This window comes from Dysidea avara, chromosome 12 (genome assembly GCF_963678975.1).
Source record: "Dysidea avara chromosome 12, odDysAvar1.4, whole genome shotgun sequence".
Taxonomy (NCBI): domain Eukaryota; kingdom Metazoa; phylum Porifera; class Demospongiae; order Dictyoceratida; family Dysideidae; genus Dysidea; species Dysidea avara.
In genome coordinates, this window is record NC_089283.1 from 2269850 (window position 1) to 2341746 (window position 71897).

The following is a 71897-nucleotide window of genomic DNA, read 5'->3' on the forward strand; positions in this document are numbered from 1 at the left end:
ATTCAATGTAACCAAATGTACTATTATGCGGTTTACCAGATCATTATCACCAATCATTTTCAACTACAAGCTAAACAATCACAACTTGGGTACGTCAAACCAACACTCCTACCTTGGTGTTATATTGGACAACAAACTATCATGGTCTCCACATATTAGTAATATAGCTGCTAAGGCCAATAGAACATTAAACTTTTTGAAACGCAATCTGAGTTGCTGCTCATCTAACATCAAAGCAACAGCCTACCTTACGATAGTACGACCGTCAATGGAATACGCTGCAGTCATCTGGGACCCATACCACCATAACAATATTCAACAGCTAGAGAAAGTACAGCGTAGGGCAGCTAGATGGGTCCTAAATGATTTCAATCGATTCAGCTCAGTCACAGCTATGTTACAGCATCTTTCTTGGCCAAGCCTTCAGCTGAGACGTAAAATATCCAGATTACAAGCACTTTTTAAAATTATACATCAAGATTATTCACTGTCAATTCCTCTTCATTTTATTTCAATGACAAGATCCACCAGACTATATCACCCACATCGTTTTATTCTACCAAATTCATCTACCCATTCATACCAACAGAGCTTTTTCTCCAGATCAATTAAGGATTGGAACAACTTACCATCTTCCATCATTGAGAGCAACAATATTGACTCTTTTTCAGCGGAACTGCAAACATTGTATGGAACTCTATAACTGTAATCTTTGTAACTACGTAGCTAAATTCATTTTATGATTGCTTTTTTTTCCTGAGCATATCAGCTGTGCTGTCTGCTCAGTAACAATAATAACTATAACTATAACCATGATATTATGCACCTATCAATGTATTGCCCCCCCCTCCCCCCCCTCGGGTATATATGGGGCTATAGTGGGGATTTGACACAGCAGAATGTCAAATGCCCCATAGTAGGGCAAACCCATCGTGTCAAATCCCCACCGTTGGCCCCAGTTGCAATGCGGGATTTACCCGGGATTTGACATAGCGAAGGAAGTTACAACAAAAAAATATTTGGGTGCTTACTGAACGATCGTCAAATGCCTCATAGTGGGGCAGCAGTTTCGTGTCAATTCCCCCTGTAGAGCCCCACTTACGCCCGAGGGGGGGTGGTGGGGCAATACATTGATAGGTGCATTACTGCTTCAGTAGGTCCGACTCAGTCACTAGTATTCTTTCAACTTCAGAACTTGTTCTTGTATGCGAAGGGCACCGAAATTGTTGAGTTAAACTAAACAGGACTCGAGATTTGATCTTATACTCAGTGAGAGTGGGATAGCATTCACAGAATTAGAGCTTCCTGTCGTCCGAAACACATTTGGTAAGTATCACGTGACTATCAATACTTCCGGTTTAGGCAGCGCATAATGCCAAATTAATTTTTCTGGCGTTTATAGTAACAGTGCCAAGGTGTATTATCTATGATCTAAGCATAGATAATTATCTATGATCTAAGTCGGGCACTGTCTATGATCTGTCCACAATCAGGATAGCGACGATGGCCAATCTTATTGGGTTAAAGGCTGTGATAGTTGGGGACTCGGATGTGTTAAAGGCGCACTTCTTAAAGCAAACCGCTGGCAGTCTTTATGAACAAGATCTCGCCAACACTGTCACTTACTTGTACATGCAACATCAACTGGTAGATGTTGAGTTGTACGACAAGGTGGTAGATCTCACGATCTGGAACACTAGTAAGTTTGTAATACACATCATTTTATGATAAACAAAATTATACATGTGGTGTGTCCTCGGGCACACGCGACCACAAACATGGCAAAAGCCAAAAGTGGGCGTGGCAAGGAAATTGTATACATATAAAAATACGATTAGGTATAAATAGTTAATTATGCATCCACTCCAAACAGCTTCTAGCCAGATAAATCTTTCGCGAAGCTGAAACTGAAAATCCAGCTGCTTTATCAAGTAGTCTCCTACATATTAACTTTGCGATTGTTTGGTGGAAATAGTGTTAATTATCATTATCAAGCCCCATCCCTACCTACACACCTCATGGTCCCTATATACTGACTAGGACCGGACGATATCGACGCTCATGACAGTTTTGTCAGGACAAAAATTAGTTGATTGAATTCCCTATACAGAATTCCTCCTTGGGAAAAGTAAAGATTTGGGAAATTTGTCTGGGGTGGAGCATGAAATTGATAGTTATGTAGTGGGTGTGGTAGATTATTTGTTAATTTGAGGTTTGATATCAGTTTGTCACAAAAATGTGAAGATAACTAAGGTTGGGCTTGTGAAGTTACACCAGCACAGATAACAAATTTAAATGTCCCAAAAACCATTGACTACAAGGCAAAGGCTAGGTATACAAAATGAGTTACAATACCTAAAATAAATTGTGCAATCTTTTGGGTGTGGTCTTCAGATTCTACGATACAATGTCAAAATTATGTACACACACCAGAAGCCACTTTTTGATGGAAAACATGACATAATTATATGCAATACAAAAGAGATCTACTGGAATATTGTTATATTACGTAAAAGTACACAACACAACTATATTCTGCTTTGGAATGGTTTTGCAATAGTTTTCCTGGCCTCTTGCCTTCTCCATAAATCACAGAACCTGAAGTTCTAATAACTGTGAAATCATACTTGAGATTGCAATGTTGGAAAATATTATTATGAAATTGTACATCTCTGAAAGAAATTTACACAAAGTTAAGAACACAATTCTGGCCCTACCACCTCTCTAAAATTGACCAGGTGGCCAGTTTTTTGTTTGTAATTACCTACTGCATTTGGTGTGATACACTAAATTAATACTGTACCGTATGTAAAGCAGTAAATTTTGATGAATGAGTTAAATTCATCACCTTTTAATTTGTCAAATGCCTCTAAGCACCCTTAAAAGTACGTGTTTTGATCTATGATTTCTTATTTTAATTTTGTATGTCAAAGCTGATGAAGATTCGTAAACTTTTCCTTCTGTTGAAATTTCCTGTTGTACTACAGACCATCTCACCATTAGAAGCAACAGTTTGACATTGACATATTAATGCACATGAAGTCATGTGGTATATAAAAGATCACTTTTATTAATAATGAATTTGTCTGTAGGTGGAACAGAGAGAGAAGAATTTGCTCGACTGCGTCCATTGTTCTATCCAGACACTGATTTTCTCTTTATGATGTTTTGTTTTGAGTCTAAGGAGACTTTACAAAATTGTGTACAATTGTGGAGACCAGAGGTATCCCATCATTGTCCTGGTGTGCCGATAATATTAGTGGGTGTGTCACACTGCTATCGTCCACACTTTGGTATTGACCAGCCACCTTCAAGCAGATGTGTTAGTGAAGAGGAAGGGAAAGAAGCTGCCAAGAAGATTGGTAAGATGATTTGAAAGTTATATTAGTGTAGTTGTTGTTGTGTTAGGAGCTTATGCTTATTATGAGTGTGACTTGTACAAACACTATGAGGTGTATGGGGCAACACTATTGGGAGTGACTGCTGTGTTAAATAAGAATGGCTACCAGGAGCAGGGAGGAAAATTATACAAGTTAGTTACAATGTGTCACTATTAATCTTCTCTTAGCATAACTGTTGTTAGGAACAATTACAACTATATAAGTTAACATCTTATCTATTCTTGTGTAATGAACTTGGCCTGGAGATAGAAGAGAACAAAGGTTGTTCTATTCATATGAAGGTTTATTTTATTTGGTAGTGTATACACTTTTGTTCTTTATCCAGTCAAAGCATACTGGCTGGTGCAGTGAGCATTACTGATTACTCAGTTGTGCATTTATTTCTAATTCTATTCTCCTACATGCTCAAGAATTAATTATTTCAAAATAATGGTGTCTGAGGTAGAATTTAGCCTTCAGCTACTTTACTGCTACTCCACAATAAGATGGAATGTGTTTATTGATGATACAGTTTTATAATAGTGGATCATGTCATTTTGCTGCACCAGCATAGTATAGTGGTCAAGTAGCACATTTGTGTATATTCATTCCCATACTAATTTTGTTATTCAGAACTCTGCAGACTGGTTAATGATAAATCCATAATTTGCATTTTATAAGGCAATGCTGTATCATCAGTAAGCCTCCCACTTTCTTATCACTCAGGGGCTTACCCATGTAGGGGGGTTTCCAGGGGTTTCAGGAATTCCTTTGAATTTAGCACACTACTTGAAATGTTGATGAAACTTCAGGTTTTCAGAATCTGGAATCTATCATGAAATAGGACACATTTTAAACCTTTATCATATAGTTAAGTTGTGGTTTCTCACATGATAGCAACACTTGTAACATCGTTCTAACCAATAATTTTGATGAAAATATTGAGATAGGAGAGTAAAGCATTCAGGTAATATAAACTACTCTAATATAACAGTCACTTACCTGTAGTGGAAACCCTTTTTCAAAATTCCTACATGTTCCATTGTTACCTATTATGATAGGAAATTTTGACAGAAACTACCGTATAGCTGGTAATTTTCGAAAGGTTTTTATTTTTGGATATTTCAAAGAGGCCCTTCTCTTCGAAAATAAATTCCCACGTCCGGTTGTTTTTCGAAAATAAATTCCCACAAGTGAAAGCAACCGTCCAACTTTCGGCGATTCTTTCGTGTATTCCTCGAGTTTTAGCTCAGTATTACTGATGATAATGGGTAAACTGTATCGTTACTGTACCAATAACCGTAAAAAAAGGTGATCCAGAATGGGAATTGATGCCGTCTGCTCTAGAATCTATGGTAGGATAGCTAGCTATAATCGAGCGTGATCGTGCCAGTGAATTCACTCCATCCGAGACTCCCTCAGTTTTCTCTCCAGTGCACAGGAATGGGAATTATTCCACTCATTATTCCATCAGTAAGTCAATTTTCGGCAAACATTCACGCTTCTTCATAATTGTGACACGAATTTCTGTTTATTTGACATCCATCTGGACTTCGAAATATGCACTCTTCGAAATTAAAATATTTCGAAATTCAGATTTTGCTTCTTGTGCGAAAATTTCTGTTTCGAAAATAACCCACTATACGGTATATAATTTGTCAGTTAAGGTGCAAAGAGCAAACAATGTGTTGTTGGCTCCATTACAAGTTCAGGAAAGGTTGTAACAAACCATATACTTTTTCTCATAGGTGAAAACTGTAATTAAAATGCCAGACATTTGAAAGAAAAGATTTTTAGCAATACTATAAATAGGCTAAATTTCAAGTGTAATTCCACCCCCCCCTTGAATTATTATTATTATTGAGGGCTCAGTGTACATGATATTATAGCATAAGTTAGTAATAAATAAAACTTATGCTGTGATGGATTCAGGGCAGAAGAGGATACAGGGGGGAGGGGTCAAGGGGGGTTCTTGACCCTCCCTCAAAGAATTATTAGTATACCAAGATCGAGATACTCTAATAGAGCAGTCACTCTAATAAAGCAGTTACAGTATTAGAGCAGTATGTAGTGACCTATTTAAGGATGTTTATGCACTTTATCAATGATAAATGTGTAGTTGGTGAGGTGGGTAGTTATTGTCAGCTGGCTGTGACCTTGTTTTTTTTTTACCTCACCTTACCAAATCAGAGACAATTTAGTGCCTCAGTTAATTCTGACGTACCCTTTCCATAAGTCTGGATCTGCCCCTGATTCAGGGTCAGATAACTATAAGGCTCCACTATACTTTATTATAATGTTTACTATGTTGTTTATCATACAGACGTTCTACTTTTCTTGGTGGACTATTTAGCAGAGGAAAAAAGAGTCCAGTTAAACCTCCAGTACCAGATAATCTTGATAAACTGTTACCAGTAACACAACCAATGAGACATCAGGGTACACACTCATTCTCATTCACCACACTGTGGAATAATGAACTATTCTCTGATGTCATCATACATCATAACCAGATGGAGTATCATGCCCACGCAATTGTCTTGTTCTCACAGTGTAAACTGTTTACAACATATTTCAACAACAACAATGAATCAGTGAATGACTCAACCTCAAGTGTAGCTAGTAAGCTAACAGATGCAATCAAACAGTCAACATTCTTCACTTCAGCAAGTATGGAGAGGTTAGTAATTAGCGTCATTGAGTAGGTATTAGTATTGTTGGTGATCCTGTAGTGAGTCAGGGAAGGTGCACCTTTATGTGAACAATGATATTCCATTGGTGATAACTGAGGCTGTGCTGTCATGCTTATATAGTAATAAAAGAACAGTTAGTGGTGTTGTTGATGAAGTAAAATTGACTACTGTTTGTTCTGAGCTCTCCATCAAGGTGAAACAATTAACGGAAAACCAGTGGGATTTAGAATTACCATTGAACACTGATAACCTTCAGTGTTTCCTTTCATCTGGGGAATTTAGTGATGTAAGATTTGTAGTGGAAGGAGAGAAGTTGTGTGGTCATCGTTCCATTGTGTGCTGTCACTGTGAGGTGTTATCAGCAATGTTATCAGGTGGTTTTGCTGAGAGTCATCAGAAGGAGGTACAAGACACACATAACCATCACTCATATGCTATTAACACCCCATACAGGTGGTGATACAAGACTGCAGCCTGGTGTCTTTCTGTTGTCTGTTAGAATGGCTGTACACTGGCAGGTGTGACTTCAATCCCAGGGTGGGATTGATTGCATCAAGAGGAGCAGCAAAGTTATCAGACACTGAAATGTTGGAGGTGATACGACTTGCTGATCAATATTGTCTAATAGAACTAGTAACTGTCAGTGAGGTGCAGTTATCAGAAAGAATCATCACCAAAATTAAAACCTCTACCACAGGGACATCTGCAGCCTCACAACAGTTAAAACTTAACTCACAACTTGAACAACTTTTGGATGAGCTAGTTGGTAAGTAACATTACCTTTAGTGGTTATCATGCTAGGTAATTTAGTAAGTTGAGTTTTTCAGTATATTCAATCTCACCCACTACTGGACACAAACCCCATTGAAAATTTGTGTTCAAACTGTAAATTGTAAAGTTTTCATTGGGTGGCCCCTTTGAGGTTTTATTTTATAACACTTTTATTGAACAAAACCCATGAATTCACTTTCCATAGGATATTAATTGATACTGCATTCATTAAATTTTTGATGATCCTGCAAAATAACAGAACATTTCTTGTTAGAACAAGTGAAGTGACTGCATATTAGCACAATAGCCAGTTTTAGATGTACATGTACTGATTCAAAGATCACTTACTTTTTGTCATAATGTAGAATGCACAATAGTGTAAGAGGAGAATGGTTATTGTTTGTTTGCTATAGGAATCATTTTCTGTTGGCTCGCGTTTTAGTATTATATGTTCATTGGTTAATTAGATGAAAACACAGTTAATATAAAAAAAATTCATTGAATAATATAAAATAAACATGAAGTCAATTAATCAGTTAATCAACTGATTAGATAGAGCGAGTAGATAGTTGGTTATGGGTCCTTATAGTCATGGTCTCATCTCCAATATGAAGTTATGTAAACACTGTACTGCACATGGTAGTATGTGTCAGCATGCCACACTGTGGGTATATTTACATGAAGAAAGAATTTTTTTCATTATAGCCGCTCCTTGGTCTCTTCTCTAAAGTATATGATTTTTTTTTGCATTATAGCCGCTGGCAACTTTGGCACCTCACATTCCAAATTTCAGCAAAATCACTTTATGAAATACAAACCCTCAAAGTTAGACTTAATTTCTTCATTTTTCTGATGGTCAAATTTTTCTTCTTCTCGCACACTTTATAAAAACCAGTATAAAACGCAAATGTACAACTTGATTGCCATGAAATTTGGTATACAAGGTTGTATAGAGGAGAATCCACTTACCAATTCTGGTGTGAATCTGACATATATTTAATGAGTATTAATTTTTAGTGTTGCACCGATATCCAAATTAGCCGATTATTCCGATAACCGATATTAAGCAACAGAATTAGCCGATACTGATAACCGATCCGATATTCACTAATAACACTAACACTCATCCTCATCATTATTAAATGGCTCATATTAGTGACATAACCATTGATATACAGCTCATTCTAGGCTAAAATGTAAAGTTAGATGTATACCACAAGTAAAAGTTACTCATGGTAAACAGATTTTAAGTACATTTTACTACTGCTATACAGTTGAGACAAGTGGCTGGTACTACATAGAAACCTAAAAACCTCAGTTTATTGTTGGGCATGGCCTAAACCCTGACAGTTTATTATGGGCATGGCTTGTAGTCACCGCTAAACCATTAACACATAACTTAATTAAAATGCCAAATAACTTATGTCTAGCCTCCCCCACATCATTATACTACATAGCGCAGTGGAGATTAACATCGGCCTTGATTTAATCAAAACCGATTAATCGGCTAGTAGCCAATATCGGCCTGATACCGATTATTGAACCGATTATCGGTGCAACACTATTAATTTTGTGATTTTTTTGTCATGCCTGCAGGGTAACCGCCCAAGAGAATAGTGGTCTGTTTATAGGTTAACCACTGAAAGCTCAATAGTTTAAAAGAAATTTCAGTGAGTCACAAGGAAAAACCTAAAATCACAGTGTTCAAAATAGTCTAATAGAACAGTCGCCAAGTGGCAAAAGTGCACAAAAATCATTGTCAAAAAAGTTGTCCAAAGGTCAAACTAGAGACCTCCTTACCTAACTCCCAAACCATTAACCACTGAACCTCTGTTGGCAGCTATTCAGCTCACATAATTTCATAGACCTGCCAATTCTAGAACATTCTGTGTATGTTCTGTCAGAAGAATAGAAGTCCTCAGAAAATGTGCACTCTATTAAGGTATTACAAAAATATATCAAATAAGTTCTACAATACAATACTATTGTATCTTCTGTCTTCCAGAATCATCATAATCATCATTGTGTCTGTAGGTACAGTAAGAAAAAATAAGCGCCAAAAGCAGTTTTGGCCAAATGTACCGACTTTTGGACAACAACTCACAAAGCATAGGAAATGCAAAGATTTAAATGCAGTTGTGCATGTAGCTAGGGTAGTCACTCAAGGTATAGCCCACCAATTATCAACTTATAAATCAATGCTATGCCTCAGATATTACTAAATGTATGAGTACATGCAAGCCAATCAATTTTTGGTCATTCATTAGTGCATATATATAACACAACTGCTGATGGAATTTATGAACAAATTTAGATGATTTCAGCTGTTTGACACCATAAACATCAAAGCAAATCATTTTGAGTGTTTAAGTACGTGTTATGATGATCTGTAGATGTGAACTAGTTATACATACACCCAGAGTCAGAACACCTGCTAAAAAGCCATAAGTAAACCCCATTTCAGTAAAATCTTTATTTGGAATATTCTCACATGAAGAATGATACAGTACAGAAACATTTTAAATGAAATTTACACTGCAACTATAAGTGACTGTTCTATTAAAATAGTTGATATATCTTGATTGCTTCATTAGAGTATCTCAATTTATTTGCTTAAATCTTGGTTCTCGCAGCAATTTAACTTGTTAGTAATATTCTGAACTATAATTTGAGTGAATAAATTGAGATACTCTAATAAAGCAGTTAGGACAATTTAACCACTCTAATAGAACAGTCACTGAAATCCCATTTCAACCATATTGTGTCATTTTTCATGTGAGATTAGTTTGCTTGCGGCTTTGTAGCAGGCGTAACAGAGACAGTGATAGTTCTGACTCTTCGTGTGCAACTATAGTTTGGGAGCAGTCAAGCTACAGATTGTCATAAAACATACTAAACAATCAAAATGATTTGCTTTGATGTTTATGGTGTCAAAAAGTTGAAATCATCTAAATTTGTGCATAACGTCCATCAGCAGTTGTACCTATATACGCCAATAAATGAATGAGTGTGTGTGTTCATACATTTAATAATATCTGAGGCGTAGCGTTGATGATACTTGGTGGGCTAGACCTCGAGTGACTACCCTAGCTACATGCACAATTTCATTTAAATCTTTGCATTTCCTGTGCTTTGTGAGGTATGGTCCTAAAATCAGTATTTTTGGTCATGCGATTCGGACATAAACTTAACGCCTCGCCAAACACACAATCCTTGAAGAAATCATACAAAACTAAGCGTGCTAGTTCGTGAGGGTCTACGCTAACAATGATACAAAATTCAAAGGAATACATTTTACAGTTTCTGAGTACAAGCATCCGAAACTTCCTGGTGGTGGAACATTGGTGGCTTACTCTTAATAAAGAAGTGTGGTATTACAAAACTAAGTAACAAATGGTCAAATACAATTACAATACTAATGTAACTTCCATCATCATTGTTCCTGTGGATAAGAAGAAATTAAGTCTCAAATCCAGTTTATGACTGGCATTTAAAATACAAAAAGGAATGAAATTCATGCAAAACACCTAAGCTATATAAAAGGGTGCGGCTTTCAAAAGCCTGGGTGAAAAATGTTGGGAAATCAAAGGCGGATGGCTGCGATGACATTAATACCAAACAGTGACCAGGGGTGCATTATTTAAACTGATTGGCATTAACATTATTGCAGCCATTTCTTGGCCACCACCTTTGATTTCACAATTTATTTCACACAGGCTTTCAAAGGGCTGCATCCTTATTTATAGCTTAGCTATTTTTGCATGGTTGTCGTTTACCAAAAAGTTCAACTAGTTTATTCATTGATTCATAGCTGGTATTTAGATTCCATCATATTGTAGATATGGTTTCCTTCTGCAATAATTGTGGAGGAAAGGAGCTAAAGAAATGGATATTGGTACTGATTGCTAGTAACTATGGTGACATCTGGGATGAGTGGAAGACAAGCAAGAAGGCATCACAATTACCTGAAGATGATAGAGATTTCATTGAGGATAAAGTATGGAACAAAGAATATTTAAATTTCAGTGAAAAGTTTAAGTCTTTATATTGGTAGATATGTATATTTACTTAATTTTTAAACTCCATTCATTATATGTGTGAATAAGCAGATCCTACCACATTGATGTATATTTTGCATTTGCAACTCATCACAATAAAAGCAGTTTTTGTATCCAATGTCCCTATGAATATAGTAACAGAACACAACTATCTTGGTATCTGCCTCCACCATAAACTATCTTGGGAACCTCATGCTAGCTACATTTGTGGCAAAGCAAATCAGCTTTTGGATTTCTGAAAAGGAATCTGTATAACACTGATACTCTGTGGCCAATTAAAATTGAAGAATACTTATAAAAGCAATAAGTTGCTGTTGATGACTAGATCTATATAATGCCACAATTTATTTCAGATCAAACTAACAATACGATAGTACATACATCAGACATGTTAAATGACCTACGTATATAGTCTCCAAAGTAGATTAAGATGAACAATAATTGCTAGACTTAGGATCACCTACTTTTCCAAAACTCCTCAACCTTTATTCTTTATTATTAATTACTAGGCAGGCAGCACAGCTGGTTTGCCTAGGATGTAAATCACAGAACACGTTACAATCAATAAGTTAAAGTATGTATGCTACAATGTGTATGTTACAGTTACTAATAATAAACAGTGCATGTGTTGATTACAATTACTATTCATAAATAATAAGTTACAGCGTACAGTACATACATATAATTGCTAGTTATAATCAATCAGTGAGTTATAGTGCATATATTACAATAAAAAAGAAAAAAAAGAAAAGTTACGATAATATAGTTATACAATTAATAACTTGCGTAGTTGATTACTAAAATTATCTAGAGTAGCAGCTTCGATAGCAGAAATGGGTAGTAAGTTCCAATCACGAAAGGATTTTAGAAAGTAACTGTTATGATAATGATTAGTTCTAGCAGTAGGTATATTGAAGTGAAAATAATGTTGAAATCTAGTGAAGGGTGTGGTGGTAGTGGCTGTAATATAGGTAGGTATTTCTAGTGAAACTGAATTGTGTAGTCCTTGGTAAAAGATAGAGAGCCTTGAAATTTGTCTTCTAATGTTCAATGCGGGCCATTGCAACTCTGAAAGCATGCTGGTCACACTGTTTTCCCAGTTGTAGTTAGATTTTACCCATCTGGCAGCAATTCTCCTTACCCTCTCAATGGCTTGGATATCTTTAGATAAGTGAGGATCCCAGACTGAGGATGCATACTCTAGTTTTGGTCGAATTAGTCCCAGGTAGGCAGCAGATTTAACTGATTCATCACAATTGTTTAAGTTACGTCTCACAAAGTTTAGTGACTTTATTGCAATACTAGTGATGTTGCTAATGTGTGGAGAGAATGGCATTGATGAGTGGAATAGGACTCCGAGATATAGATGCTGATTTGTACGAGTAAGTACTTCATTGTCTATGTAATACTGGAACTCAGGTGGTGAGGTAGATCTAGAACAGGTGAGTATAGCAAATTTGTTGGTATTTAGGCTCATCTGCCATCGCTTAGTCCATTGGATGATGTAGTTTAAGTCCTGTTGTAAAAGATGATGATCTTGTTCTGAGTGAATGACACGGTATAGTACACAGTCATCTGCAAATAGTCTGACACTGGATGTGATGTTAGTAGTAATGTCATTGATGTATAATAAAAACATTAGTGGGCCTAAGACTGTACCCTGTGGAACTCCTGAATCAACATGAATAGATGTTGAACTGTGACCCTTGATGACTACCCTTTGCGTTCTCTTTGTTAGCCAGCTGAATATCCAATTATAGATGTTACCTTGAATTCCATAATGGTGTAGTTTCTTCATTAAGCGTTGGTGTGGTACAGTATCAAATGCTTTACGGAAATCGATGAACACTAGGTCAACTGCATGGTGATGATCCAGTGATAGCTGGATTTCTTCTACAATATTAAGTAATTGGGTCTCGCAAGAGTGATTGGGTCTGAAGCCGTACTGTTTATCACAAAGTATTTGGTAAGCAGTCAAGTGATCCATTATGCTGTGGTAGAGGATGTGTTCTAACAGTTTACTACATATGGAAGTTAAGGAGATAGGCCAACCCTTCTGATTACTGCCAGCTTACTGTTACCAACTCCAGTGTCATACGCTTGTGTTCAACATCCTCTTAAGCTCAGACAACAATAGGACATGTTCATATTTAAGTTTGGGCACAAGCACCAGTCCTGTTGTCCCCCGGTTCTGATGGTAAAGTTGCAGTAGATGGTTCCATTTGATATGTTTTCCATCACACTACATGTATAATAATATTGCAATCAAGAGTTGACGTGTACATGCAAGGATATAACAATCATTCAATGGAACTCCCTATATCAATTCCACAAAACATTTGTAACTAATATAAGTCACGCGCGTGTTGCCCATGGTACATGAGTTTGTAATGTATCGCATGTGTGTAGGGGGCGTATCCAGGATTTCTCCAAGAGGGTTTCCAGATTTGGTCTGACAGATTTTTTATTTTATTTATTTTTATTTTTGGTGAAGAGGCTAAAATAGCCTGTACACCAAATCATAATAGAAAAACATACGTATTGTTAGTCCAATGCATATCCAGCTTTGGCTTGAAGTCATTCAATGAACGTGCCGCAATAATATGCTTCTGTAAACTGTTCCAAGAATTCACTACACAATGAGAAAAAAAGTTACTTTGTAGCAAACAAGAAGAATGGCACTTGTAAAATTTTAATTGATATCCTCTGGTAGTTCCTGGTGACTGTGTGAAAAGATCATTTACATTGATATCCACTAAATTATTAAATATCTGATATAGAACTATCATGTCACCATGCTGACGACAATAATTAAGTGAAGGCAACCTTAATTCTGTGAGTCTTGTGCCATAGTCACTATCACGCAAATTGTTTATCAATTTAATTTGTTGCTCTTTGCTGAATTGTTTCAACTTTCTTTTGGTCTAATAGGTAGTGGGGTCCCCATATTACATTACCATACTCTACTATAGAACGTACCATAGATCTGTAAAGACGAACCAACATGTCTATTAAATTTATACTTTTATTCTCAAGTTCCCTATTTCATGCACTGTAGCTCTCCTAAATTCCCATCTTTGCAGCCAAACTATAGTATGATGGTTTGGTGTTCTTGCTGCAAGCCCACAAATTAAAATTTCAAAAGGAGTTTCCGTAACCCCAGGAAATCCCCCTAAATTTGCCCCTGGTGTGAGGAGTTATTGGGGGAATATGGGGTATGTTTTAGGACTGAGTTAATTCTGCTTTTTGCATTATACTTTTGACATACAATTGCCAGCAAAATCACCCTATAGATTATAGTATTACAACTTTGGGAATTATGAGATTGTAATGCAATTTGCCCTTGGCAATTAACAACAATAACATTAATAATAGGTTTTAATGTACAATGGAACCATCAGCCATCACAAGTTCTAGATATGATTACATCATGTGGCTGGGACAAAGGAAATCTTACACTTCTGATTGTTACTGCTACAATAGACCATGTAGGTAGTTATTATCATTGATTACTATGCAAAACCTCTTAGTACAAGCACAGGTAATGGTATGATTAATCAACAAATTATATAATTAATAATTGTAAATATCAGTTAGCTTTGCTTTAAATTGTTCTAAACTTGAGCAGGTGACTTAACAAGTATTCATAATTGATAGGCACCTAGCTCACATTTGCAACAACTGAGTTATCAGGACCCTGATGATTGCTCATGTGACTATCTCATAATTGTGTATAGCTATTTGCATTGCCTTTTTCTTTATTTCTTTCTTCTTCTTCATTTATTTATTTATTTTCTTTTCTTTTTTGAGCCCACCAGCACTAAATGCTGTCTGCCCATATAATGAAATGAAATGAAGACTGTGTGAAGATATGAATCTATTCTGTAGTAGCCTCGAGCTCATTGAGTGACCTTGTAAAAAAACAGTATATAGCTGAATGGAACTGGTATAGCTAAGTATGGTGGTATATCTATTAAATGATACTTAAACATCGTGATAGATTTAAGTTGATGTCTGAGTGAGCTAAAGATGGCCAATTAATAAAAGATGGCAGTGGATACTGAACTGAAAGTTGGTTCAATAAACCGTACTCACTATTGAGCACTTAGAGAAAAAAGGTTCAGCTAAACAGACAAAAAAAAACACAAAACTCCACCGGAGCTTGAACCCTGGACTACTGGAGCTGTAGGCAAGTGCACTAACCACTGTGCTAAAGTTGCTAGCTACCGACCTCACCTACTTTTCTACCTTATAAATGTTACTCAAGAAGCGTAACCTAAAGGTGAAGAAGAAACCAAAACTGAACCCGACTCTAACTCTAATGCTAATACTACTTTTCACATCCCATAAAGTCGAATGATTGGGGCAACTACGAGAAAATAAAAACTTTTCGGTTCAGTAACCACTTCCTTAATTTTTTTTGTTATTAAGGCTTTACAGCACAAGTGCTGAAGGTCTGTAGGACGCCTGGTCCTACTCCTACAGCCTGCAGTCCAAAGTTGTTACAGATAGACTAGATAGCTCCGAAGCATCATTTATTAAGGGACTCACGGAACTGGTAACACTGCTTGGGAGCTACCAATCATCCCATAGGAATGTGTATGGTGTGGGTTTGGGTACCAGACGTGGGCGGAGCTAGTTTTCATTTAACGCGCAATTTTTCGTTTCCAAATCCAAGCGCGGACACTTATAATAAGAATTGAGGGTTCGCGATCGTCTAGATTGCGTAGATAACCTACTGAAGATGACAGGCGTTGATACAATAAAGATGAAGGAAATGATAGTTGGGGATTTTGACGTGTTGAAGGTGCAGTTCTTGATGCAAACAGCTGGTTATGACCCAACTGTGAAACCACATGATGTACCTCGCCCCAACACATTGCCGGCTGCCTTTTTATGCTCTTCTATGCCAGATCATCTAAGCTATCAAATGGATGTTAAGTTTTACGACAAGATAGTAAATGTCGACATCTGGCACACTAGTAAGTTTGTGACCACATCAGTGATGTGTTTGTTCTGACCGAGGTTCTCACTTCGCGGGGCGTGGCAATTATGCACCTATCAATTTCAAGCCCCACCCCCACCCCCGGGGTCCTAATATATCTATTTGACATCTACATCTTGTGGCTTTTGACAGTGAACAATTTAAAGAATCCCTATCTACTTTACTATTAAATTTATACTGTATATTTGTACGTTAGCGTGTTACCGATACCCTTACAGGGCTTTGCTAATTATTATTACTAATAATAATAATAGTGGCAGTTGGCTGAACCAAAACTTATTCTTATTTTACTAGGTAAATCAAATCCCCTATAGAAAACCCTCTTTTGATGTGGGGACATAGTGGGGCTTTGACAAGCTTCTTGGCCCCAGTACTGGTAAACTGACACTAGACTTTGTCAAATCCCCTGTATTGCCCTACCTGGTGGGGCATGACAATGATAGGTGTATTGTAGGCCTTGATTACTAACTTGGCTGAGAAGTAATTTTCATTGAAGAAAATGCTCCAATTTACCTCCAGCAGCAGCTTACTGTGATAAAGGAAAATTAAACTTTGAGGGCAAATCACTATGATAAGCCAGGCAAACTTGATTGCTTGTTACTCATCCACAAAAGTTCGGATTTCCATGTGGGCGGGTGATCATTTTTCATTATAAAGAAAACACTCCAAATCAAGCTTTAAAAGCTAGTACTTATGTTTTACCACTGCTTCTGAGGTGCAAGTGACATTTGCTATGCTGTAAAATGATGATAACCAGCCTTCTTAGCATCAAAATATATGTGCGCATGATTGATAGCAGCAATAATGAAATTAGAGACAGTGGAGTAAAATGGGATTTGGGCAGGGATGAGAAATAATTAATTAAGTTTACGTGGTCTTAATAACCCACCAATCGCTGAAAAATATCAAGTTTCCAAAATTTATTTTGCCAAATGCGATTTTAGTTACGTAGCTATTCACCAAAGTTTAGTGGTATTGCAGAGGTGTAGGAAGCTTGGTCCAGCTCTGATTGTGGTGGAGATCTATAAAGGGGCATACTATTAAACTTATAGTTGACTAGTCTATTAGAGTATGTCGAGGTAAAATTCAAGGAGCTGAAAAATGATCACTGGACCAGCTGCCGCTGGACCAGTCCTATGCCTAACTTGTTACTAGTAAGATTAACTAAAGCCTTCTTAACCTAATACACTGATTGTGTTGAGCAGCAAGAGATGTATTGTAATGTGATGGCAAGTCTTCTCAACATCAAAGCATATGTGTTGATTGTTAGTAGCAATAGTGAAGGTGTGATAAAAAGTGATGCAGGCAAGGATGGGAAAGTTATTTATAACAATCAAGTTTGCTTGGCCTAAATTGCAAGCTAGAAACCAGTTTAATTCTGCATAGTTTTAGAAAATTTGTGAATAATTTTCTTTGAGGTTATCTAAGACAGAGACCTGCATTGAGGTTACTAACTTGTACCCTGTGGTTACCCTTGCGGTTGTCTACTATTAAACAAAATAGCGAAGGCCCAAAACCAAATTACATACCTTACTTTCTGGTACAGTGCAGTTGTCATTGGCATAATAGAAAATCAATGTCATAGGAAAACCCCGGTTTTTACGGTTAATAGGAAAACCTATTTTCCTATTAACCGTAACCGTGGCAGTCAAGTTTGTCACTTCCATTTTGTGGCTTAATTTTCTTCCTGTGCCTTGATATTCACCATCAACATTGTCTGTTATCATTTTAAAGTATATAACTGATTTAAATTCATTAGTCAGTTTCTAATGGCAGCACAATTTGTGTGGCTTTTATGACAAAAATATATATATATTGCTCTGGAGCACAGGACTAACTACGTCATAAGTCAGTACTAGTTAAAGTAGCCATGTGTGGAGTATGGTTAGAAATAAAGATTTTTAGCCATAAAACTCTGTTATGGTTGCTCTAAATATTTCTTTGTCTATTTCACTTGAATGCACCTGTGGCCTTGGTAATTTAAAGCCTTGTCCACATTTTCCTTGGGTCCTACCATTGCAATGTGGTACATAAGGAAGATCACTTTGTTTAATGCAGTGAACAGTGAATTTCTTCCTAGGTGGAATGGATAAAGATTTTGGCCGAATGCGTCCATTGTCCTATCCAGACACTGACTTTATTCTGATATTGTTTTGTGTTGAGTCTAAGGAGACTTTACAAAATTGTGTACAATTGTGGGGACTAGAGGCATCCCATTTCTGTTCTGGTGCGCCGATAATATTGGTGGGTGTGTCACACTGCTATCGTCCACACTTTGGTATTGACCAGCCACCTTCAAACAGATGTGTTAGTGAAGAGGAAGGGAAAGAAGTTGCCAAGAAGATTGGTAAGATAATTCAAAAGTGTAATATTAGTGTAGTTATTGTTGTGTTAGGAGCTTATGCCTATTATGAGTGTGACTTGTACAAACACTATGAGGTGTATGGGGCAACACTATTGGGAGTGACTGCTGTGTTAAATAAGAATGGCTACCAGGAGCAGAGAGGAAAACTCAAGTTAGTTACAATGTGTCACTATATTCTCTTAGCATAACTGTTGCTAGGAATAGTTACAACTTTACAGTAAGGTGAAACTTATCTAATCCAGTCATTACAGTGTTTTGTGTATAATGAGCTTTGTCTGGAGAACAAACACTATTCTGTCATATGTGTGCATGAATATAGCCATTGCTATTCGTACGGCAGTCATAAGATCAAAAATAAAACTTAGACAAAAGGGTGAAAAAAAATGGCGTAACACTTTGTTCTACCACTATGTTACACAACTACTAGCTACCCACCTCCCTTAATAATTTGTACCTTATAAATGTGAATCTAAGTGTATTAGCTAGTTATATACACCTGAGTAAAGGAGAAACCAAAGCCTATACTGCTAACGCTAACTTAGATTTTCCTATTGATTATAATGATGTTGTTTATCATACAGACGTTCTACTTTTCTTGGTGGACTATTTAGCAGAGGAAAGAAGAGTCCAGTTAAACCTCCAGTGCCAGATAATCCTGATAAACTGTTATCAGTAACACAACCAATGAGACATCAGGGTACACACTCTTTCTCATTCACTACACTGTGGAATAATGAACTATTCTCTGATGTCATCATACATCATAACCAGATGGAATATCATGCCCACGCAATTGTCTTGTTTTCACAGTGTAAACTGTTTACAACACAGTTCAACAACAAAAATGAATCAGTGAATGACTCAAGCTCAAGTGTAGCTAGTAAGCTAACAGATGCAATCAAACAGTCAACATTCTTCACTTCAGCAAGTGTGGAGAGGTTAGTAATATCTAATCCAAAACAGCCAAGCTGTAAAAAAAGTGTGCGGCCCTCCTCAAAAAGGCTATGGTGAAAAAAGGTGTGAAATCCAAGATGGCGGCCAAGAAATGGCTGTGATGGGTTAATGGTAAAAATTTTAATAACAACAATTCAGGTGAATTTTTGTGCCGTTTGGTCTTGGCACAAAATTCACCTGAATTGTCATTATTAAAATTTTTACCATTAACCTACCATCACAGCCATTTCTTGGCCGCCACCTTGGATTTCACATCTTTTTTCACCATAGCCTTATTGACGGCCGCAAACTTTTTTTACAGCTTGGCTGTTTTGGATTAGATTTCATTTCTTTTTGTATTTGTATACCCCAAAGCCAGCCTATGGCCAGCTTTGGGACTTTTTTAACCTATCTTTTTTTTTTAACCACAGGAAGAAGAAAAGATGAAGTAGATGTACTTTAAATATTTTATCAGTAAATGTACAAAATATATATAGAATACATATGTTGATTACAGAAATCTCCATGGTGGTTTCTTTGTAACTGAACACTCTACAAGGTGACTTCTTCTAGATGCTCTCTCTACAGGGTGAATTGTTTGTAGCTGAACGATCTACAAGGTAACTTCTTCTAGCTGATCTCTCTACAGGGTGATTTGTTTGTAGCTGAATTCTGTACAGGCGATTTGTTTGCAGCTGAGCTCTTTACAGAATGGTTTCTTTGTAGCTGAACTCTCTACAAGGTAACTTCTTCTAACTGATCTTTCTACAGGGCAATTTGTTTGTGGCAGAATTTTCTACAGGGTGATTTCTTTGCAGCTGAACTCTCTACATGGTGGTTTCTTTGTAGCTGAACTCTCTACAAGGTAATTTCTTCTAGCTGATCACTCTACAGGGTGATTTGTTTGTAGCTGAATGATCTACAAGGTAACTTCTTCTAGCTTATCTCTCTACAGGGTGGTTTGTTTGTAGCTGAATTCTGTACAGGTGATTTGTTTGCAGCTGAGCTCTTTACAGAATGGTTTTTTTGTAGCTGAACTCTCTAAAAGGTAACTTCTTCTAACTGATCTTTCTACAGGGCAATTTGTTTGTGGCAGAATTTTCTACAGGGTGATTTCTTTGCAGCTGAACTCTCTACATGGTGGTTTCTTTGTAGCTGAACTATCTACAAGGTAATTTTTTCTAGCTGACCTCTCTACAGGGTGATTTGTTTGTAGCTGAATTCTGTACAGGTGATTTGTTTGCAGCTGAGCTCTTTACAGAATAGTTTCTTTGTAGCTGAACTACAAGGTAACTTTTCTAGCTGATGTCTCTACAAGGTCACTAGTTTGTAGCTGAACTCTCTACATGGTGGTTTCTTTGTAACTGAACTTTCTACAAGGTGACTTCTTCTAGCTGATCTTTCTACAGGGTGATTTGTTTGTAGCTGAACTCTCTACAAGGTAACTTCTTCTAGCTGATCTCTCTACAGGTGATTTGTTTGAAGCTGAACTCTCTAAATGATGGTTTCTTTGTAGCTGAACTCTCTACAAGTTAACTTCTTCTAGCTGATCTCTCTACAGGGTGATTTGTTTGTAGTTGAACTATCTACAAGATAACTTCTTCTAGCTGATCTCTCTACATGGTGATTTGTTTGTAGCTGAATTCTGTATAGGTGATTTGTTTGCAGCTGAGCTCTTTAAATAATGGTTTCTTTGTAGCTGAACTCTCTACAAGGTAACTTCTTCTAGCTGATGTCTTTATAGGATCACTAGTTTGTAGCTGAATTCTCTACATGGTAGTTTCTTTGTAACTGAACTCTCTACAAGGTAACTTTTTCTAGCTGATCTTTCTACAGGGTGATTTGTTTGTAGCTGAATTCTGTATAATAGGTGATTTTTTTGCAGCTGAGCTCTTTAAAGAATGGTTTCTTTGTAGCTGAACTCTCTATAAGGTAACTTCTTCTAGCTGATGTCTCTACAAAGTCACTAGTTTGTAGCTGAGCTCTCTACATGGTAGTTTCTTTGTAACTGAACTCTCTACAAGGTAACTTCTTCTAGCTGATCTCTCTACAGGGAGATTTGTTTGTAGCTGTACTCTCTACATGATGGTTTCTTTGTAGCTGAACTCTCTGCAAGGTAACTTCTTCTAGCTAATCTCTCTACAGGGAGATTTGTTTGTAGCTGAACTCTCTACATGATGGTTTCTTTGTAGCTGAACTCTCTACAAGGTAACTTCTTCTATTGATCTCTCCACAGGGCGATTTGTTTGTAGCTGAACTCTACAAGGTGATTTCTTCTAGCTAAACTATCTCTTTTCATAGTTGCATGAACTCCCTACAAAGTAACTTCTTCTAGCTGATCTCTATACAGGGTGACTTGTGTGTAGCTGATCTCTATACAGGTTTCTTCTTTCTAGCTGATCTCTTGAATTCTCTTCAGGGTGACTGCTCTATTAGGATGACTGCTCTATTAGAGTATCTCGATCTCGCACTTGCTGCATTAAGTTGGATTTCGTGTTATAACTCCGTGGCTTTAAGTCTGATTCTTCTACACCATCGATGAGCCTTTCTAAGATGATTACTCCATCTGTACATCAATTTTCAAAGCATTACCCCAAGTGGTTTATCTGGTAGGTGTGGCAAGCAGTCGTTTTTTTTATATTAGCTAATCTCGATTGCGTAATTGTTACAGACTGTTGGTTTTTTCGTTGTATCTTCCTGTTTTTTAGCTTGATTTCTTTCAAATCACAAAAGGTTTGAGGTTCAATAGTTAACCTATTCACCCACCGAGTTTCAGCTTCTTCCCATACGCGGTTTACCCTGTAGGCGTGTCAACATATTGGTGTTATTTTTTGTGAATAATCGCTCATAACTCTTTGCCTGTTTATCGTATTCCAGCCAAAGTTGGTACCGAGATGCGCCTTTATATCCCCCTTCTGTGTGCCAAATTTCAAGGCAATCGGGTGTGGCGTTTGCGTTTTATAGCAGTTTTTGTAAGTGTGCGACAAGAAAAAGAAGAAAAAAAACGAAGAAACTGAGCCAATTTTTGAAGTCGCTTATCTCGGGAATGCGTGAAGCGATTTCGCTCAAATTTTGAATGTGGAGTGCTGCAGTTGGAGCGCATGTCCACAGCAAAAATCATCTTGTTTCATCAAGGAAGCACAGAGCTACGGAGGTGCGAAAATTGCGTTTTCTTTCTTCCTGTCAATATACTCACGGGTGTTACGTGCCGGCTTATTGGGCCGCACGACACACTACCGTGTGTCTTGATGTGTCATTGAGTAGGTATTATTATGGTGATCCTGTAGCGAGTCAGGGAAGGTGCACCTTTATGTGAACAATGATATTCCATCAATGATCACTGAGGCTGTGTTGTCATGTTTGTATAGTAATAAAAGAACAATTAGTGGTGTTGTTGATGGAGTAAAATTAACTGCTGTTTGCGCTGAGCTCTCCGTCAAGGTGAAACAATTAACAGAGAATAAGTGGGATTTGGAATTACCATTGAACACTGATAACCTTCAGTGTTTCCTCTCATCTGGGGAATTTTGTGATGTGAGATTTTTAGTGGAAGGAGAGAAGTTGTGTGGTCATCGTGCCATTGTGTGCTGTCACTGTGAGGTATTATCAGCAATGTTATCAGGTGGTTTTTCTGAGAGTCATCAGAAGGAGGTACAAGACACACATAATCATCACTCATATACTATTAATACTTCACACAGGTGGTGATACAAGATTGCAGCCTGATGTCTTTCTGTTGTCTGTTAGAATGGCTGTACACTGGCAGGTGTGACTTCAATCCCAGGGTAGGGTTGAGTGCATCAAGAGGAACAGCAAAGTTATCAGACACTGAAATGTTGGAGGTGATACGACTTGCTGATCAATATTGTCTAACAGAACTAGTAACTGCCAGTGAGGTGCAGTTATCAGAAAGGATCATCGCCAAAATTAATACCTCTACCACAGAGATACCTATAGCCTCACAACAGTTAAAACTTGACTCACTACTTGAACAACTTTTGGATGAGCTAGTTGGTTAGTATCATGACATGTTTAGTATGTTTGGGTAACTTAGTTTTCAATGTATTCAATCCCGTCACAGTACTATTATTACCTTAGAGTCGGGTTGTTAAGCGCATGTATCTATTAAGCGCATATTGTTTGTTTAGCTCATACACATTTCTTGTAATTAATCATGGATGATAAGCGCACACGCTGGTGATGGAAAATGCGATGATAAAGTAAGAAACGGCAAGAAAAGCTGAAAGTACTGAAAAAATAATGTCTCCTCAAGAGCTTACACCACCTTTGAGGTTTCTCTTCGCTATGTATACAGCAAATCAGCCATCTGGATAGTGATAATCTCGTTCATCATGAAGGATTTCACCCAGAAATGGAATCAAATATCCTTACATACTGGCGTGGGAACCAGCACAAACTATTAACTATACTCTATTACAACATAGTGATTCCGTGTTACATTATTTAGGCACATGTGCCTAATAATTTTTACAAAAAGTTTTCTCTCGAAAATATCACCATGAACTAGATTATACAGTATGACTAGATTATACAGTATGGCAGTACTGTATAGCAGGAATCACAAAGATTTGGGTGTGGCCCATGAAAAGAAATTATAAGCACATGCGCTTAACAACCCGACTTTACGGTATTTGTATTATAATACTGGGCAGGAAGCTCCAGCTGATTATTCCCAGGGTATATACTAGGGTTGTCCCAAACAAGGTAGGGGTCAAGAAATGGCTGCAATACAAACTGATTGGCATTAACATCATTGCAGCCACTTTTTGGTCACCACCTTTGATTTCACAACCTTTTTTCACCTAGGCTTTTGAAGGCCCCCACCCTTCTTTTACAAATTAGCTGTCTTTACATGGATGTGATTTACTGTGAAAACAGGTACTACGGATAACTCAAGTTGTCCATAGTATCTTTAGTTACTAAGTAACATTAGATTGGTGGTACCCTAGAGTAACATGCGTAACAATAGTTTATTCATTGGTTCATAGTTGGTTTACTAGATTCCATCATATTGCAGATCTGGTTTCCTTCTGCAATAATTGTGGAGGAAAAGAGCTAAATAAATGGATATTGTTACTGATTGCTAGTAACTATGGTGACATTTGGGATGAGTGGAAGACAAGCAAGAAGGTATCAGAACTACCTGAAGATGATAGAGATTTCATTGAGGATAAAGTATCACCGAATAGAGAATATTTAAACTTTACGGAAAAGTTCAAGTCTCTATATTGGTAGATATGTATATTTTAAACTCCATTTTAATGTTCATTATATGTGACCCGGTCTGCTAAAAGGGGTCTTTTAGCCTTTCCAAATTGTTAAGTATAACTCCTCACGTTTTCAACCTCTATCACCTTCATTTTTCAACAAGCCTTAGTGCTATATGTTAGGGGTATAAGAAGACCAAATTTCAGGGCGATACCACATTCACAAGTCAAGTTACAGGTAGCCAAGTACATGCAATTGAAAAGGCTATAAGACCCCTTTTCGCAGACTGGGTCACATATATGCATTGAGCAAGTGTGAATAAGCAGATCTTACCATTTCTGTTATTAATTCAAACTTATTAATACGTGTATCGTACAGTGTGCATCTGTAGCTAGTTACTCCCAATTGGATTATATAGCTCATATTTTGCATTGTGCACATAAGCAATATTTAACTATTTATGTTGTAATTACTTGATAGTTTATTCGATTCTCTTCCTATATCTCTTCGTCTGAGGTAGTTACGATCTTAATTTTGTAGTAAGAGAAGGTACTAACTTCTATTATGCTAAAGGAACCAACATTTCAAACTGTCAGTTGATGCCAGCTCAAAGGGATTTGGTTCTGTTGTGATTAAAGATCAACATCCCATACATCCCATACTGGGGTATTTACTTGGTTAAATGCCACACTTTTAATATTATTTGCCCGTTAAGTGGTGCCACAATAATTAATTTACAATTGTGAGCTTAAACATTGTTTTCAAATATCAAGTAGAGGTTGAGTTTGTCTGCATTGATTTTATTGAATTGAGGTAATAAATGCCGTGGTATTTTGTGGTATGCATTAATTTCACTCAACAAAAAATGTTATGCACAATTAGGAATACATATATGCTAGCTAGTAGCTAATAGTATTGGGTGTCACATGCTTATAAATTGATCCTATTTTTGTATGTTACAGGCTTCTGCCCTTACTAATAGCATACAATATTAGATATGCATGCATGTATGGTTTTTGTGAGTTGGACCATTCATTCAGGTCAGGATAATACATGTACAATAATAAAACGTCAGCGATAATAATGGCCAACATTGAGCTAGTATGGCTACTCTAAGAGTAGTCACTGCAAATCAATTATTCAGTGATTTGAAATTATCTGTTTTTAAATTTGTTATTTGTGTAGCATTACCAACAAATAGACCTAACTTAATTTTTCCTGCAATTAATTTTACATATTGTATCTAAAAGAATCTATCTTAAACTCTGGCCCAAATAGTTATCAGAAAAGACAGCATTACAGTATCACCCCAAAGCTTAGATGAAAGGTGGTCTTTCTTCTTGCAGAATTTACAGAAACTTGTAAATGCTCATACTTCTACGTACTAAAAAATTAAGTGCAAGAATTCACCACTCTAAATCAATTGCAACTTATACACAATTGCACCAAGAATTTATAAATGAATCCAGTCATAAAAGAGAACCAGTCTTATGTTATTCTGTTAGTGACTGGGATTGGGTGTAGATAAACTCTTAAGTATCAAAAACTGTTATTGAAAGTGTTTTATTTGGGAGGTTGTGATATTAGTATAAAGCCAATGCAACGTGGTAACATAAAAAGATTATCTCTTTATTTATCTTCCTAAGTGGAATGGATAAAGATTTTGGACGAATGTATCCATTGTCCTATCCAGACACTGACTTTCTGTTAATATTGTTTTGTGTTGAGTCTAAGGAGACATTTCAAAATTGTGTACAATTGTGGGGACCGGAAGTATTCCATTATTGTCCTGATGTGCCAATAATATTAGTGGGTGTGTCACACTGCTATAGTCCACACTTTGGTATTGACCAGCCACCTTCAAACAGATGTGTTAGTGAAGAAGAAGGGAAAGAAGCTGCAAAGAAGATTGGTAAGATAATTTGAAAGTGTATATTATTGTAGTTGTTGTTGTGTTAGGAGCTTATGCCTATTATATGATTGTGACTTGTACAAACACTATGAGGTGTATGGGGCAACACTATTGGGAGTGACTGTTGTGTTAAATAAGAATGGATACCAAGGAAATTATACAAGTTAGTTACAATGTGTCATTCAGTATTTTCTCTTAGCATATCTGATCTGATGTTAGGTGTAACAATTACGACTATTCAGTAAAGTGAAGCCGTAGTTAACAACTTATCTATGTATATTTATTCAGGGCCGCCCAGAAAAATTAAGGGGCCCAGGGCAAAGAATTAAAGTAGGGCCCCAGAGGCAAGGAGGTTTCCACTCTGAATCACAATTTCACCCAAGTTGTAAGTTGAAGACCAAAAACAAAAACAAAAAAAAAGGTCATGACCTATCCCTCACCAACCATATCTCTTTATCTATAACCTTGCTACACTGCTCCTCTGAAGAATACTGTGACTGCTCTATTATAGTATTAGATCTGACTGCTCTATTAGAGTATATCGATCTTTTAAACAAGGGGCCCTTCGTGGGGCCTCCTGGGGCCTCTTTCAGGCTGGGTCCCAGGGCAAAATGCTCCAGTTGCTCCCCCCCCCTGTGGGCGGCCCTGTATTCATTACAATGTTTTGTAATGAATTTGGTCTGGACAACAAACACTGTTCTGTTCATATATGTGTATAAACATTTAGTTTATAGCCGTTGCTATTCGTATGGCAGTCACGGCAGTCACGAGATCATAAATTAAACTTAAGAGAAAAAGGTCCTAAGCAAAAAAAGCGTGACATTTTGCCAGGAGGATCAAACCTTGGACTTCCTTTGCGTCAGGTAGAGTTTTACCACTATGGTACACACCACTAGCTACTCACCTCATTTAATTTGTACGTTATAAATGTGAACCAATAAAAAACCTATGTATATTAACTAGCTACAGTGTATATACACCTGGGTGAAGAAGAAACTAAAGCTGAACATGATACTAATTTGCCTGTTAAGCATAATGATGTTGTTTTTTATACAGATGCTCTACTTTTCTTGGTGGACTATTTAGCAGAGGAAAGAAGAGTAGTCCAGTTAAACCTCCAGTACCAGATAATACTGATAAACTGTTACCAGTAACACAACCATTGAGACATCAGGGTACACACTCATTCTCATTCACTACACTTTGGAATAATGAATTATTCTCTGATGTCATCATACATCATAACCAGATAGTATATTGTACCCATGTAATTGTCTTGTTCTCACAGTGTAAACTGTTTACAACACATTTCAACAACAACTATGAATCAGTGAATGGCTCCACCTCAAGTGTAGCTAGTAAGTTAACAGATGCAATCAAACAGTCAACATTCTTCACTTCAGCAAGTATGGAGAGGTTAGTAATAAGTGTCATTGAGTAGGTATTAGTATGGTGATCCTGTAGTGAGTCAGGGAAGGTGCACCGTTATGTGAACAATGATATTCCATCAGTGATCACTGAGGCTGTGCTGTCATGTTTGTATAGTAATAAAAGAACAGTTAGTGGTGTTGTTGATGGAGTAAAATTGATTGCTGTTTGCTTTGAGCTCTCCATCAAGGTGAAATAGTTAACAAAAACTAGTGAAAGTTCAACTAGTTAGTCATATGTTGACAGTTAGTATTACTAGATTTCACCATCATGTACTGTAGATCTAATTTCCTTCTGCAATAATTGTGGAGGAAAGAAGCTAAAGAAATGGATATTGTTACTGATTGCTAGTAACTATGGTAATATCTGGGATGAGTGGAAGACAAGCAAGAAGGCATCAGAATTACCTGAAGATGACAGAGATTTCATTGAGGATAAAGTATCACCGAACAGAAAATATTTAAACTTTACTGAAAAGTTCAAGTTTTCATATTGGTAAAATATTTAGCTAACTTTTAAACTCCATTAATGCACTGTACATGTATTGAGCAAGTGTGACAATAATGGGAAGAAGCAAATTCTACCATTTCTGTAAACAGTTCCAATATTAACATGTGTCAGTCTGTAGCTATAAACTACCAATACAGGTCAACTGGATTATATAGCTCATATTTACATCATGCCAATGGTGAATTATTTGTTATAATTACTCATTATGTTAAAGGGAACCAACTCTTCAAACTGTCAGTCAATGCCAGCTCAAAGTGATTTGGTCCTATCATGATTAAAATCAGCATCCCATACATACCGTATTTATTTGATTAAACATCACACCTTCAACATTAGCTGTACTTGATCATCAGCAGTGCCACAATATTTTTATATCATTTCCAAGTGTATGGAGTTTAATGGTTGTTGCATTGATTTTTTGAATTGAGATTAAAATATGGCATTTAGCTTTGTACAGTATGCATCAAGCCTAGCCTTTCAGCAGTGGTATTGAGTCATGACATCATTATGTGAAGAAGAAAATTAACATGTGGCCAGACTTAATATAATTAAAATGCAATCCAAAAATTCCCTGATACCAAGCATTCACTATCATGAACCACAGTAGCAGTTCATAATAGAGGTTACCCGTTTTTTTTTTCAAAATCATATTAGAACACTTAGAAATCTCTTTCAACTTCAAAATAAGCCTTAGAAGTTAATTTGGAAGAATGTTAGGTCCGCTAGCAAAGATGAAGTCAAAAGGACTTGATAAAAGTACTTTTTTTAAAAACTGAAATCTGCCATTTTGTTCACTAACTGAAGAACAAAATGTGAGCACTTTTCAGACTACATAACTTTTCTTCCTATATCTTTCTTCATGTTCATGACCTATTTTTAAGTGCATAATGCATATTGCAATGTTAACATCCACTTTCGAGCAAATTAGCTTCTCACTTTGCCATTGATCTTCTGACTTCGTCTCTGCAAGGGTAACCAACATGTTCGAACATGTTAATATGTGTTGATGAGTATCTAATCTATTTACTCATTACCTATATTTTAACCACAGTTATTAAGTTCATATATACTAAGCGGCTGTGTGAAAAGGTCTGGCCATAGATTTTGTCTATGGTCTGGCTATGCAGTACTATACATGACGACTAGCTGACCTTGATTTACAAATAATAAAATTTAATTTAAATTTTTCACCCGGCCAGGTTAGATGGGCTTCCCTTGCCAACCACCCCCAGCACTGTCTGTCAAGTACTGGACAGCTGGAGGGTACCAACTACTGAAACAATTCAATCAAGGGTGCCAGGCTCAAGGCGACCCTCAGAACTCATGATAGGCCAGATCAACCATAGATAGTATTGGATGACTAGTCGATGACCCTGCAAGCACATCACAGCAGACCTTATCAAAGAAAAACACAACCAACATCAAACTCATGCAGAATAGCTGTCTGAACAACGACTATAATTCATGTTCCACTTCTCAGCTAACATAGAGGCAAGTTTCTGAAAGACAGTAGTTGCAGTAGGTCCCATGACTGACTTGATAGTAGAAATTTTGCCCAAAATACTTTTCCCAAAATTTTTACCTGTTATGCTCTTCAGTGTTCCAGCCATTATTGTGCTTGCTTGCATTATGCTCCTAGATTAACAACATTTCTTGAACATTTTAATCTGTGAATGCTCTATTAATTACTTTTCACTACACAACGACAGCTCTACTCGGACCAGAGGCGGCGGAGACACCTATATTGGAGGGGGGGACTGGGGGTCTAGTTTGGTGATGCCAAGGCCTAGTTGTAAGACCAAAAAAAAAAGTCATTACCTAGCTGCTGGAAATAGTTGCCCTCTACCAACTAGACTATATCTCCTTATTTATAACTACATACGTAGCTTGCTTGCTACACTGCTCCTCAAAAAATACTGTGACTGCTCTATTAGAGTATCTCGATCTTGACTGCTCTATTTGAGTATCTCGAATGATGTTCAGTATTAAGCTTCACAGCTACAGATAATTTTAGAGGGGCTAAGCCCCCCCCCCCCCCCCCCCCCCCCCACACACACACAATTTTCTTGCCTTCTCCGCCGCCCCTGACTCGGACTCCTGATGAATTATCGTTACATTCCAGCCGTGCGCCGCATTATTATAATAATTTTTTTATTGTTGTAATTTCCGGCCAAAACGTAAGCGCGGGCGCTTATAGCGTTTGCGATCTGGTACCTCGTAGCCCAGAGCTGCTCATAACCTGCCAATCTCGCTGCCGATTGCTTCGTCACTCCTCAAGATGGCTGATGTTGTTAGAATAAGGATGAAAGAAATGATAGTTGGGGACTTTGACGTGATGAAGGTGCACTTCTTGATGAAAATAGCTGGATATTACCCGGCTGTGAAACGATATGACCTCTCCAACACTTTTCCCTCTTTATATATTAATATTCCAGATCATCTAATGGATGTTAAGTTTTACGACAAGGTAGTAAATATCAGGATTCAGAACACTAGTAAGTTTGTGATCACTTGCATCAGTGGTACATATAGGGTGTGAATTTTGGGCGTGGCATCTAGTTATTACTTATGATTAGCTACTATATTGTGTCTCATTTGGGCGGGTGAGAGTGAGGTTTTTTCATTACTCACTATTGAAGGAAATGCTCTCCAGCAGGAGCCTGCCATATTAACCTTTTGGCAAATTGCTAATGTACCAATAAATAATTAAGCCCACTAACCCCCTCCTGGGATTACTAGGGAATTAGTTGGGAATTTTGGTCCGATTTGATCCAAAAGATCTTTTGAAATTTTTGGCATTTGTTTAACAACTTACAAGGTACATAAGAACTAACCTGTTTCTTAAAGTGTGTATAGCCATGCTATGTGGGGATTTGACCACTAGTCATGTCCCATGGGTGGAGAATTAGATTTTTTTTATGTCTAATCCCCACCATTTCCCTCACTGTGCCGAGGAAGAGTATAGGTAGGGGATAATATTGATAGGTGCATAACTCACATCAGCACTGCAAATTATTATTTTGAATGCAAAGTCTGTTTTGCCAAATATGACTTTAGACCAAAGTTTACCCTGATGTGACTGGGTCTGGAAAGACTGGTCTTATCGCCAATGACAGCAGCTTTGAGTTTTCATCAAGAACACAAAGCTACATGAATAAACTATCAGATTTCACAATCTAGACTTGAGTGGTCTGCTTTTAGCTGGCTGCTTTTCCCAAGCACAGTGATGATCCATACGAGTGGTCTGGGGCTCTAATGGAGCTCTGGCCAGCCTGGAGATGTCTGTATGTGGCTGTACAGCTCTGTGTTGTTGAATAAAGACCTATGCTGTAAATGTCCTTTTGTTTTAGCCAGTTTTGATAACCGAATGGTCCATAACTTGGCCTAATTCGTCCCTAGGCCTTCCTCTTTAATTTTTGGACCTCAGCTGGCACAGTCAACATGGTGTTAAAAACTATCTAAAATGGCAGGAAACTTAAGTGTTGGCTACTTCTACTGTGGATGTTCTTGATGGTAAAGAATTGGTGTAAAACATGTGAAAATTTGGTACACATAGCTTCAACCATTGGCAAGCTGCAACACACTGGATACTTAAAACCAGCAGTTTTAAATAGGCTATAAGACCGTTTTTCCCAGACTGGGTCACATGTGGCATTGCAGAGGTAAAGAATTGAAAGCTATCTGTGTGGTGGACGATCTACAAAGAGTCACTGTATGGTGTATGTGTGCAAAATGCAGACGCATGAGAAATCTGGGAGTATCCTGCAGGAAATTTTGAAAATTTAGCTAGTTTGTTTATTTCTCTCACCATTTCTATAATCAATTTCACTGCTCAAAAATTGTTGAACACAACATGCTATATCTGCGTGTATCCTTGCCCACTTTGAAAACCTGCAGTATATATCAAACAGTTGTTCATTCATGGGAAAGCAGTGATTTTTCTAGAAACTAAACCGAGAGGGGGCAAAATGAGGTTTTCTATCATTAAGGGGTCACTCTCACTGTCATCACTGGTGACTTGGTACTGATGAACAAGACTTTGAAGTTTTCAAAAAAGCATGCGAACTCATTTTTAGGCTTTAATTCAAACTATGATGAGACTAAATTTACAGGCTTTATAGTGGAGAGCCTGATCACAGTCATGTTCAGCATGTAATAAGAACTAATTATCTGACAGTATTTTACGTAACAGACCTTTGTTGTATGTCATTGGTTATTAGGCTTGCATCATAACAGCCAATAAGATACATGGAATTATGAATATAATTACTTGCAATAAGTAAGACTTCTGTAGTCAGTAGTTCTAGGTCATGTAATGAGTACTGTTTTAGAACTAGTTTAGTGTTAGCCATAGTATATATATATATATATTATCTAATCCAAAACAGCCAAGCTGTAAAAAAAGTGTGCGGCCCTCAGAAAGGCTATGGTGAAAAAAGATGTGAAATCCAAGGTGGCGGCCAAGAAATGGCTGTGATGGTAGGTTAATGGTAAAAATTTTAATAATGACAATTCAGGTAAATTTTAAGCGGCACAAAAATTCACCTGAATTGTCGTTATTAAAATTTTTACCATTAACCTACCATCACAGCCATTTCTTGGCCGCCACCTTGGATTTCACATCTTTTTTCACCATAGCCTTTCTGAGGGCCGCACACTTTTTTTACAGCTTGGCTGTTTTGGATTAGATTTCATTTCTTTTTGTATTTGTATACCCCAAAGCCGGCCTATGGCCAGCTTTGGGACTTTTTTAACCTATGTTTTTTTTCTTTACTACAGGAAGAAGTAAAGATGAAGTAGATATACTTTAAATATTTTATCAGTAAATGTACAAATTATATATATAATACATATGTGACCGGATTTGCAAAATGGGGCCTTCCACACACATCCAATTTGCCAACTTTGACAATTGATAACTTCAGATTGGAAAGAGCTATTGCCTTGAAATTTGGGCAGTGGTGATTTCTTTGCAGCTGAACTCTCCACATGATGGTTTCTTTGTAGCTGAACTCTCTACAAGGCAATTTCTTCTAGCTGATCTCTCTACAGGGAGATTTGTTTGTAGCTGAACTATCTACAAGGTAACTTCTTCTAGCTGATCTCTCTACAGGGTGATTTGTTCGTAGCTGAATTCTGTACAGGTGATGTGTTTGCAGCTGAGCTCTTTACAAAATGGTTTCTTTGTAGCTGAACTCTCTACAAAGTAACTTCCTCTAACTGATCTTTCTACAGGGTGATTTGTTTGTAGCTGAACTATCTACAAGGTAATTTCTTCTAGCTGATCCCTCTACAGGGTGATTTGTTTGTAGCTGAATTCTGTACAGGTGATTTGTTTGCAGCTGAGCTCTTTACAAAATGGTTTCTTTGTAGCTGAACTCTCTAAAAGGTAACTTCTTCTAACTGACCTTTCTACAGGGTGATTTGTTTGTAGCTGAACTATCTACAAGGTAATATCTTCTAGCTGATCTCTCTACAGGGTGATTTGTTTGTAGCTGAATTCTGTACAGGTGATTTGTTTGCAGCTGAGCTCTTTACAGAATGGTTTCTTTGTAGCTGAACTCTCTACAAGGTAATTTCTTCTAGCTGATCTCTCTACAGGGAGATTTGTTTGTAGCTGAACTATCTACAAGGTAACTTCTTCTAGCTGATCTCTCTACAGGGTGATTTGTTCGTAGCTGAATTCTGTACAGGTGATTTGTTTGCAGCTGAGCTCTTTACAAAATGGTTTCTTTGTAGCTGAACTCTCTACAAGGTGACCTCTTCTAGCTGATCTTTCTACAGTGTGATTTGTTTGAAGCTGAACTCTCTACAAGGTAACTTCTTCTAGCTGATCTCTCTACTGGGAGATTTGTTTGTAGCTGAACTCTCTACATGATGGTTTCTTTGTAGCTGAACTCTCTACATGATGGTTTCTTTGTAGCTGAACTCTCTACATGATGGTTTCTTTGTAGCTGAACTCTCTACAAGGTAACTTCTTCTAGCTAATCTCTCTACAGGGAGATTTGTTTGTAGCTGAACTCTCTACATGATGGTTTCTTTGTAGCTGAACTCTCTACAAGGTGACCTCTTCTAGCTGATCTTTCTACAGTGTGATTTGTTTGAAGCCGAACTCTCTACAAGGTAACTTCTTCTATTGATCTCTCCACAGGGCGATTTGTTTGTAGCTGAACTCTCTACATGGTGGTTTCTTTGTAGCTGAACTCTACAAGGTGATTTTTTCTAGCTGAACTATCTCTTTCCATAGTTGCATGAACTCCCTACAAGGTAACTTCTTCTAGCTGATCTCTCTACAGGGTGACTTGTGTGTAGCTGATCTCTATACAGGTTTCTTATTTCTAGCTGATCTCTTGAATTCTCTTCAGTGTGACTGCTCTATTAGGATGACTGCTCTATTAGAGTATCTCGATCTCGCACTTGCCGCACCAAGTTGGATTTCGCGTTATAACTCCGTGGCTTTAAGTCTGATTCTTCTACACCATTGATGAGCCTTTCTAAGATGATTACTCCATCTGTACAACGATTTTCAAAGCATTACCCTAAGCGGTTTATCTGGTAGGCGTGGCAAGCAGTCGTTTTTTTATTAGCTGATCTCGATTTCGTAATTGTTACACACTGTTGGTTTTTTCGTTGTATCTTCCTGGTTTTTAGCTCGATTTCTTTCAAACGACAAAAGGTTTGAGGTTCAATAGTTAACCTATTCACCCACCGAGTTTCAGCTTCTTCCCATACGCGGTTTACCCTGTAGGCGTGACAACATATTGGTGTTATTTTTCGTGAATATTCGCTCATAACTCTTTGCCTATTTATCGTATTCCAGCCAAAGTTGGTACCGAGATGCGCCTTTATATCCCCCTTCTGTGTGCCAAATTTGAAGGCAATCGGATATGGCGTTCGAGTTTTATAGCAGTTTTTGTAAGTGTGCGACAAGAAAAAGAAAAATAAGAAGAAGAAAAAAAAAAACGAAGAAACTGAGCCAATTTTTGAAGTCGCATATCTCGGGAACGCGCGAAGCGATTTCGCTCAAATTTGGAATGTGGAGTGCTGCAGTTGGAGGGAATGTCCACAGCAAAAATCGTCTTGTTTCATCAAGGAAGCACAGAGCTACGGAGGTGCGAAAATTGCGTTTTCTTTCTTCCTGTCAATATACTCACGGGTGTTACGCGCCGGCTTCTTGAGCCGCACGACACACTACCGTGTGTCTTGATACTAATGTTTGATAGTAATATTTTTTAGCCGGTGTTTTTAGGCGGGGCAAATTCAATTTCAGGAGGGGCAGAATCAATTCCAGCCCCCACCCCCAACAAAAAACCTGGAAAGTATGTATATAAGAGACAGAGAAGTATAGTCAGGTAGCAGAACACTTGGTTGATGAAGTGTTTATGCAGCTCTCAGTACCTGAACAACTATACTTTCAGATCAATGCCCTCAGGTTAAATCACGGTTATTCAAATCTGCATTGTGATGGCTTGAGCACTTCAATAGGACTCTTCTCAATCAGCCACAGTTAACTTCTCAACAGGATATACCCTGTTTTATGGATGTGTATGATCACCCGACTACTTAGAAGTCATGTGTGGCAGTTCTACAGACCCACAGTCCCTGCAAATGCTTATGTCATGATCTTACAGAAGCAACTAGCAGTAATTCTTGATGTAGAGTGCTATAACATGAGAGGCAAAGGCACAGTTGACGAAAAACACATGGAAGAAACCCTCATTGAATAAACAGATATCCAGCCATGAAAGAGAACTAGCCTTATATTATTCTGTTAGTGACTGGGATTGGGCATGTACTGAAGTATACCAACTGCAACAAACTGTGCCAATTCAAGTTATGTTGTCATGTGGTACATAAAAGATGATCACTTTATTCAATGTGTCAAAATTAGTAGTGAATTTCCTTCTGTATATATAGGTGGAATGGAGACTGAAGAATATGTTCAACTGTATCCATTGTACTACCCAGAAACTAACATTTTTTTGATGTTGTTTTGTGTTGAGTCTATGGAGACTTTACAAAATTGTGTACAATTTTGGGGACCAGAGGTATCCCATCATTGTCCTGATGTGCCGATAATATTAGTGGGTGTGTCACACTGCTATCGTCCACACTATGGCATTGGCCAGCCACCTTCAAACAGATGTGTTAGTGAAGAGGAAGGGAAAGAAGCTGCCAAGAAGATTGGTAAGATAATTTGAAAGTGTGTATTAGTGTTGTTGTTGTTGTTGTTGTGTTAGGAGCTTATGCCTATTATGAGTGTGACTTGTACAAACACTATGAGGTGTATGGGGCAACACTATTGGGAGTGACTGCTGCGTTAAATAAGAATGGATACCAGGAGCAGGGAGGAAAATTATACAAGTAAATGATGTTGTGTGCTGTGCTTATCTTCACTACTACTATTATTGTCTATATTAGTCAGAATTTGACCCTCATCAATGTTACTATGTTTCATTTTTTTTGTGTTACGATTTGCAACTGAGAACCTTGCACAATGTGTCATATGGTATGATAATTAGGGATCATGAAAGATAGGCTTTTCTGGCCAAAAATAATACCCAACAACTAGTCTCACAATACCTTCATGGCACCTTGGCAGTATTGGTTAGGTATAACCAGTGTTGGGGGATAACGGATTGTGTAATGTTTCCCTTTGTGGTAACTAAGTAATATAATGAAATACAATATAAAAGCAGTAATATATATTACCAATTAAGAGTAAATAATTTATTTACTCTTGATATTACTTTACTTACAAATGTCATCAAGTTACTATAATGACTCGAATATGAAGTAATTTTATTAGGCCACATATTGTTAACTTATGTTTCAGATCCCATGCCCACATTGCTATGTCTCACTGCCTAAATTTGGTCATTATGAGTTTTCACCATTATTTCATCATTTCAATGTTTAACTAATAATTATATAAGTTATTTAAACTTCATAGAGAAAGAAAGGCTGAAGACCAACCTCAATGTCAGGAGAAGGGACTTTAACCCTTTCACTTCTCAACAAGTGATCATGATACTCTAATAGAGCATTCAACTAACTCTAATAAAACAGTCAGGTAATGTAAGATTGTAATAAGTAATGAATAATCAGCAGCCCACCTGGATAGGGGTCTGATCTGAAACATAAAATTAACCATAAGAGGCCTTACTACAAGTAATGAAGTTACTGATCTCATTACAATCCACTGAGTAACACCATACCACAATGAAGTAATGAAGCAGTAAGCAAAGCCCACCTATATCAATGAATGAAGCCTATTGACCAATTACTTTCTCTTGAATTTACATGTCCAACAATGTGATCACGTCAGGTGATACGGTAGTAGTTGCGCGTGTGGCAGTTTACGGCTGTGCACACAAAGTAATATAAAATGTACCGTATAGTAAAAAATTTTTGCAGTAAAACAGTTTGATGAAAACCCACTCACCTCAAAATTGATGAAAAACTTTGGCGAATGGGGCTTCATCTGGATTTTTTTAGCTACCACGTACTGTACTGCTCAAATGCAACATTGCTCGCTACATCGTGTATTTAAAGAACTCGCCAATTAAGGGGCGTGGCAGCTATTGCAATTGCGAGTCTTTATCCCTTGCATCAATGAGGGATGATGACTCACGATGAAAACAGCTGCCACACCCCTTTTAATCATGTGTAGTGACATTGCATTTGAGTGGTAGCTACCGTACAAGTGTAAGCATTGTTTGCTGGTTTCTTGTAATGTCTAGAAGGGTGTCGAGAGCAATGTTTAGATTTTTGTGAACTCCTGTAGGACAATGAACCTTGCCCACAATATAATTGCCATGATACTTCAATTTAACAAGGCTAATCTGCTTATGTGATCATGATTGCTAAAAATAATTGGCGAATAAAACTTTGGTGATTGTAATGTTATTCGCCAAATTCGCCAAAGTGTTTTACCGCCAAAGTTTTTTACTATACGGTAATATTATTGTAGAGTATGGGTAATATGTAACTGTAACTAAATAGTTTTAGTTGTAAGTAATAGTAATAAGTAATGAGTATAGTTTTAAAAGTAACTCCTCCAACACAAGCCCAAAAGTGCCTTCAGTACAACCTGAAATGCTTCCAATAGATTGCTACAATTTTTTTAGAGTTGAAAAAAAATTATTACTACTGACTAACAGCCTGACTGATGCCTTCAGGCAAGTATAACTTAATAACAGCTAAGGCTATGGACTTATTTGATGTTGCTTAAGTGCTTTTGGCATGCTGTAGTATGTACAATGTACGTATGCTTCATGAACTTACCTATCTATAGATGGTATAAATTGTGTTTTGATGTAAAAAGGCTTATCTGGTCACAGAGATAGAAGCTATTTATTTTACACAGAATAGTACATATAGCTACATGTAGGCTAAACATGCAGGTCAGATAACTATAGGGTTTCACTATACCTTGCATGTGTTAACATGATGTTTATAATGTTGTTTATCATACAGACATTCTACTTTTCTTGGTGGACTATTTAGCAGAGGAAAAAAGAGTCCAGTTAAACCTCCAGTACCAGATAATCTTGATAAACTGTTACCAGTAACACAACCAATGAGACATCAGGGTACACACTCATTCTCATTCACTACACTGTGGAATAAGGAATTATTCTCTGATGTCATCATACATCATAACCAGATGGTATATCATGCCCACGCAATTGTCATGTTCTCACAGTGTAAACTGTTTACAACACATTTCAACAGCAACAACGAATCAGTGAATGGCTCAACCTCAAGTGTAGCTAGTAAGCTAACAGATGCAATCAAACAGTCAACATTCTTCACTTCAGCAAGTATGGAGAGGTTAGTAATAAGTGTCATTGAGTAGGTATTAGTATGGTGATCCTGTAGTGAGTCAGGGAAGGTGCACCTTTATGTGAACAATGATATTCCATCAGTGATAACTGAGGCTGTGTTGTCATGCTTATATAGTAATAAAAGAACAGTCAGTAGTGTTGTTGATGGAGTAAAATTGACTACTGTTTGCTCTGAGCTCTTCATCAAGGTAAAAAAATTAACAGAAAACCAGTGGGATTTAGAATTACCATTGAACACTGATAACCTTCAGTGTTTCCTCTCATCTGGGGAATTTTGTGATGTGAGATTTGTAGTGGAAGGAGAGAAGTTGTGTGGTCATCGTGCCATTGTGTGCTGTCACTGTGAGGTGTTATCAGCAATGTTATCAGGTGGTTTTTCTGAGAGTCATCAAAAGGAGGTACAAGACACACAATCATCACTCATATACTATTAATACTCCACACAGGTGGTGATACAAGACTGCAGCCTGGTGTCTTTCTGTTGTCTATTAGAATGGCTGTACACTGGTAGGTGTGACTTCAATCCCAGGGTGGGGTCAAGTGCATCAAGAGGAACAACAAAGTTATCAGACACTGAAATGTTGGAGGTGATACGACTTGCTGATCAATATTGTCTAACAGAACTAGTAACTGTCAGTGAGGTGCAGTTATCAGAAAGAATCATCACTAAAATCAAAACCTCTACCATAGAGACATCTGCAGCCTCACAACAGTCAAAACTTAACTCACAAATTGAACAACTTTTGGATGAGCTAGTTGGTTAGTAACATTACCTTTAGTGGTTATCATGCAGATAATTTGGTAATTGAGTACATCATTGTTTTCAGTATATTCAATCCCACCCACTACTGGCTGGACACTTTGTCTAGAAAACCCCATTGAAAAAAATTGTTTAAACTGTGAATTGTACAGTTTCCATTGGGTGACCCCAATTAATTTTTATTTTCATAGCACTTTTATTAGACAAAACCCCAATGAATTCACTTTCCATAGGATAATCATTGATACCGCATTCATTAAATTTTCAATGATCTTTACAGGTTTGTCATGTATACTAACAGAACATTTCTTGTTAGGACAAGTGAATTGATTGCATATGTGATCGTATTTAGCAAAATTAACCATATGGGTGCTATAGCTAAAAGTGAGATAACACCAGCATGAAGTTGCTGTACTATCAGGCTAACAATTTCCATATCAAACTCACCTTTAACTTGTTGGGTCTGCTTTTGGTGGACTGTTCTCTGGCGGCCTGTATAACCACACCAGACGTCTATACAGATCTGTGAACAACAGGGAAGTGCTTTGGGGGTTCATACACTCTAAACAGATGAGCAGGGAGCTGAATGTGTGATGTATGTTTGTTTTGTGAGATTTCAGTCTATTTCCTGCCTCTGATGGGCTGTTTTGTGGTCTGGTGCCTTCAATTACCATTCTCGTCCATTTTATAGTCTATCTCTTGCCTGCCCTGCCACCCCCACCCCCACCCTCCACCCCTTTTTGAGGACTCATGATACAGCAACACTGGTGAAAAAACCTATCTAAAATGGCGGGAATCTCTACAGAGATTACCTTGGCCACTAGCTGCTCTTATAGGTTGTGAATTGCTCCATCTTTGCTGAAAATTCCACACGTGTAGCTGCCAAGGCTGGTGAGTAACAAAGCTTTAAATTATTAAAATACGTTTTTCTCTGAATCAACAATGCACCCATAAGGGTGATTTTCCAAAATCCAGACACATATTAGCACAATAGCCAGTTTTAGATGTACATGTACTGATTGAAAGGAAATGATAATGATCGTTCAGCAAATGTGCATATAGTAGAAATGTAAATGTAAAGTTATTGCAAAAGAACAAGTGGACAGTTAGTTTGAGTATTTTAGCTATGCCTTGTATTGGTAGCAGGGTTGCCTTGTATTGGTAGCAGGGGTGTCTTTTAGTAGAGCTGTGAAGCAACTATGATTAGTCGGGTGATAAATCGGTTTTTGTTGAGGGTGATTAATAATCAGGCTATATGGGAAATAACCAATTACTCAAATGACCACAAGATCACTTACTTTTTTGTCATAATGAATGCACAATAGTGTAAGAGGAGGATGATTATTGTTTGTTTGCTATAGGAATCATACTCCGTCAGTTCACATTTTACTGCCTAACAGTATTATATGTTCATTGGTTAATTGGATGAAAACACAGTTAATATAAAAAAATTCATTGAATAATAATGAAATCAGTTAATTAACTGATTAGATAGAGTGAGCAGATAGTTGATTATGGGTCCTTAGTCATGGTCTCATCTCTAATATGCAGTTATGTAAACACTGTGCCACTCATGGTAGTGTGTCATGCAGCAAAGAAAACTCATCAGTATGCCACACTGGGTATATTGACAGGAAGAAAAAAAATTTTTTTTTCATGTATGCAAAGCTCTTCTCGAAAGTACTTGATATATATATTTTTTTTGCGTTATATCTGCTGGCAATCTTTGGTACCTCACGTTCCAAATTTCAGCAAAATTGCTTTATGCGTTTGTGAAATACAAACCCTCAAAGTTAGGCTTAATTTCTTCATTTTTCTGATGGCCAAATTTTTCTTCTTTTTTGCACACTTTACAAAAACCAGTATAAAACGCAAATGTACAACTTGATTGCCATGAAGTTTGACATACAAGGTTGTATAGAGGAGAAATCACATACCAATTCTGGTGTGAATTTGATATATATTTAATGAGTATTTGTGTACAGTAGTGATTTTTTGTCATGCCTGCAGGGTAACTGCCCAAGAGAATAGTGGTCTGTTTATAGGTTAGCCATCAAAGCTCAGTAGTTTAAAGAAACTGCAGTGACAGCTATAGAGTCACAAGGGAAAACCTAAAATCAGTCAAAATAGTCTAATAGAACAGTCACCAAGTAGCAAAAGTCCACAAAAATCATTCAAAAAAGTTGTCCAAAAGTCAAACCAGAGACCTCCATACCTAACTCCCAATCTATTAACCACTGAACCTCAGTTAGCAGCTATTCAGTTCACATAATTTCATAGACCTGCCAATGGAAAATCTAGAACATTCTGTGTGTGTTCTATTAGAAGATTAGAAGTCCTCAGAAAATGTGCACTCTATTAGGGTATTACAAAACATGGTCAAATAAATTCTACAATACAATACTATTGTAAATTCTGTCTTCCAGAATCATCATAATCATCATTGTGTCTGTAGGTAAGAAGAAACAAGCCCCAAAAGCAGCTTATGGCTGGGTTTGGGGTAGATAAGCCACCGATGTTTAGCCACCAGGTGCTCATATGCAGATACTACAAAACATATTCTGTTGAATTTTGCGTTGTTGTTAGCTTAGACCCTCACCAACTAGCACACCAAGTTTTTTAGGATTTCCTCAAGGACTGTGTGTTTGGAAAGGCATTGAGCCTATGACTGAATCGTATGATGTTTTGGCCAAAAGTACCAATTTTGGACAGCACCTCACAAAGCACAGGAAATGCAAAGATTTAAATACAATTGTGTATGTAGCTAGGGTAGTCACTCAAGGTATAGCCCACCAAGTATCAGCTTATAAATCAATGCTACGCCTCAATCAGATATTATTTAATGTATGAGTGTATGCAGACCAATAAAGTTTTGATCATTCATTAGTGCATATATATATAACTACAACTACTGATGGAATTTATGAACAAATTTAGATGATTTTAGCTGTTTGACACCATAAACATCAAAGCAAATCATTTTGAGTGTTTAGTATGTGTTATGACGATCTGTAGATGTGAACTAGTTATACATACACCCAGAGTCAGAACACCTGCTACAAAGCCACAAGTAAACCCCATTTCAGTAAAATCTTTACTTGGAATATTGTCACATGAAGAATGATACAGTATGGAAGCATTTTAAATGAAATTTACACTGCAGCAATAAATGATTGTTCTATTAGAGTAGTTGATATATATAATTGGCTGCTTTATTAGATTATCTCAATTTATTCACTCAACTTAAATTTCTAACAAATTAAATTGCTGTGAGAAACCAAGATTTAAATGAATAAACTGAGATACTCTAATAAAGCAGTCAGGATAATTCAACTACTCTAATAAAATGGTCACTGAAATCCTATTTCAAAATGCCTCCATATTGTGTCATTCTTCATGTGAGATTATTCCAAGCAAAGATTTTATGAAAAAGTTTGTTTGTGGCTTTGTAGCAGGTGAAACACAGACTGTGACAGTTCTGACTTTTCGTGTGCAACTATAGTTTGGGAGCAGCCAAGTACAGATCATCATAAAACATACTAAGTGCTCAAAATGATTTACTTTGGTATTTATGGTGTCAAACTGCTGAAATTATCTAAATTTGCTCATAACTTCCATCAGCAGTTGTACCTATGTGCCAATAAATGAATGAAATTACATGTGCTCATACATTTAATAATATCTTAGACGTAGTGTTAATTTATGAGCTGATACTTGGTGGGCTAGACCTCGAGTGACTATCCTAGCTACATGTACAATTTCATTTAAATTTTTGTGTTTGCCAGGTGTGGTCCTAAAATCAGTACTTTTGGTCGTACGATTTGGACATAGACTTAATGCCTTGCCAAACACACAGTCCTTGAAGAAATCATACAAAACTTAGTGTGCTAGTTGGTGAGGATCTAAGCTTACAATGGTGCAAAATGCAAGGGAATACATTTTACAGTTTCTGAGTACAAGCATCCTAAACTTCTTGGTGACTGAACATAGGTGGCTTACTCTAAATAAAGAAGTAAAGTATTACAAAATTAAGTAACAAATGATCAAATACAATTACAATACTATTGTAACTTCTACCATCATCATTGTTCCTGTGGATAAGAAGAAAATAAGTCTCAGAGCCAGTTTATGACTGGCTTTGGGGTATTTGAAATACAAAAAGGAATGAAATTCATGCAAAACACCTAAGCTATACAAAAAGGGTGTGGCTTTCAAAAGCCTGGGTGAAAAATGTTGTGAAATCAAAGGCGATGGTATCAATGCCAAACAATGGCCAGGGGTGCATTATTTAAACTGATTGGCATTAACATCATTGCAGCCATTTCTTGGCCACCACCTTTGATTTCACAACTTTTTTCATGCAGGCTTTCAAAGGGCCGCATCCTTCTTTTACAGCTTAGCTGTTGTTGCATTGATGTGGTTTACCAGAAAGTTCAAATAGTTTATTCATTAGTTCACAGTTGGTATTACTAGATTCCATCGCATTGTAGATCTGGTTTCCTTCTGCAATAATTGTGGAGGAAAGGAGCTAAAGAAATGGATATTGTTACTGATTGCTAGTAACTATGGTGACATCTGGGATGAGTGGAAGACAAGCAAGAAGGCATTAGAATTACCTGAAGATGACAGAGATTTTATAGAGGATAAAGTATGGAACAAAGAATATTTAAGTTTCAGTGAAAAGTTTAAGTCTTTATATTGGTAGATATGTATATTTACCCAATTTTTAAACTCCATTTAATGTTCATTATATGTGTGAATATGCAGATCCTACCATTTCTGTTAATAATTCCAACTTATTAAGACATGTATCATACAATGGATTATGTAATTGTGTACATAACAATATTTTAACTGTTTGTTATTTGTTCTCTTCCTATATCTCCTCATCTGAGGTAGTTACAATCTTGATTTTGTAGTCAGAGAAGGTACCACATACAAAGTTTTATTATGTTAAAGGGAACCAAGTCTTCATACTGTCAGTTGATACCAGCTGAAATTGTCATGGTTAAAGATCAAAATCCCGTGCATACTATACTAGGGTATTTACTTGGTTAAATGCCGCACTTTTAATATCATCTGCACTTGAGCCACTAATACCTCAGTTATCACTGAGATTTTATTATTGTACTTTCCCAACCTGCATCAAAAAGTAGTCACTGCAAATCAATTATTAAGTGATTTGAAATTATGTTTTAAATTTGTGTATAGCACTACCAACAAATGGAACCAACTTGATGATTTCCTGGTTACCTATGCAATTAACATTGTGATATGGACAGAATCATATCTAAACGAATCTATCCTGAACTCTGACCCAAATAGTTATCAGAAAGGACAGAATTACAGCATAGCCCAAAAGCTTAGATGAAAGGTGGTCTTTCATCTTGTAGAGTTTACAGGAAATTATAAACACTCATGCTTGAAAAATTAAGTGCAAGAACTCATCAGCTGTCTATAGTGCTTTAAAATCAATACCGTGTGTCGTGCGGCCCAAGAAGCCGGCACGCCACCCGTGAGTATATTAACAGGAAGAAAGAAAACGCAATTTTCACACCTATGTAGCTCTGTGATCCCTTATCCGATTGGAACCAAAATTTTGCCAGAGAAGTGCCGGCCAGCTAGGGGAGTCTACACACCAAATTTGAAGAAAATCGATCCAGCCATTTCCGAGATACGAGTGAACAAAATTTATTTTTAATTTCTTCGTTTTTTTCTTCATTTCGCTCACTTCGCAAAATCCGCCATAAAATACGATTGCGTGCTCGGATCGGGCTGAAATTTGGCTCACTTAAAGAGCTCATTAAGGCGGATCTCCGTATCAACTTTGGTAGGAATCCGATGAACATTCACGGAGTTATGACCGATTATTTGCGTAAAATAAGGTCGAAGGTCTGTCACGCCTACAGGGTAAACCCCATGGAGGAATCAGTTGAAAATTGATATGTAGATGGAGCAACCATCGTAGGAGTGCCTTTTTGTGGTTTGAAAGGAATCGGGGTAAAGACCATGGAGATATGACACAAAACCCAACCTGTGTCAAAATTACGCGATCGATTTTTATGAATAAAAAACTATTAGTTTTCGTGTCTACCAGGTAAACCGCTTAGAGCAACGAGCTGAAAATCAGTATGTAGCTGGAATAATCATCATAGAAAGGCCTTGCAGTAGTACAGAAGAATCGGATTACAAACCACTGAGTTATAATTCGAAAGGCAAGTACGTGTAGCAAATGCGAGATCGAGATTCTCTAATAGAGCAGTCACCCTAATAAAGCGTTCAGCTGCATTTATAATTTACTCAATTATATTGCATTACAAATTATTCTGTAGGGAAATTCAGCTACAAACAAGTCACCCTGTAGTCAGATCAGCTAGAAGAAGGTATCTAATAGAGAGTTCAGCTACAAAGAAACCATCATGTAGAAAGTTCAGCTCAAACAAATCACCCTGTAGAGAATTCAGCTACAAACAAATTGCCCTGTAGAGAGATCAGCTAGAAGAAGTTACCTTGTAGAGAGTTCAGTTACAAAGAAACAATCATGCAGAGAGTTCAGCTGCAAACAAATCACCCAGTAGAAAGTTCCGCTATGAACAGATCACACTGTACAGAGTTCAGATAGAAACAAGTCTTCCTGTAGAGAGATCAGCTAGAAGAAGTCACCTTGTAGAGAGTTCGGCTACAAAGAAACCACCATGTAAGAGAGTTCAGCTGCAAACAAATCACCTGTAGAGAGTTCAGCTAGGAACAAGTCACCCTGTAGAGAGATCAGCTAGAAACAAGTCACCCTGTAGAGAGTTCAGCTAGAAGAAGTTACATTGTAGAGAGTTCAGCTACAAAGAAACTACCATGTAGAGAGTTCAGCTGCAAACAAATCGCCCTGTAGAGAATTCAGCTACAAACAAATCACCCTGTAGAAAGATCAGCTAGACGAAGTTACCTTATAGAGAGTTCAGCTACAAATAAATCACCCTGTAGAGAGTTCAGCTACAAACAAGCCATCTGGTAGAGAGATCAGCTAGAAGGATCACCTTGTAGAGAATTCAGCTACAAAGAAGTCACCCTGCTTCATCTTTTCTTCTTCCTGTGGTAAAGAAAAAAATGATAGGTTAAAAAGCCCTAAAGCTGGCCATAGGCCGGCTTTGGGGTATACAAATACAAAAAGAAGTGAAATCTAATCCAAAACAGCCAAGCTGTAAAAAAGGAGTGCAGCCCTCAGAAAGGCTATGATGAAAAAAGATGTGAAATCCAAGGTGGCGGCCAAGAAATGGCTGTGATGGTAGGTTAATGGTAAAAATTTTAATAACAGCAATTCAGGTGAATTTGGTGTCGCTTGGTCTTGGCACAAAATTCACCTGAATTGTTGTTATTAAAATTTTTACCATTAACCTACCATCACAGCCATTTCTTGGCCGCCACCTTAGATTTCACATCTTTTTCACCATAGCCTTTCTGAGGGCCGCACTCCTTTTTTACAGCTCGGCTGTTTTGGATTAGGTCACTTATACACTAAACACGAAGAGTTATACAAATGAGCAAAGTGCTACTGTCAGGAAAGATACTAGTTGGAATACAAAATTACAAACACATCGTACCTGTTGAGCACCAAACAGCGACAAAAATTCTATATGATCTTGTAACAAGCAAACAAGGATTTTATAATTTGCTAACCAATTGTGACACATTCAAATCCCCTGGACTGGACTCCTTACATCTGCATGTGTACTGAATACCACTGAACCGTAGATCTAACATCTTAACTCAATCTTCAATCACTATAAGGTCAATGGAAACAGCTTAAGCCAATATAATACAATAATTATTATTAAAAAGGTGCAAAGGTAGCTATCATTCAATTTCACTCACTTCAACAGTTTACAAAACAATGGAACATAGCTATAAAAATACCTATCATAACAGCTAAATCAAATCATGAAACATTTTGAAGATCAGAATATCCTCTCTGACAAACAGTTAGGAGTTAGATCCAAACGCTCTTGTGAGACACAATTACTTAGACATTGCGTGCTATAGAAAAAAACCATCAAGTTGCATGAAGTGCCATATTCCAGCATTCGACAATAGTTATAGGTTTCTTTACAAATTGAATTACTAAAGTATTATAAGACAAAATCAAGTACCATCTGGTGTTCCAAAAGAATCCGTAGTTGGTCCTGCACTCTTATAATTAATTTATATTACATTTCGCCATTTGGGGATATCGAATTCCATTAACCAATTATGAGTAGGATGTCTAGACTTTATTTTTTCACTTTTGATGCTTATCATTGATGTATATTTTGCATTTACAACTCATCACAATAAAAGCAGTTTTTGTGTCCAACATCCCAATGAATATAGTAACAGAACACAACTATCTTGGTATCTGCCTCCACCATAGACTATCTTGGGACCCTCATGCTAACTAAATTTGTGGCAAAGCAAATCTAGTAGAGCGGCCACTGCTTGAAGGTTCTTAGTTTACTAATTTGTTAAGATGCCTTACTGTAGACATACTGATAGTAAAGTGTCAGTAGACTTAAGTATATGGAACATAATTATTTTACTAAGTTTTAAACTCTCAGTAAAACATCAGTGAATGCGGGTTTACTGAAAAACTACTAAAATAACAAACAATTAACTGTTCCATGTACTGGGGATATACCACTGTAGTAAACTAAGATACTTCAAGCAGTGGGCTAAGCAAAAAAATCGTCCACTTTTGATAGAAGCACCAAACTTGGTACAAAATTTGCTTAATTCATACTATTTCATATTAGATACAGTGCCATTAAAATTACCAATCATATCATGCTCAAACAACAGTTGAAAAGTAAAATTAATAGAAAATGTATTGGGGAAGCCATAAAAGTGTTACGAGCTGCCTCAATAGTAAATATACTGAAACTTTGCATCTGAATATATAGACAAGCAATGGATGGACATATATCAAGGGAGGTGCCCATCCAGGTAATTAACTTGTCACGTTAAGAAGCACGGAGGGGCATGGTATGTGAAGCCATAGATGTGTAATATACTATTTCTATTGGATCATGCCTGTACTTTTAACATTAGCTCCATTAGAAATGTTTAAAAACATGTTATTTTACCCCATTTTGAAAGATTTTCTGATTACACTAAATTTGAGATACATTCATGCTATGTAAGCAAAAATAAAGATTTCAAATGCACTTTTATGGGTTTCTGACCAGCTAGAAATGGGCTTATAACTTAATTTTAAAGTTCCAAAACATGCCCTAAGGCAATGATTTTGACATGGCACCATATCTCAAATGATTTAGTATACCCTACTCAACTTCCACAGAAAATTGGTGCTTTTATCGCAAAGTGAACGATTTCATCAAAATTTGTTGCTTAGCCGCTCTACTAATCAGCTTCTTGGATTTCTGAAAAGGAATCTGTGTAATACTGGTACTCTGTGGCCAATTCAAATCAATGAACACTTATAAAAGCAAAAAGTTACTGTTGATGACTAGATCTTAACACATGCAAAAAAATGTGTAACAAAACACTGCATACTAATTTCTTATGTAACTGTCAATAGCTGCACTTTATTATACACTTATTATAATTTTGCTTTTTTCTTAAGGCTTTGCAGCACAAATTCTGAAGGTCTGTAGGACACCTGGTCCTACAGCCTGCTCTTCAAGCAAACAAACAAACATAATCCATATAATTACATTTGAAAAGTTGAAGAGAGAAGAAAACACCCATGACTGGACCTGGGCAGGCTTGAACCTGCAACCATCCAATTTGCTCATAGGTAAGGTTTGATGACTATTATACTGCAGCATTAATAAGGACACCTCTATATAGTCATGTAATGAACTTTGCTGCTGGAAGTTGAAAGAAGACTTCAGCAGTGAAAAGACTCACTCGGACGCTGCTGATAATGGTTGCAATGTATTGTTTTCTGATACTTAGTTGTCTGGTGTTAGTTGAATGTGCTGATTATTCATGTACTATTCTCATTTATTCACAAATTATGCTAGAAGAATTCCAGCATAACTTCTGCAATCAAAATTCCCAAAATTATTCTGGCATAATTCCCACAGGCCTAATCAAGAGTTGATGTGTACATGCAAGGATATAACTATCATTCACTGGAACTCCCTATACCAATTCCACAAAACGTTTGTAACTAATATAAGTCACATTAGTGTGCATGTTGCCCCATGATGCATGAGCTTGTGATGCGTCATATATGCATGTGTGCAGGGGCTAGGCACCAGCCTATTATGCTTTTAATTTTGCCTATTATGCTATGCTGCAGTGCTCAAAATTTTTGCCTATTGTGCTCATAATTATACTTAAAACTTTTGCCATAGTTCTACTGTTTTGTTAATTTCTATGGATAATGATAAACTTTGGCTTATGAACAACTGGGTAAATGTAAAATGTACTTGTTGTGCATTAAGAATTTGGCTGCATTGTAAACTATAATAACAGTTGTGTCACATAGCTACTTAATGCCATATCAGCGGCATCAACTGTTCTATTATCGTAAGTCAACCTTTTTCTGTGGCATGCATTTTTGCTTACAATATGACAATTATTCTGCCTATTATGCTAGCATTATGCTTGATGCTTTAAGGCACCTATTATGCTCAAAATTATGCCAGCATAATAGGCTGGTGCCTAGCAGGGGCGTACCCAGGATTTATCCAAGAGGGTTTCCAGGTTTGGTCTGACAGATTTTGAGCATCAATTGCAAATGCTTCAAAATTTACTAGTTCATGCTCTATGGATATACAAACTACTAGTAATGTATGCTGTCTTCAATATGATATACAATATTATAGTTTTAATATGGCTGGTTATTGCAGTGATTCAAATAGCTATATATATATATATATATCCAAATTCTCCAGTTATAACTTCAAAACTTAATGTTTCAAACTACTTCTGCGTTTACATTTATTCTTTGATATAAATTATACCTGCAATCTGCAAAAGTGTATATTAGTGTAGTTGTTGTTGTGTTAGGAGCTTATGCCTATTATGAGTGTGACTTGTACAAACACTATGAGGTGTATGGGGAAACACTATTGGGAGTGACTTATGTGTTAATTAAGAATGGCTACCAGGAGCATAGAGGAAAACTCAAGTTAGTTACAATGTGTCACTATTTTCTCTTAGCATAACTGTTGCTAGGAAAAGTTACAACTTTACAGTAAGGTAAAACTTTATCTAATCCAGTCATTACAGTGTTTTGTGTATAATGAGCTTTGTCTGGAGAACAAACACTGTTCTGTCATATGTGTGCATGAATTAATGTTTATTTTATGGCCATTGCTATTCGTACAGTAGTCATAAGATCAAAAATAAACTTAGACGAAAAAGGTGAAAAAAAACAAAAAAAAACAGTGTAACACTTTGTTTTACCACTATGTTATGCAACTACTAGCTACCCACCTCCCATTAATAATTTGTACCTTACGAATGTGAATCTAAGTGTATTAGCTAGCTATATTCACCTGAGTAAAGGAGAAACCAAAGCCTATACTGCTAATGCTAACTTAGATTTTCCTATTGATTATAATGATGTTTTTTATCATACAGACATTCTACTTTACTTGGTGGACTATTTAGCAGAGGAAAGAAGAGTCCAGTTAAACCTCCAGTACCAGATAATACTGATAAACTGTTACCAGTAACATAACCAATGAGACATCAGGGCACACACTCATTCTCATTCTCTACACTGTGGAATAATGAACTATTCTCTGATGTCATCATACATCATAACCAGATGGTATATCATACTCACGCAATTGTCTTGTTCTCACAGTGCAAACTGTTTACAACACATTTCAACAACAACAATGAATCAGTGAATGAGTCAACCTTAAGTGTAGCTAGTAAGCTAACAGATGCAACCAAACAGTCAACATTCTTCACTTCAGCGAGTATGGAGAGGTTAGTAATAAGTGTCATTGAGTAGGTATTAGTATGGTGATCCTGTAGTGAGTCAGGGAAGGTGCACCTTTATGCGAATGATGATATTTCATCAGTGATAACTGAGGCTGTGCTATCGTGTTTGTATAGTAATAAAAGAACAGTTAGTGGTGTTGTTGATGGAGTAAAATTGACAGCTGTTTGCACTGAGCTCTCTGTCAAGGTGAAACAATTGACAGAGAGCCAGTGGGATTTAGAATTACCATTGGACACTGATAACCTTCAGTGTTTCCTTTCATCTGGGGAGTTTTGTGATGTGAGATTTGTAGTGGAAGGAGAGAAGTTGTGTAGTCATTGTGCCATTGTGTGCTGTCACTGTGAGGTGTTATCACAGCAATGTTATCAAGTGGTTTTTCTAAGAGTCATCAGAAGGAGGTACAAGACACACATAACCATCACTCATATACTATTAACACTCCACACAGGTGGTGATACAAGACTGCAGCTTGGTGTCTTTCTGTTGTTTGTTAGAATGGCTGTACACCGGCAGGTGTGACTTCAATCCCAGGGTAGGGTTGAGTTCATCAAGAGGAACAGCAAAGTTATCAGACACTGAAATGTTGGAGGTGATACGACTTGCTGATCAATATTGTCTAACAGAACTAGTAACTGCCATGCAGTGAGGTGCAGTTATCAGAAAGAATCATCACCAAAGTCAAAACCTCTACCACAGGGACATCTGCAGCTTCACAACAGTCAAAACGTGACTCACAACTTGAACAACTTTTGGATGAGCTAGTTGGTTAGTATCATGACATGTTTGGTATATTTGGGTAACTTGAGTATTTATATATCCCATCATGGTATTATTATACTGGAGGAGACTGAGTGTGGCCCTGACTAGCCATTGGGTGACCTGCAGTTCGAATCCTGGGGTTGGAGTGATTTTTTCCTTACTTTGGCCCCTTTTCTGTTACACCTATTCACCACTAAGCCTAAGTCCTTGAAATTAGGTTAGGTAATCCTAAGGCTGCAGCACATGTTGCTGTCAGACCTTCAGTGCTGGTCACTGTAAAGCGCTAATAACAAATCACAATGCCCGGAATACTAGGCTTGTCCCATACAATCACAATAAATGACTTGCAGTATTAAGGTAGATGTCCAAAATAAATAAAGTGAGTCAGCATCAATAATTTGTGGAGGGAGGTCGATCCATTCTCTTATTGCTAGACTAGGGAACATGTACAGGCATCCTTTCTGACATGTGTGAAGTGGTTCTTGTATTTGTAGATCACTAAGTGACCACAACATTTGCTTTTTGGTCATAATGAATGCACACTGCACAGTAGCATTACTAAAAATATCATTGTTCACTTGCTAGGCATTGCATACTCTATAAATCTATATCCTTTTACCCTTATTTTATGTCAAACAGTATGTAATTAGATGAAACAACAATTTATATAAAACTTTCATAAAATAAACGTGAAGTCAATTTATCAGTTAAAGAGAGCAAATAATTGGTTATGGGCTCTTGGTCAATATCATAGTTCTAATACAAACATTGTGTTGTATAAATTACAAGTACAAATTTTGTACAGGGATTAAATGTTAACTAGTGTATCTGCTGGTGTAGGTGATCTCCCTTGCTTCCCTACTTTTTTCTATGATTCCAAATGGAACTTAAAATTCTTAATTTATTTTCCTTATACTTGTTTACTTTTTAGTAACATTCTTATGACTGGTGAATCCACGCATAAGAAATAATGGCGTCAGAGGTAATGTTTTTGACTGAACATGAACACATACTTCAACTATCAGTTACTGACTCAAAAGTGAAGTGGCCATTAAGCTTTGCTTTTGGTTATTTTCAGCTCATTACACAGTGCTACAAACAAAGAACAGGGGGAGAAGTGCCTGTGCATACATTCTAGTCACCATAGAAAATACAGACGATTCCCATTTACAAACATAGAAAAGCCATCGTGCTATTTCGAATTAACGCCTTGGACTGTCAGTAAAAAGAAATGGGACTCAAAGGAGGACAAAGGTAAGTCCATGATGTATGCATTGTATGTATGTGCAGTATGCCAAAAGGCTGATGTGACATTGAACAGTGAAAAAATCAAGCCTGTAGCCTTAGTGTATCAAGTTACACTTGTCTGAAGGCATCAGGCAGGCAGGCAGTTAGTCAGTCAGCAGAAATTTCCATTGAATAAAAAAAATTAAAAATCAGTAGCAATCTATTAGAAGCATTTAGGGCCATTCTGAAGGCACTTTTGGGCTTGGTTATACCTAATCAATACTGCCAAGACACCAGGTTAATTATTGTGAAGCTGGATTTTGGGTGATATTTTTGGCCAGAAAAACCCAAACTACAATGTAAGTGACTTTCCAGAAATTTCAACTAGCTTATTCTTACATTCACAGTTGGTATTACAGTGGCAGATTTAGGGGGGTTTCAAGGTTTCCATGGAAACCCCCTTTGGAAAAAATGATTACGTAACAATTAAATATTTTTAATTATTGTGGCATGCGCCTCAATCGAGATACTCTAATAGAACAATCACAGTAGCTATTAGAGCAGTGTGTAGTGAGTTATTTAAGGATTTTATGTACTTTATCAATAGGCTGTGACCTTTTTTTTTTGGTCTCACCTTACCAAACCAGACAATGTAGTACAGACTTTTGCGTGCGTCATGTCAGTGTATATGTCCACCTTCTATACTGGAAACCCCCTTTATGAATTCCTAGATCCGCCATTGTATTACTAGATACCATCATACTGTAGACCTGATTTCTTTCTGCAATAATTGTGGAGGAAGCAGTTAAAGAAATGGATATTGTTACTGATTGCTAGTAACTATGGTGACATCTGGGATGAGTGGATGAAGACAAGCAAGAAACCATCAGAATTACCTGAAGATGACAGAGAGGATAAAGTGTTGTCGAACAGAGAATATTTAAACTTTACTGAAAAGTTCAAGACTTTACATTAGTATACGTATATCATGTGTATTTATCTAATTGTGAACTCCATTAATCTACTGTACATGCAGTGAGCAAGTGTGATATTATTGGGAAGAAGCAAATCCTATTATTTAAAACTGTTAACAGTTCCAAATTTTTAACATCTGTATTCATCTGTAGCTATAAACTCCCCAACTGGATTACTGTTTAACTATTTAGGTTGAAATTACTCAATAGCATACTATCTTCATTTCCTGATATCTCCGACATTAAATAATCATACTTTTTGGGGTAAAGTGCTGGAAAGAATTTTACACTTGTGGTTCCTACATGTGTAGAGCTTTATTAAGAATTCTTGCAGAATTTTGTAGGAAATATTTCCACTCTGTTAAGAAAGATTCCTACAAATGGCACAAAGTGTAAGACACTTTCTTGCAGTGTAGGAATAATTCCTTCAAGTATAGGAATTATTCCTACACATTATGTCATGTGTAGGAATCTATTTTACAAAATTCAAGAGTGGGGGAATATTTCCTACAAAATTTCTCCAGCTCAAATTGATTTGGTCCTGTCATGATTAAGGATCAACATCCCATACATATTTTATACTGTTTTTACTTGGTTAAACGTCACACTTTCATCATGAGCTACACTTGAGTATATAGTGGCACAATAATTGATTTTGAATTAAATTATGACAAGTGTCAAGTAGTGATAAAGTTTGAATAGTTGTGGCATTCAACTAAGTAGGCATGGTATACATCAAAGCCTTTCGGAGACATTCAGCAAAACTGTTATATGCTAGCAGTATAGTACTGGGCCATATGAAGAAGAAAGTTAACATGTGGCTACTATCCCAAACTAAATTACAATCCAAAAAGTGCCCTTATACCAAGCACCATGCACTTTGACTAAACAACAAAATTAATATTATTAATGTGGTGGTAAATATCTCATGTTTGCAGAATCCCTTGCTGGGAGATGATTTTTCAATAAACAAAATTATATTTAATGAGCAAAACACATATACAGTGCTAGGCCTGATACAAATATGTTTAAAATTTTGCCCATAATACATATGTGAATGCATCAAGTAAAAATCAGGCCTTCACGCACAAACCATTTTAGAGAATAAATTGTTTTATACCGAGATAATATTTGCTGGATGCATGCTATATAGTGGTATAACTGAAAATGAACAGCGGTACAAATTTACTTTATACATTGTCATGGTACATTCAATTTGTATAAAATTTATACAGTGAATAGACCATGAATATGTAAGTTAATTACAATTTAAAAAGCATTTTTAGTTGAGTGATCTTAAGGCCTGGTTTTTACTTGATGCATTCACATAAATTTCCTAAACTTTTCACCTATTATGCTCGCCTATTTTCAGCTGTGTTGTGTAACAAACACAATGTGAAACACACACAATGAGCAATAAACATACAAGTAGTTATGCATACTCAAACAAAGCAAATATTACATCATAAAATAATGTAATTAGAATTTTTCTTAGAATTTTTATTATTTATTAAAAAAATAATAATGTGCAGCCTCAATTTGAGGATAAATGCACATTACACTTTACAATAACTAATATAAGCTATATAATAACATGATTAAAAGAGTTAACATTGCCACTATGATGTTAATTTGCTGAGAAAATTAATAATGGATATAGGTTGTCAATAAGTTCCTTAGGTAGCACGTTTCATAGCCTGATTGATCTTGGAAAAAGGAATAGGTTGTTCGAGCATAGATATGAATATGATAGAACCCAGCTTTGATTGTGGCCTCTGGTGAATGAGTACACAAGTATAGGACCATGTTAACTACACTATACTGAAGCGGGAATAATCACCTGGCTATTATAAATCTTGCACACTGTCTTTGCACTCGTTCAAGTTGTTCATTATCATTATGGGTATATGATGACCAGACTGGGTTGGCATACTCTTTTATTGGTCATACATACCATGGTGTTATAACAGAGATGATTTCAGATTTGTTAATGCTTTCTGTGATTGAGCCTTAGAGGCAATGTAATTTGATATGGGTACCTTATGATAAGTCACAAGTAATTGTTAATTCACACAGTTTTAACGTTGTAGAGACAAGTTGATGTCAATGCTTTGTTCCATACTAAGTGTAGTGTGCACAGAACTATGAAACCATGACAAGTTTTCATCGCAATAACACTGAGTATGTATTCAAGATAGGTCGAGTAACAATTTAGCTATGCACAAAAGCACTGCACAACATAACTTAATGTCCTTTTCCAGCTAGGAATGATCTTCCAAAGTCAAGACATGGCTTCAAGTGCATGTTCATGCAGTTTAACTGATTACTCTTGCTGGTTCAGTCTGGTCATTCAGCACTAAAATATCAATGTGTGCTAGCTGATATCTTTGTTATCAACAATCACCATTTGAAACATGGCAGTGGCCGGCCTTGAAAATGAGGACACTTGTGTATAAATCTGAACACTTGGAAAAGGTACCAAAGTATCCCTTAACATGTAAGATGTAAAGCTGACATGCATGAACTAGAAAATCAGGACACCTTGATGATCAGTCCACATGCATGCATGCTATTAGTCAATACCAAGGTGTCCTTAAAGCAGATTTTACTGTGCAGATGCATGGCTTTGTCTGATGACCCATGCAGCTGCTACATATATTACTGTGTTGCCCATATAACCAACATGCAGAGGCATACATGAAAGTTAGAATAGGGGCCATCTATATACAGGTCAGGGATAATAAAAGTTCAGTTGAATAACTAAGTTACCATTGAGTGGCAATAAGCAGGTTAGAGTCAATATGCTCAAAAATTTTCCCTAAATTTTATTGATATTACTATTTTTAAATTTTCCCAAAATGCTTTCAGAAATCCCTAAAAATTTTTACCGGCTGCAATGCAGGCTCTTCAGTTATATAGATAATTGCATTATGCTCCTAGGTTAACAGCATTTCTTGCAATAATCTTGGAACATAATCAGTGAATGCTCTATTAGAGTATTTCACTACAAAGCAACTGCTTTATTACGAAGTTTCAATCTATTTTGTACCGCCGATTAGCTAATATTATGCTAGCACAGCACTTCAGACTGTTAGCTATGCCTGCATAAGAGTATACAGTCAATACAAATTGGGGCCACTCAAGTCTCGGACTAGTACTCTTCACGCTCCATCACAATCTGACACTCCATCAATCTGTTACAGTATTTATCCTCAGGTGGGAGCTGACAACAAAAAAAAAATCGTAATTTCTGGCCAAAACGCGCCGGCGCTTATAGTAAGAATTGAGTGATAGCAATCTAAACTTCGTCATTCGCCTCGTCATCATTGCTCAAGATCTGAAAGATGGCAGGTTTTGTTACAATAAAGATGAAAGAAATAATAGTTGGGGATGGTGATGTGTTGAAGGTGCTCTTCTTGATGCAAATAGCTGGTTATTACGGCCCGACTGTGCGGAAATCAGATGATCTTTCCATCATTTCGCCCTCCGTTATGCCAGACCATCTAATGGACGTTAAGTTTTACGATAAGGTAGTAAATGTTAAAATTATAAACACTGGTAAGTTTGTGATCACCTAGGTGATACATAGGGTGTGGACTTTTATAATAGGCGTGGCAATTACTACCTTATTGAGGCATTAACTATGAGTGAAATTTTCACCGTGAATGCAGCCTTAACCTCACTTAATCCATAGCAAGCTAGCTATTGATACAGCATAACCATGATTTTAACACCCTTTTCATGGCGATATCTGTAACACAAGCACGTCACTATAGGTGGTGGTGGGGAATTGGTACTGTAGCACAAAATTACCAAGATATATCCTTGATTGTAAAAAGAGTAGAAAGATTTTGTATGTAAAAATAGTCACCAGATGTAACATTATTTTCAAGAGATCATGTCCCTCCCCACACCCCCTAGCTTTGCATACTTACACATGCTGCTTGTGTTTCACGCATAAAATATCACATTTAGATCAATAAAAGTGTACATGACCCATGGATGGTCTGACCACTAAAAATCTCTGGGCTCCTGCCCTGATTTTGGTGGTGGTGATATTAGTGGAGAAGCCAATTCAAATCATGTTGTAATATAATACATTAAAAGATGATCACATATTCAATGTGACAGAATTAGTAGTAAATTTCTTTCTATGTAGCTGGAATGGATACTGAAGAATATGATCGATTGCGTCCATTGTCCTATCCAGAAACTGATATTTTTTTGATGTTGTTTTGTGTTGAGTCTAAGGATACTTTGAAAAATTGTGTACAATTGTGGGGACCAGAGGTATCCCATTGTTGTCCTGGTGTGCCGATAATATTGGTGGGTGTGTCACGCTGCTATCGTCCACACTTTGGTATTGACCAACCACCTTCAAACAGATGTGTTAGTGAAGAGGAAGGGAAAGAAGCCGCCAAGAAGATTGGTAAGATGATTTGAAAGTGTATATTAGTGTAGTTGTTGTTCTGTTAGGAGCTTATGCCTATTATGAGTGTGACTTGTACAAACACTATGAGGTGCATGGGGCAACACTATTGGGAATGACTGCTGTGTTGAATAAGAGAGGCTACCAGGAGCAGGGAGGAAAATTATTATACAAGTAAATGATATTGTGCTGTACTTATCTTCATTATGTATAATTATTATTAGTCAGTATTTGACCCTCATAAGGTTACCGTGCTTCATTTAATTGTGTTTTGATTTGCAAAAAATAACCTTGCACAATGTGTAATACAGTATAGGTTACTGTATCGACTCAAATATTAAGTAATTTTATTTTATTAGGCTACTTATTGTTAATTTTATGTTTCAGATCCCTTACCCGCATTACTGTCTCTAGCCGCTTCAATTTGGTGGTCATTATTATGAGTGTTCACTATATTATTCATCATCTCAATGTTTAAGTAATAGCTGTATCATGCACCCGAGTGATTTGCCTGATATGTACACCCAAGCTTGAGGGTTTTCAGGCCCGAGAGCGTGGGTGTACGTATCAGGCAAATCACGAGGACACATGATACAACTGATATCTACCATGCCAATGCAGACTAAGAGCCTGAGGGCGATTAATCACCCAAACCAATACGAGACCGACCACTGAATTCATTATATAGACCAACTTGTGAAATTAAATTATGGGACAGCAATAACTAAACGTTGTGACTACGTTTGTTAACACAAATGAGCAAATCCTATGGATATCACGGAAACACTCAATTTAGTGATTTTGCAAGTGTTTCAAAGTTGCTACATCACTTAAACACTGTTTACAACATTTTCTAAGCATCCAGAGGAGTAAGCTTCGCTGTAGAGTGGTTACCTTGTGATATATGAAAAGTGGGCGTGGTATGTAATCAAACACGCAGATAAGCCCTTGTAAATTATCCATGACACTAGTTCTTACCTTGAACTTTCATTAAAGTTGTAAATGAACTTGCGTACATGGCTAGGCATAGAGAAAGGACAGCTGAAGACCAACCCCAATGTTAGGAGAAGGGTTTAACCCTTTCACTTCTCAACAAGTGATTAATATATATCGAGATAATCTAACAGAGCATTCAGTTAACTCTAATAAAACAGTCAGGTAAATGTAAGATTGTAATGAATAATCAGCAGCCCACCCTAGGAAAGTTTCTGATCTAAAACATAGAAAGAAAAATAATAAATGGCTTTACTAAAAGTGACGAAGTTATTAATTTCATTACAATCCACTGAGTAACACCATGCCACAATGAAGTAACGACCAGTAATGAAGCTCACCTCAATGAAGCCTACTGACCAATTACTTTCTCATGATTTACACATTGTCCAGCAATGCGATCATGTCAGGTGCTGTAGTTGCACACGTGACAGCTTAAAGTTGTGGACACGAAGTAAAACAATGTGTAATATTATAGTTACTTTATTTTATGGATAATATGTAACTGTAACTTAAATTAGTCGGCTCTCTTGTCTTCCATTGAAGTCTCATAACTTTGTGCTTCATAAAACTGCTTTTTGTGATTCAATTGCACTTGGCTACCATCTGTCTGCCCTAGCTACATCCAAAGGGTGGGTTTCCTTCTTTGAGACATAGTGAAATACAGGATGTAGCCACCAATCTATTTTCTGAGGTCTTTTTACAATGTTGTCGCTGAACCCCACCTTCAGCCTCTTTCTCTTCAATACAAAACTGCCAACTGTGATGATAATGCAAGGCTTGACATAGTTTTTGGGGAGGAAGATTTGAGAGGTTATACTTTGATGTCAGCATTTTTAACCCTAGTGCACCATTACATCAACCTCTCCATTCTGCATATCAATCAACAATGTCATGATAAGGAAAAGAAACATAAATACCAGCAATGGGTAGAGAATGCCTCGTTTAGTTCTTTAATTTTCACTACCTCTTGTGGAATAGGTGATGGTGCCACTCAGTTTTGTAAGAGATTGGCCAACCTCTTGAGTGTTAAGCATAGTAGTGATGGGATGGGTGGGATGTAAATTGAGCTTTTATTTGCTGAGATCTGCAATTATGTGTATTCGCAGTGCCCAGTCCAGTGTGCATTGTCCAGTTGCTGAGGTGCTGATTGCTGTGCAGATCACAGAAGCTCGTATTTTACAGTCCTTTTTTGCTTATTATAGTCTATACATTTATACTGTTTTATCTATTTTACTGTTTCAGTAGTGTCTCTAAAAGCACACACAATAATAGTAATAATAAGGAAAAAAGTAGCTAACTAGTAATAGCAAGAGTACATAATATTCATATAAATATTATGTACTCTTGGTAATAGTAATAAATAACTACGTACCAAGTAACCCCTCCAACACTGGGTATAACCAAGCCCAAAGTTCCTTCAGTGCAACCTGAAATGCTTCCAATAGGTTGCTACAATTTTTCAAACTCGAAAAAAAATTATTGCCTGCCTGACCGATGCCTTCAGACACCATAACTCGATAACGGCTAAGACTATGGGCTTGATTTTTCACTTTTTGATGTTGCTTCAGCCTGACAAGTACTTTTTGGCATACCGCAGTGTGTACAATGCATTCTTCGTGGACTTACTGTACCTATGTCCTCCTTTGTATCCCATTTATCTTTGCTGATAGCGCAGTAGCTAGCACCATGCGATGTCTTCCCTACATTTGTAATGGGAATCATCCAAGTTTTCTGTTGTGACTGAATTGATTGCAGAGGTCTTTCTCGTAAGTGTTCTTCGTTGGTAACACTGAGTAACAAGCTGAACGTAGCTGAAAACAAAGCATAATGTTATATAGTTGGGGCACATCTTCAGACGAAAGCAATAAGCTTGGCACCATTCTTCTAACTCAATATGCATGGGTTCACCAGTTAATGTTGCAAGAAAAAAAGAAAGAAAGAAACAAGTTTAAGGAAAAAATAATTAGGAATTTTTAAAGTTTAATTAAAGAGAAAAGCAAGGAGGTCACCTGCATCTGAAGATTATGCTAGTGGTCATTTAATCCCTAATTCAATTCTGAGTATAGACTGGAGTAGGGATTTAATGTCCATTAGTATACGCCACAACTGAATTAGGGATTAACTGCCCACTAGTCTATCTTCAGGTGTAGGTGGCCTCCCTTGTTTCACTACATTTTATTTCTATGATCCCTAATTGAAGTTAAAATTCCTATTAAATGTACCAGTATTCAAATGATCTTTTCAGTGATTTCTACCTACAAGTGTAGCCATATATTTACTTGCATTGTATTTTTATTAATGCATAACTTAAGATTTATGAACTAGTAAAGTATTTTAAGCCACCATCCATCCCTAATCGCCCTAGATACTGTTGTGTGTAATTTAGAAATTCCTTTCTAGAACTAATTTGGACTCTGAAAATTTCAAGATCTAAAAAGCGACCTTGAACAGAAAATAGCAGAGTGGGCTACACCCTTAATATTGGGCTCTCAATATCACCTGTGCCACTTAAAAGTTTGTAGAAAATATCTGGGAAACTGTCCAAGGCTGTTCTTATCACCAGTCTCGTGTCCAGTGGCAGTAAAAGGTGCTAGAGCGTTCCCATTATGTCTCTAGAAATCCACTTGTGAAAAGCAGCCTGAGCAAATCATAGACATGGCTGTGGTGCAAATATGTAGAGTATTGGCGTGGCTATCCATTCATGTGAAAAGTGAGCTTTACTTGTTTGTGCATAGATTATCAAAAATTTGGTCACATATGACTTTCTCTAGCCAGCAAATCTTTCTTCAGACATAAATGCTGGAACTGTTCATCAAAAAATGCTCAAAACAAGTGAGTTATGAGGTTTTAAAAATATCCCATACATTTAGTATGGACAGTTGGCATGCAAACTAGGATGTACAACATAAAAACTGTTAAAATTATTCAAGATCAAAATGTCAATCAAGCACTCAAAAAGTCCTACTAAAAAAATTGTACATATAATTATGGTTACAAAGACAATAGATAGCGTAACCAATAGAAAATCAGGAGATAATAATATAAGTTCAAGTTCACACTCATTGAGATTGCACTTTACCAACACTCCTACTTAATCGCAGCAAGTGTGTTCATCAAATATAGCTAGTTTGCAAAGTTTTTCAAACTACTGGATATCAGCAGCTGACAAGCTGCTTCGGCTGTGGATAGTGCGACACAGTTCTGATTGCCTCATAGCTGCACTTCCAGGTACTAACATATATCCTGAAGTTGATTTTCTATCTCCCACATTGCTTGCCCTGTCTGCACCAGAGTACTCCTTTATATCACTGAGATCACTCCCTGTATACAGCAAACCGAAGTTTTGAATGCCATTGAGGTATCTTCTTTAGTGCTGTATAATGGTCTGTTATGGTCATTGGTTGGCTTGCAACAACAATGGGTGACACTGCTCACAACATAAACAATATCAGGCAGAGTCTTCTTAGAGAAGTATAACAAACTTCCTAATACTGAATACATTTGCTGGGTGCATGTGTCTTTTGGATCTTCACTGGCAGCTAGTTTAGTTTCAGGATTCACTGGTGAACCAACAGGCTTGGAATTGTACATTTCAAACTTGTGGAGAATTTTCTCAATATACAAATAAATGTTGACCAATCCATACTGTTATCCTGAATATTCTTAACTCCAAGTAGTGAACCAAGATCTTTCATTTCAATCTTCTGACGTTTGACTACATTCGTTTTGACTAACGCCTTTCACCAAAAGTCATCAACTTAACAGCCACAATGAAAATCTCTGTTTCTGAATCATTAAATGTGATTGGATTTACGAAAACCGTTCTTATCGCCCAAGACAAGAAGTTAGATTTTTTCTCACAAAGACAAAGCCTAATGAATGCACTATCAAGTTTCACTGCCACAGTCGACCAGAGTAAAGTGGTCTGCTTTTGCTGGCTGCTTTTTTAAAGCATAGTGGTGAGCCGTACGAGTGGTCTGGGGTCTTGATGGAACCCTGGCCAACCAGGAGATGGCTGTGTGTGGTTGTACAGCTCCGTGGTGCTGGACAATGACCTGTGCTGTAAATTTCCTTTCATTTTAGCCAGTTCTGAGGTCTGAATGGCCCATAACTTAGCCTAATTCATCCCAACACGTTTATTTTCAATTTTTGAACATCGTCTTCCAGGGTCCCCGCCTCCCACCCTTCTGGAGCTCGCCTGATACAGACAACCTCGGTTTAAAAACTATCTAAAATGGTGGGAAACTTAGCTGTTGACTACGTCTTCAGTGGATGATCAGGAAGGTAAGAAATTGTTGTGAAACATGTGTATGCGTAGCTACCACCATTGGCCAGCTACAACACTCTGAATATTTAAAACTGACGTTTCTCGATACTTTTAAATGGGCGATAAGACCGGTTTTCCCAGAGACAGCCACAAATACATACAGACAGGGATCACTTGATGTCTGGGTGAATCCCATTTTTTTCAATCAGCTATTCAGTGCATGATTCAAGCACTGCAGGAATTGTTTTAATCTATACAATTATGCTTTATAACCTACACACGAGGTTCTCACTCCCAGACTCAATAAACCCTTCTAGCTGTCAGGTGGGTGTAGGCACCATGAACAGACTGGTGCCAGACTGTTGTCGTGTGAACACCCACCATGAACAACGACAGGTGCCAAGAATCATCCGTAATCCAGGATAATGCGGCAGAGACTGCAGAAGGTAGTGTACATGGATGGTTGTCAGGATCTGGGCTAGATTTACAGCTCGAGATCGACAAGTGGATGCAGCGATGGGCTGCCTCAACGCCAAGTTGAAAATAGTGGCCGACAAACAGCTCGGGATCAGTCGAAGGATCTGAGCTGTGAAAGGAAAGCTATCCGACGAGGACGATAAGTGGTTGAAGCAGCTTGAGAAGAACAAGCAGGGCCTTGCAAAGCACATCCGCATGATCAACGTCAAACTCAAGTCACTCAATACCCTTCGAGACCAGACGTGTATGTATTAAAATTGGTGTTGGAGACCGCACGACACCAATTTCGGGTGTTTTACAGGTGTTCTTGGCACCCGTCATTGTTCATGGTGGGTGTTCATGGTGATTTCACATGTAAACTTCCTTTGCAAAATCTCCGTGAACAAAAACTGTATATACACCCATTTGATGAAACTGTAAGTTACACTGAGCTCCAAAGGCCAGCAAGACTCTTACAGAATCAAAACAAACAAAAGCCAATGGCTTTATGGTTTGGTGGTGGGTCAACTAGATCCCACACTTTATTTGACCAAAGTGATTTCATTTTCTACCTTCTCCACACTGATGCTCATTAATCATTTCATTGTAGCTAGCTAATACCTGAAAATCCTTGTAAATTCCTGGAACATCAGCTGAGCTGCCTGCCTAGTAAATAAATAAATAAATGTTTACCTGCATGGAGCAGCCTTGGCTTCAGTTAGTGAAGTGGGATCTTTCTGATCAGGTGAAGCCATTGCTATAACATGACCATACCAGTCTGGTACTTGTCTGCTTTGTGTTGACCTATCCCACCAGATGGCAAAGTACTTTCAATTGTTCACATATGGCTTTCTCAAGAGGAGTTGGAAAATCTTTGTTTTGTTGCAGTAGACCCAAGGATATGTATGTTATGAGCGTTTGTTTATGTCATGTTGAAGCGATCATACGCGATCAATTTTTCTTTATGAATTTTGCCTTTGTATGCAGTGAAGAAGGGTGAGTAAAGGAAAGACTTACCCAGTAATTGATTTCCCTGTTCACGGCGAACACGATGGTGAAAATTGTAGCCTTGTACCTCAATCCGTTGGTACATTACAATGGTTTTTGTAGGTGCCTATAATTCATTTTCCCTATACTTGCTGTAAAAATCAATTTTTGTATTGGTGCCACTTTGTAGAACTGTAACTCCCAAAGTTATTAGTAAATGAAGCTGAAACTTTGCCAGTGGGTGCACTTGGCTAAGTAGATTATAAATATTTAATAAACAGGAATTCAAAAAAAATGTTGTTTTTGCAGATCTGGTCACAAATACATAATTGGTTTCTTTCTTTAAATGTTCAATGCTAAGAAGAAAAGAGGAAAGTTTTCAAAACTGGGTAAAGCCTCCTTAAATATGCCTGCTGTTAACAAGTTTTCTAGTCCAGTATAAAAGAGAGGGTTGATGACTTATAGAACAAGTATAGAGAATAGTTGAATAAAGTAACTGAAACACTTGGACATAGCCCCAGAAAGCATCCAGCCCTGCTTTTTAATATAGTTCATATAATCAGCTGTGTGCTAAGGGTATCAAATTGTCACCCACAAGTAGAAGTTAAATCCAGCAGTGTGTCAGAGAGATAAAGTGGAAATTAGTGTATAGCCTATAGTTAATATATAAATTTAAAAATAAAGTAGGAATCCAAGTGATAAAAAGTAGTGAAACAAGAGAAGAACGATGGTAGCTATTACAGCATAGCTCAGTGGGAAATCCCTACTTTGGCATGACATAGCCATTATTTTATGTTCAATTCCAAAGTAGGAATTTCCCACCAAGCTATGCTGTAATAGCTACCATCGTTCTTCTCTTGTTTCACTACTTTTTATCGTTTGGATTCCTAATTTTTAATATACTAGTTTGTTTAGTTTTTTTGTAAAGGCATACAGCTAGCTATAAACATAAGACTGTTCTTTTAGGGTGACTGCTGTGTTAGAGTATCTCGAGGCAGCCTGCAAGTTGTGTGCTTGCCCAAAAAGGGGCGTGGTTTCGATCGATTATAGAGTATGTCAAGTCAGCCTTCCAAATTGAAGGTGTGTGGTCACTGAAATACAGCTAGTGCAAAAGGGGTGTGTCATCATGGTTTCAAACGATAGATTGATAATGTGTAGAATGAAGAATGGGCGTGATCTTGTGACCTATTGTGAAGTAATCTAGTACCAGTACCTCCGTACAGTACCCTCCGTCACAGATTATATCAGTAAGGAATATAATCTATTCCTCTATACAGCAGTGTAGTCTAAGCACCTTAAATAATCTTGTGGCGCCTATTGTGCTGCTTAAAGAAAGTGTTGAAAAGAAAATTAACGCCTTGGTATGGTTTCGTTGGATGAAGAAGAAGACAAGCAGCCTGATTGAAGATAAAAGAAAAGACAAGGCGCAGAGGGCACACACTCATCGGAACCCCAAAAGGCACATCCCACTGGTGAGTTTGTTATTGTTGCATAAAATGGTGGACGTGCACTGCTTTGTTTGGCCTCTAGGCTTGCGACTGTGGTCAGTCTAAAATTCAAAGTTTTGGCGATTTTTAAAATTCTGTATCCAGCCACCTGTAAGTGTTTTGTTGTATTTAATGCTGTTTTATGTATTATATGGACTAGTACTGTTCCATAAAGGTGATTTTCATCTCGTAAGATATCTCTAGGATGATTTTTAAAGGTGGGATTTTGGGCGGAGCGTGAAAATTTCACATGGATTCCTACTTAAACGGTACAACTGTACCATTTGATAAATTGTGTTTTGATGTAAAAAGACTTATCTGGTCACAGAGATAGAAGTTATTTATTTTACACAAAATTGTACATATAGCTACATGTAGGCTGAACATGCAGGTCAGATAACTAGGTTACCTTGCATGTGTTAACATGATGTTTATAATGTTGTTTATCATACAGACATTCTACTTTTCTTGGTGGACTATTTAGCAGAGGAAAGAAGAGTCCAGTTAAACCTCCAGTACCAGATAATCCTGATAAACTGTTACCAGTAACACAACCAATGAGACATCAGGGTACACACTCATTCTCATTCACTACACTGTGGAACAATGAACTGTTCTCTGATGTCATCATACATCATAACCAGATGGTATATCATGCCCACGCAATTGTCTTGTTCTCACAGTGTAAACTGTTTACAACACATTTCAACAACGAAAATGAATCAGTGAACGAGTCAACCTCAAATGTAGCTAGTAAGCTAACAGATGCAATCAAACAGTCAACATTCTTCACTTCAGCAAGTATGGAGAGGTTAGTAATAAGTGTCATTGAGTAGGTATTAGTATGGTGATCCTGTAGTGAGTCAGGGAAGGTGCACCTTTATGTGAACAATGATATTCCATCAGTGATCACTGAGGCTGTGCTGTCATGTTTGTATAGTAATAAAAGAACAGTTAGTGGTGTTGTTGATGGAGTAAAATTGACTACTGTTTGCTCTGAGCTCTCCATCAAGGTAAAACAATTAACAGAGAACAAGTGGGATTTAGAATTACCACTGAACACTGATAGCCTTCAGTGTTTCTTCTCATCTGGGGAATTTTGTGATGTGAGATTTGTAGTGGAAGGAGAGAAGTTGTGTGGTCATCGTGCCATTGTGTGCTGTCACTCTGATGTGTTATCAGCAATGTTATCAGGTGGTTTTACTGAGAGTCATCAGAAGGAGGTACAAGACACACATAATCATCATTCATATGCTATTAACATTCTACACAGGTGGTGATACAAGACTGCAGTCTGGTGTCTTTCTGTTGTCTGTTAGAATGGCTGTACACCGGCAGGTGTGACTTCAATCCCAGGGTGGGGTTGAGTGCATCAAGAGCAACAGCAAAGTTATCAGACACTGAAATGTTGGAGGTGATACGACTTGCTGATCAATATTGTCTAACAGAACTAGTAACTGTTAGTGAGGTGCAGTTATCAGAAAGAATCATCACCAAAATCAATACCTCTACCACAGAGACATCTGCAGCCCCACAACAGTCAAAATTTGACTCACAACTTTTGGATGACTTAGTTGGTTAGTAACATTACCTTTAGTAGTTAATAGTTATATGATGCTAGGTAATTTGGTAAATCGAGTACACCTGGTTACTCCAAATCGAGTACACCTGGTTACTCCTGCAGAGAGGTGTGAACACCATACCATAACCTCAAAGCATGTGTTACAGTAACTGTTAATGTAAACAAGTGGGTAGTTTGTTACAAGAACTTCCTGTAGTAATGTTGAGCAATACAGTATGTAGCACCAGCTATGTATGATGTATTTTTTTGTAAGTATCATGAACTATTCAGTATTGTGAACAGTGGCTTTAGTATTGATCGTGATAATAAAATGGCAGTATCGCTCAGCCCTAGTTTGTAGCATTACAGGCTTGCCACACACATAATTATAGAAGTTCCGTTTATGTATGATCCTTGTAGGTTTATCTTGTAACTAACAGGACATTTCTTGTTAGATTAAGTGAAGTGACTGCATAGAAGTAAGGGAGAGAGTATCTAGCTTACAATATAACCTGTAAAAAATCACTGTTAAGTTCACATGTGATCAATTGCATATAGCCTAAATATTTCGAGGGGGGGAATTTCTCACTGATTTTGCAGTTTTGGGGGGAAAACTTTATCCTTGAAATATTAATATTTAGTCCTCCATTATAGTTTAATACATTCTGGGAATGTTGGCAAATCATTATTTAAGCAACATTTTTCAACCTCTAAAAATTTGCCCCTCAAAATGTTTAGGCATACGGTAATACTTCTTACATGTACATCTAAAACTGGCTATTATGCTGCCAAGAGTTCACAATACAAGTATGGGAGAGAGTATCTAACTGGAGAAATACATCCAGGAAAATCACTGAGTCCAAGTAACATAATTAAGCCTGTTCACAGAACAAAGCTTTGACATTATCAACACTAATACAGTGGAACCTTCCTTAATGGTCACCTGAGTTGGGCGGTTACCTCAACATAGCAGCCACGTGACTACGGTCCCGACCAGTTCCCAATCGATTTGTACAGAAATAGTTTGCATTAAGCGGTCACCTCTATAACACGTATAACAGCCAGCTTTAGCAGTCCCAAACAGCACTTCACTACACAAAAGGCCTCTCACAAAGCGGCCAGCTACAGCCATTACGGTGAGTAAACTAGCTGCACTACTTTATACTTATACAGAAAAGTTATCAACTCACAGTATAGAAAAGCTCATGGCCACTCCATGGCTTTGCCTCTCCGTGTGATTCTAATTAAAGCTCACTTTACTATCTTGATTCCTGGGTTCTCAATTGTGTAGTTAACAGTTCACCGTCTTTAAGGAAGTCCCTCACAGACTTTGTAGCTAGGGATCATAATCAGCTCAATTGCTGTCTCCAAACTCAAGAGTAGCTTCAGGCTCTTTTCTGCTAATTTGTTTGCTATGTAAGTAAGCGATGTACTGGAGTGTAGCTAAATGCATTTTTATAGCTAAACCTGAGTATATAAGTCCCTGGAACCTTTGTATAAGGCCAGACCTCAGTTTATGGCCTATGGCTGCTTTATGGAGGAAATTGAGTTAGGCAGCCACCTCTCTATAAAGGCCAAATATTTCTGGCCCGAAGGTGACCGCTTTAGACAGGTTCCACTGTAAGTACCAATCAACAGTTCTCTATGTCCATATTGACAGGAAGAAAGAAGACACATTTTTCATGCGTAGCTTCACAGCACTTGTGCTGTAAAGCCTTAACAAATAAATACACAGCAGTACGAATGAAGAACTGTTTAAAAAGCACCTCTGCAATCAAAATAGCCACTATGAAAAATACCGTAGATCCTTAACAAATCTGGAAGCCATCATGTGCTACCACCAAATCAGCACTTTTAGATGTCAGCAAAGATGAATGGGACACAAAGGAGGACACTGGTAAGTCCATGAAGAGTGCATTGTACGTACTGTGGTATGCCAAAAGGCACCTCTCGGGCTGAAGTGATGTCACACAGCGAAAAATCAAGCCTGTAGCCTTAGCCGTTATGGAGTTATGCTTGTCTGAAGGCATCAGTCAGTTACTTAGTCAGTAGAAAATTCTATATAATTTTTATTATTTTAAAAATTCCAGAGCAACTTGTTAAAAGTGTTTTGGGTTCACCTGAAAGCTTGTTTGGGCTTAGTTTTACCTTACCAATACTGCCTCATCGTCATTGTCTGGGAAAATTAAGGCTGGTTTTGGGTGATGTTATTTTGTGGGCCACGCCTACTCCTTTGCAGTCCCTACTATACAGTACTATCATACTGTATGATTTTTTTTTCATTATAGTTGCTGACAACCTTTGGCAGTTCGCATTCCAAATTTAAGCAAAATCACTTTATGCATTTGTGAAATACAAACCCTCAAGGTCAGGCTTAATTTCTTCATATTTCCTGGGGCCAATTTTTCTTCGTTTTGCACACTTTACAAAAACCCTATAAAGCACAAATGTACAGCTTGATTGCCATGAAATTTAGCATACATGAAGGACATGTTGAGGTGAATTCATACACCATTTCTGGTACAAATCTGGTAACATTCTATGAGTTACAGACAATTATTTCTGTAACGAAAGACTATTTTTGTGGGTAGTATACCCAAGGGAACAGCAGTCTGTTTATAGGTGAACATCAAAGCTCAAACCTTTTGTAGTTTTGCAGTGATAACTAGAGTCACAAGGAGAAAGTCAGTTATGTTTTAAAATTGTGGGGGCCAACATATTTTAATACAACAGTCAATGAGTAGCAAAAAATGCATGACAATGTTGACAAAAAGTTTGTCCACAGGTAAAACCAGAGATCTCCTTACCAAACTCCCAAACTGTTAACCACTGAGTTGCTGTTGGCAGCTGTTCAGCTCACTTAATTTCTACCTTATATTCTACACAAAACTAACAGTTCATAGA

The 71897-nt window shown here is 37.3% G+C and overlaps 5 protein-coding genes and 1 long non-coding RNA gene across 9 annotated transcripts in view; all 6 read left to right on the top strand.

The window, feature by feature from the left end:
* Nucleotides 1-1400: 1400 nt before the first annotated feature.
* Nucleotides 1401-11037, top strand: LOC136240055 (rho-related protein racA-like). Of its 2 annotated transcripts, XM_066030878.1 has the most exons (8): nucleotides 1401-1699; nucleotides 3093-3362; nucleotides 3409-3532; nucleotides 5704-6060; nucleotides 6113-6476; nucleotides 6527-6721; nucleotides 6771-6839; nucleotides 10684-10824. In XM_066030878.1, exons 1-7 carry the CDS (start codon nucleotides 1504-1506, stop codon nucleotides 6795-6797), a joined length of 1533 nt encoding a protein of 510 aa, XP_065886950.1. In that variant the 5' UTR covers nucleotides 1401-1503; the 3' UTR covers nucleotides 6798-6839; nucleotides 10684-10824. The 2 variants fall into 2 exon arrangements, with proteins under 2 accessions (XP_065886950.1, XP_065886949.1); XM_066030877.1 differs by having other exon boundaries at nucleotides 6527-6839; nucleotides 10684-11037.
* Nucleotides 11038-15567: 4530 nt separating this feature from the next.
* Nucleotides 15568-24504, top strand: LOC136240056 (rho-related protein racA-like). 2 transcript variants are annotated; one of them, XM_066030880.1, is made up of 7 exons: nucleotides 15568-15884; nucleotides 17988-18254; nucleotides 18303-18423; nucleotides 18854-19210; nucleotides 22493-22856; nucleotides 22907-23219; nucleotides 24215-24504. In XM_066030880.1, the coding sequence occupies exons 1-7, from the start codon at nucleotides 15647-15649 to the stop codon at nucleotides 24283-24285; spliced, it is 1731 nt and encodes a 576-aa protein (XP_065886952.1). In that variant the 5' UTR covers nucleotides 15568-15646; the 3' UTR covers nucleotides 24286-24504. The 2 variants fall into 2 exon arrangements, with proteins under 2 accessions (XP_065886952.1, XP_065886951.1); XM_066030879.1 differs by having other exon boundaries at nucleotides 24244-24504.
* Nucleotides 24505-26084: 1580 nt separating this feature from the next.
* Nucleotides 26085-26467, top strand: LOC136241270 (transforming protein RhoA-like). Its single transcript, XM_066032463.1, has 2 exons — nucleotides 26085-26346; nucleotides 26394-26467. Exons 1-2 carry the CDS (start codon nucleotides 26085-26087, stop codon nucleotides 26465-26467), a joined length of 336 nt encoding a protein of 111 aa, XP_065888535.1.
* A 72-nt stretch (nucleotides 26468-26539) lies between these two features.
* Nucleotides 26540-28619, top strand: LOC136240057 (uncharacterized). The gene is made up of 3 exons (XR_010693640.1): nucleotides 26540-27762; nucleotides 27811-27964; nucleotides 28056-28619. It is a non-coding gene; the product is annotated as an uncharacterized lncRNA (long non-coding RNA).
* Nucleotides 28620-30512: 1893 nt separating this feature from the next.
* LOC136240058 (rho-related protein racA-like) lies at nucleotides 30513-44691 on the top strand. The gene is made up of 7 exons (XM_066030881.1): nucleotides 30513-30779; nucleotides 36202-36471; nucleotides 36525-36648; nucleotides 38764-39120; nucleotides 39169-39532; nucleotides 39581-39893; nucleotides 44385-44691. Exons 1-7 carry the CDS (start codon nucleotides 30563-30565, stop codon nucleotides 44597-44599), a joined length of 1860 nt encoding a protein of 619 aa, XP_065886953.1. The 5' UTR covers nucleotides 30513-30562; the 3' UTR covers nucleotides 44600-44691.
* Nucleotides 44692-58084: 13393 nt separating this feature from the next.
* The window catches only part of LOC136241018 (rho-related protein racA-like), a 15105-nt gene continuing 1292 nt past the window's right edge, over nucleotides 58085-71897 (top strand). The window contains exons 1-7 of one of the 2 annotated variants that reach the window (XM_066032177.1): nucleotides 58085-58368; nucleotides 58970-59239; nucleotides 59287-59413; nucleotides 67887-68243; nucleotides 68292-68655; nucleotides 68706-68900; nucleotides 68950-69009. In XM_066032177.1, the coding sequence (XP_065888249.1) occupies nucleotides 58155-58368; nucleotides 58970-59239; nucleotides 59287-59413; nucleotides 67887-68243; nucleotides 68292-68655; nucleotides 68706-68900; nucleotides 68950-69006 (1584 nt within the window). In that variant the 5' untranslated portion in view covers nucleotides 58085-58154 and the 3' untranslated portion in view covers nucleotides 69007-69009. Of the gene's footprint in view, nucleotides 58369-58969; nucleotides 59240-59286; nucleotides 59414-67886; nucleotides 68244-68291; nucleotides 68656-68705; nucleotides 69010-71897 lie in introns of both variants that reach the window. The other variant, XM_066032175.1, reaches the window with a different exon arrangement.

What these genes read in the sequence shown, in the direction of transcription:
- LOC136240055 (XM_066030877.1), top strand. Translation starts at nt 1,504, where the DNA reads ATGGCCAATCTTATTGGGTTAAAGGCTGTGATAGTTGGGGACTCGGAT. An exon ending in AGAAGCTGCCAAGAAGATTG is followed by an intron (nt 3,363 to 3,408) that starts GTAAGATGATTT and finishes TTGTTGTGTTAG; the next exon opens with GAGCTTATGCTTATTATGAG. An exon ending in CTGAGAGTCATCAGAAGGAG is followed by an intron (nt 6,477 to 6,526) that starts GTACAAGACACA and finishes CACCCCATACAG; the next exon opens with GTGGTGATACAAGACTGCAG.
- LOC136240056 (XM_066030879.1), top strand. Translation starts at nt 15,647, where the DNA reads ATGACAGGCGTTGATACAATAAAGATGAAGGAAATGATAGTTGGGGAT. An exon ending in GAGCAGAGAGGAAAACTCAA is followed by an intron (nt 18,424 to 18,853) that starts GTTAGTTACAAT and finishes TTTATCATACAG; the next exon opens with ACGTTCTACTTTTCTTGGTG. An exon ending in ACTTCAGCAAGTGTGGAGAG is followed by an intron (nt 19,211 to 22,492) that starts GTTAGTAATATC and finishes GTGATCCTGTAG; the next exon opens with CGAGTCAGGGAAGGTGCACC.
- LOC136241270 (XM_066032463.1), top strand. Translation starts at nt 26,085, where the DNA reads ATGGATAAAGATTTTGGACGAATGTATCCATTGTCCTATCCAGACACT. An exon ending in AGAAGCTGCAAAGAAGATTG is followed by an intron (nt 26,347 to 26,393) that starts GTAAGATAATTT and finishes TTGTTGTGTTAG; the next exon opens with GAGCTTATGCCTATTATATG.
- LOC136240058 (XM_066030881.1), top strand. Translation starts at nt 30,563, where the DNA reads ATGGCTGATGTTGTTAGAATAAGGATGAAAGAAATGATAGTTGGGGAC. An exon ending in CAGGGAGGAAAATTATACAA is followed by an intron (nt 36,649 to 38,763) that starts GTAAATGATGTT and finishes TTTATCATACAG; the next exon opens with ACATTCTACTTTTCTTGGTG. An exon ending in ACTTCAGCAAGTATGGAGAG is followed by an intron (nt 39,121 to 39,168) that starts GTTAGTAATAAG and finishes GTGATCCTGTAG; the next exon opens with TGAGTCAGGGAAGGTGCACC.